The sequence below is a fragment of the Taurulus bubalis genome (genome assembly GCF_910589615.1).
Source record: "Taurulus bubalis genome assembly, chromosome: 3".
NCBI lineage: Eukaryota > Metazoa > Chordata > Actinopteri > Perciformes > Cottidae > Taurulus > Taurulus bubalis.
Window position 1 is genome coordinate 24,994,272 of NC_136591.1, and position 65,182 is coordinate 25,059,453.

At 40.1% G+C, this 65,182-nt stretch overlaps 3 protein-coding genes across 5 annotated transcripts; all 3 read left to right on the plus strand.

Annotated features, from left to right (window-relative positions):
• The first annotated feature begins 11,863 nt into the window (after positions 1-11,863).
• Positions 11,864-16,704, plus strand: zc3h14 (zinc finger CCCH-type containing 14). Of its 3 annotated transcripts, none has more exons than XM_079215631.1 (17): positions 11,864-11,975; positions 12,329-12,371; positions 12,483-12,597; positions 12,781-12,821; positions 12,930-13,104; positions 13,239-13,560; positions 13,652-13,818; positions 14,100-14,200; positions 14,294-14,452; positions 14,613-14,690; positions 14,876-15,032; positions 15,119-15,324; positions 15,421-15,559; positions 15,651-15,790; positions 15,944-16,026; positions 16,189-16,295; positions 16,500-16,704. In XM_079215631.1, the coding sequence occupies exons 1-17, from the start codon at positions 11,940-11,942 to the stop codon at positions 16,501-16,503; spliced, it is 2,073 nt and encodes a 690-aa protein (XP_079071757.1). In that variant the 5' UTR covers positions 11,864-11,939; the 3' UTR covers positions 16,504-16,704. The 3 variants fall into 3 exon arrangements, with proteins under 3 accessions (XP_079071757.1, XP_079071759.1, XP_079071758.1); XM_079215633.1 differs by having other exon boundaries at positions 14,933-15,032; XM_079215632.1 differs by having other exon boundaries at positions 13,655-13,818.
• Positions 16,705-21,665: 4,961 nt separating this feature from the next.
• On the plus strand, positions 21,666-26,144 carry batf (basic leucine zipper transcription factor, ATF-like; the record flags this gene model as incomplete). The annotated part of the gene is made up of 3 exons (XM_079215402.1): positions 21,666-21,728; positions 22,729-22,833; positions 25,944-26,144. 3 exons carry the CDS (start codon positions 21,666-21,668, stop codon positions 26,142-26,144), a joined length of 369 nt encoding a protein of 122 aa, XP_079071528.1.
• A 4,449-nt stretch (positions 26,145-30,593) lies between these two features.
• Positions 30,594-46,029, plus strand: flvcr2b (FLVCR choline and putative heme transporter 2b; the record flags this gene model as incomplete). The annotated part of the gene is made up of 11 exons (XM_079216051.1): positions 30,594-31,244; positions 31,931-32,072; positions 35,988-36,128; positions 37,508-37,575; positions 38,029-38,132; positions 39,130-39,240; positions 40,821-40,926; positions 41,522-41,633; positions 42,871-42,926; positions 44,413-44,565; positions 45,498-46,029. 10 exons carry the CDS (start codon positions 30,594-30,596, stop codon positions 44,500-44,502), a joined length of 1,581 nt encoding a protein of 526 aa, XP_079072177.1. The 3' UTR covers positions 44,503-44,565; positions 45,498-46,029.
• Between the last annotated feature and the right edge of the window lie 19,153 nt (positions 46,030-65,182).

The window sequence follows — 65,182 nt, forward strand, 5'->3', positions numbered from 1 at the left end:
GTTTGTGTCTACATGCCCAGGCATGTTTCATACAGCTGCAGAGTACGGGGACTGTAATTACCTGCTAATGCGTAATTCACATTAGACAGAGCTGTGACCCCTGATGGCTGTAAAATTCCCCAGAGAACAGCCCGGAGCGTTCTCACACTGCATTCAAGCTGACCTTTCAACTCTCATCAGTGACTGAGAATAATGGCCACATGCATTCCCATATGGAGACACACACATGTACATGAGAGGCTTACTCTTATATGTAGGGTATGCACGTACACAATAAACATTCTGGCCACTTGATGGCCGTACCGTTCACATAAAACAACTTTCTGACTTGTAATCAGGAGTCTTGAAATCGTTCTGGTTTTCACACTCTACGACTGACCAGTAACACTACGGGACTAATCCAAACTACGTTATGTCACAAAACACACGGTGACACAGGCCATGCTTGGGGATGTTGTCGTCTGCCCACCCACGTCTTTCACAAATACCCTGTTTCCACATATCCTCACTATTTCCCCTCCGTCGATCAGTCGCTGTGTACATAAACATATGCAAAACATAGCTCCAACAGGGAGGCCACAGCCGACGCGACCCCTCCCCAGGTTCCCCCTCATCCCTGACATGTCCAGATATTTAGCACGTTGGATATTTGGAATCTGTGGGGCACCAGCTGGACTCTCGGCTTGCGTCTTTGGACAGTCCACACATTGCGACTCAAGCGCTTAAGTGTGAGCGCCATGCCAACGCAAACTTGCATCTGAGCGAGCAGAAAATCCGGGCTAAAGTTGTGTAATATGAACGAGTCATTAGCTGCTAAATGCTCCACTTTGTTCACCAGCTACCCACTTACCGTGTCTGTCTGCCACTCGGTAGCGTGCAGTGGGTTTATTTTTCTGAAAACAGCTACCTGCTGCCCTGAAAGTGCCGCTATGAGAGCGGTGAGAGTGAACCAAAACGCTGTGGGCCGAAGAGCTAAACAATGAGCTGAAAGTCTCTGAAGCTCTGTAAATCAGCAGGGTGCTTCAGATGTACGTGATGATTCTCTGTAGGTTTATCACTTTGAGTGACTTCTTCATTAAACTGTAAACATTGTCATTACAAAAACATTGATCATAGCCGCTTTAAAGGGCGTCTTGGTGAGCTTTTCCAGCATTAAGTGGCATTTGCAACCGAGTTGCTCCACTGTAACTGTAGTTACAAAATATATTTTGTTTAAATTCCCCGATGCTCGACCTAGCAGGGGGTCAACTGTGGGCTGGCGGGCTGCAGGTCTATAGCCATTCACTGGTAGTTAGCCTGCTCCAGCTATAAATGTTTATGATTTGACACTTAAACCTGGGAATAGCATCGCTTAATAAACACAAATAAATAATTGATTACTTTAATATCATAATGGGGGGAATTTAATAGCCATGTTATTTTTCTTCAGCCAGAGCAGGGATTCAGCCTTGATTTATGTAGGGATCAGCCAATGAAGGAATTCCCCACTGAAGTCCCTTCAAATTGATTAAGCTGAAGAAGATTCCCGGGACTGTGTGGGGGAATTTCTTTCAGAACACTTGACCTTGAAGCAAGGAAAAAGGCAGACGTTCGGGTCAGATGCTGTTGTTTAGAAGTGACCTTTGTAACAAGTTAAAGAAAATATGAAAGAATTATTATTTATAATTATAATAATTATTGAATGTAATATGTTACCAAAAATAGACGGGACCCAGAACAAAGAGCTGGATTATGTAAAGACAAACCCTGACTGATTGAAAGTTTATTTTGCTGCAAAAAAAAAAAAAATACCATTTTCATTTGAAACAGTAAATTCTTCATTTATTCATCAGAAAACTCAAATTTAATTTACCAAACAGCAAGTTATAAAAACATCTTCCCCAATTGTTTTCTCCATGACAATGATGTGGGAAAAAGAAAACCTCTTTGTCTTCTTACTCTGTTCCTCATCATTTAGCACCCATAATCTCCCACGGCTTGTCTAACCCTCTGAGATAAGTCCGGCTCCTCAGTGTTTGCCTTTGCTCTCCCAGCCGTCAGGTGTAGTGTGTCCGACAGCTTTATTCATGCAGCAACGCCAGCAGTGAAGTTCACGCAAAGGTAATTAATCTGGAAACCTAAGGCTGCTACCCATTCACAGCGCAGTCAGATAATTATAGCTACAGGCCGTTGGGGGTATGGAGGGCAATAAAAAGTGCTGAAAGACAGACTTAAATGAGAGAATGAAAAGTTATATCTAAGTTTTTTTTTGTTTTACCCTCCAGAGTTTCATTTGCTCTTTTAACCAGCTGCCCTTTGTGGAATGGGGAATTATACTGTGAGGACAGAATGTATTGAAGTTAACCAAATGAAGGTTTTAAATTGCACTTTATTCCAAACAAAATGAAACCTATTTAAAAATCATTACGGAGAAGTTAATCACCATTAATATACCCTTTATGAACGAGATGATGTGAGTGGTGGTTAAGGTGTGGAGTTGTGTAAATGATGGTATTGAGAAATGAGTTTAGAGAACAAGGTCACAGTTCAAACCCGGAGGCTATGACCACATAATTACCATTTTGAGAAACTTGTTGTTCGGACAGTTCACAACATCTGAGGGATTCCAGACCAGCTTAGAGCCATCTGCCAGGCATCAGACAGAGAAAAATCCAGACCTCTTCAAATTGCTAATTGCTAAAATGACCTGTCTTGTCATCACAACCATTTCTCCAACAGAACTTTTCGTGTGTTCGTGTTATTGACACAGCCATTGCAGCCCTCAGGCACTTCATGTACTTCAGCTATCGATTTGCCTACACCTGTTAGACACTGCATTTTGTATGTATCAATGGTCAGCTTTATTTAGTTTAATTTTCTTTACTAATAAACATAAGAAAAATAGAAATAAAGGACTATGTACAAACAAAAATGGTCACAGTAAATAAGCAGCCTGACTTTGTGGAAACATGTGATTCTCTGTTCGAATACCTAGATCGATAGAAAAGCATGTTGTTAAGGATAAATGTGCTTAATGGATAGAATTTGACATGGAGATATTTACATAAAACACATAGAAAAGGTGGTTATCAGATAGGACTTTGGCTTTTTTAATGGTTATAAGAAGAGAAAGATTGTTCAATAGTTGTTTGATAACTTTTTCTGTTCAGTGTGGTACTGGTAATCGTGTCAGTGGTTTTGGAAGTTTGAGGAAATGCCTCAGTGTATTCACACTGAGTCACTTACAGTGAGAAACTTCACGCCCACGACCTGTCGAAATGAATATATCCGGATGCAGGGAGAAGTTCTTTGTGTGGGTGTTTCAACTGCACGGTACGGCAAGGCTCTACTCAAGTCTCTCTTTTTTTGGTTTTCTATCAGCAAAAGTTGTGAATAGCACCAAGTACCTTTTTTTGTCCCAAGTGGAGTTAAAACACTTCAATCCACTGATTGGTCACCAGAATCGTCACCTGCGTGATACGGGACATCCTGCACAAGCGTGCTATTTATAATTAACCAAGCTAGCATCAAGATCGACATTTTTTTATTGACTTAAGATGTAAAAGAGCCAGTCAGTAGGACTTTGGGGGAGCTATCAGCCGAAATAGAATATGATATTCATAACTATATTTTCATGAGTTCATTCTCACCTGTTATTAAGAAGTGGTGTGTTTAGCTTAGAATGAGACTTATGTCTACATCGTGAGCTAAGTCCTACTAAGTCCAAACACTGGCTCTAATGTGAGCCTTTTGTGTTTTCATGTTACCTGTAGGCCACCGTAGTTCTCCAACATGCTTGTAAAGGGAGGAGGGAGCAACGGGCTATTCAGTTTGTGGCAGTCTGCAACCTCCCACTAAATCATCCACACTGATACTGTAAGCCTTTAAGCAAAACTGCAGCATACACAATTGACAAGGTTGAGACGTTCCTGTTTGGTTGTTGATTGAAGAATTCAATGAGTGTCGTGTTAAAGATAATGTCTCAGGCGTTTCACATGCCGTTGCAAAGGCGATGTGAGGGGGCACTATATCTGCTGTGAAAAATGAAATAGAGAAAAGGACCTGGTCTTAAAAGCTAGTTGACTTGAACCGTGCAGTGGAAATTAAGATTAAGTGCATCTCCAAGTGATTTAGTATTCAGAGTGTTGCAGTGTTTACAGGATGTGATAAACATGTCATAGGTTGCTCAACCTATTGGTTGGAAAGCTGTATGAATAATAATGAATCATCTGCCAAAGTAGAAACACAGGCTATGTTGAACTATGATGACAGCCAAGAATCATCAGACCCCATGAGCCTGGAAAATAATCATCTATCTCGCAGCTTAATAGTGTCTCCTAATGTATTCAAAAGCAACATGTTAATTATTATTAGATTTTATTTGAATATCATATCTAAACATTCACAGAGGAGATTAGTCTTATCAACATCAGTGATAAACTAGCTCTGCAGGGGATCTCATTGTGAAACTTCTCCCTCCTTTGGTCCTCTGATGAAAAGCCCGGCTCGGCACCCTGCTAATACTCTAATTAAAGCCAAACAGCTGCACAGCTTGCTCCACCACACAATCACACCACATCCACCTCAATGGCTCTCCCGTATTTATAAGAAGATTATTAGTGAAAATAGACTGAACGTGATGTGCTTTATAAAGTAGAAGGGGGGAGAAAGATATTGTTCAAGAAGGTTAAAGAAAACCTGTGACTTAATGCTTACTGGAAAAATACAACAGTTCTTTAAAAGCAATCTTGATAGCAACACTTGAATATGATGTTATTGGAATACATTGTTGGGATCTGGCAGGAGCGGGTTTGGTTATTAGCGAGGATGCGTGCCTGCGTGCGTGTGTGTGTGTGAGGAAAAGAGGGAGGGAAAAAGAAAGATAAAGAGAGCAAGATGGCAAATGTAGTTCCATAAGTGTGTGAGTGTGCGTACATATGCGTGTGTGTGGGTTAGTTTGAAAATTAAGAAGAAAACACTCAAAACAAGGCAGATCCTCACCGCAGCAGTAAAGTACAGCAACTGTTAATTTATCACACAGAAGCCCACCTGGCAAACTCAGATTTGGCGGCCACGGCATTGAACCTTTAAATAATAAAGTACAGTTTACTGACTTTACTCGTGGTGGCGGGTTCAAACACAACAAAGCTCAGCTGAGTGGAACAACACTATTACAGCAGCAACAAGCACAACAGTTATGTTACGCAATACTGAACAACACTCAGTGGTACTCAGTCTATATAGTGTTGCTGAAGTCGTGGCCGTGTCACAGGGACTCCCTGGGGTTCCTGTAGTTCTTGTACAATGAGGCACCATTGTTGTGGTTTGAACCAAATCTCACACTCAGGTGAGATTTTGATGCCTGTTGAGGGGGGTTGGTGAGATTTCACAATAGGCATTCAAAATTACATGCAGGCCTCTCTCCTTGTTTCCGGCCACATGGTGAAGTCCCAACAACATATAAGTGAAGTGTTATCTTTTGTTTGATTTCATGAAAATAATAGGAACCTCAAAACCAAATGTCAGGCCCTTAGACTAATACATATGTTATAAAAAGCTACAGTACAAGGAAACATCAGGAGTTGAACCTTTTTGCAAACAAAGAGACTCCACATATGTTGTCTATTCAAATAGGAAAATGCACTTGTTGAGGCCAAGCAGCTGCAAATGCAATCAGTACACGTTGTTACATGACTCCATGAGCCGTGCCAAGATGTTGAGGTTTTTACCAGAGCTCATCTGAGAAGTGTCTTGAGTAGCTGTAAACTAAACATGCTACGGCCATTCAGACCAACATGTCCTCCCTGAATGCACCCATAGCTGCGCACAAGTCAGGCTTGTAGTGTCGAGAGCAGGGTCAAAGAATGTCCCAGATGAAAAAGCATGTGGAAAGTTAATATACTTTTGATATTTTAACATATCAGAGGCGGACGATCAGCCTGCTTCTTTTGCACAAAATGTGTGATATTTGACATATTTGCAATGTATGTACTTGTCTTCAGACATTATCAGGGTCACAACGTTCTTTGAATTCACACAATGCACCATTTACACTTTCTAATATCATAAGGAAGCAATAAAAACTGAGCAAAGGGGATTTTTCCACACATTAAGTTTAGAAAGGATCTTGGCAATGTCTTTGACCTGATAGTACTTTCGTCATAAACCAACCAACCAACATGGCCCTTTCTTATCAAAGGATTCATTCATTCACTTTATCTTATACTTAATGTAATACCCATTGCACTGTTGTTGTCGTTGATTGTTGTTTGTCTCGTCTAACTTCTCATGTCTAATGTATGCACCTTCCGCCTAGAAAAATTCCTCATTTGTGTAAACATTCCTGGCCAATAAACGGTTTCTGATTCTGATTCTGATAGTGAACTATGGCATTATTGTTGATGTACTTTGCATTGGATATATATTTGCTTGCCTCTTCCTCTGCAAATACAAGTTTTGATCTATCATAATCTCTTAAAAAATGGTGATGTAATATATTTTTATTTGGCTCGCACCGCAAGCTATTAAAGGAATTAGATTTATATACTGACAAGATGGTAAAATCAGAAGACTAGATTTGCGATTTGATAACTGAGAACCTGCTCTGTGAGCTCAAATGTTAAAGAAATTGTTTTTTGGGAAAGTAATCTAGAAGCTGGCTACCTACCTTTGGGCAGAGCTCGCAGTCTTTACGCTAAGCTAACCAGTTGCAGATTGCAGCTTCATATAAAGCATACAAATGCAAGAGTGGTATCAATATTCTCATGAAACAACAAAGCAAATACACATGTTTCCTTTTCCCTTGAATATGTCTTCTCAATAATCAGTCACATAATAGGTTCCTGCACTTGATTTATGTCCTCATATGATCCAGAAAATCCCCTTATTCTCTGCACTCAGCTCATAATGATAGCAAAAAGAAACAAGAGTGTGGATTTGTTCTGAACAACCAGCTCATATCTCTTGAAGAAACTACCAAAACATAGTCTGTGTGGGTGGTTGGTGAGTGTAAGAAAACAAGGAAAGAAGGTTAAAACAGAAACAAAACATTCACTCCACACAAACAATGCTGTAATTGGCCAGTTAATAATACAAGTAGATGCATTGTGGCAATGGCCAAACCTCTCTGCTGATGAGACGGCTGTTACAGAAGTGCACATGTTACAGACTGCAGGGCAGAGTTTGTCAAGTTCCTTGAGAGTGGAGTTATGTCGACCACTTTCCAGGTTGTGTAATTCTCTGAATTTGCTGTTTGACCCTTGACCTGCACTCCTACACAACACAAAGATGAATATTTGAAAACGTTGCCAGTTGCATAACCCTAACTCATGCAGACTCGGTGCTGCAGTGACCCACCAGCCTCTCCACTGAAGCTCCAGCAGGTTTGGCAACAGCGATTAGACCAGCTGTAAATCTTAATAGGCCTTTACTGTCTTGTCATACTAATGAGTAAAAGCTTCATCTCTCAAAGGTTTTTAATCAGAACTGGGTTAAACCTTTTGGCATGTGGGTGTTGTCAAAACATGTCTGGACACAATGTAATCAAGAAATGTATCGTATTGCTGCACAATTGGTTGAAAATAAGCACTTTTAACTGATTGTATGGGGTTTTTATCTTTTTCAGCTAACCAAAAATTCCACTGGAACTTTTCTGACATCACCTCTGTTTCACTATCTAAGTGTTAAATCTGAGCAGCTGTTCCACTGTGTGACTCTGTATGCATACTAGTCTTCCTCTCGCTGTGTGTATCTGTGCAAAATGTAAATGTGACACCCAGCTGCAGCAGCTTCATTCATACAGGTGTCATCTTGTCCAGGAAAGCCTGTCTCAGGTTACTGGACATTGTCAGAGCAGGTGCAATGAATTATCTTCCTGTGCACGTCTTTGTTAAAGGCTTTTTCCCTGTAATCTACCTTTACATCCTTTCTTTTCCCTCTCTACAGCCTCAAGGCAGGATCTTGACTTGTACAAACTGCAACATGACACTAAAAGAGTATTACTTTCCTTAATGGTGAAGAGGTTTCAGAGGGATGAGTGTGTCTTTGAGTCAAGGAGAGGTGAAAACAGATCCATGGTAAGTAAAGAGTGTGCAGTTGAGGAATTCGCAGAAGTTCATCAGCTGATTCACAACTGAAGTCACTTAGTTTTTATGACAACATTTCACAGAAAAGGGAAGTATAATTACCACAGTCCCAGGAGTGTAGGCCAGCCGATAGCAGATTTGCGGTCACATATACGTAGGCCTACAGCTGGGGACTGAATGCAGTTGCATTAACATAAAACTTTTCATAAGTGTTTTTCACACTGCACCCTTATCCTATATTACTGGTATGTTGACATCTCCATATAAATGCAGTATGTGCTCCCTGGAACCCCAAAATGTTTGTGTTCAAACAAAAGTACAGAAAAAGTCCCTTATATAGCTTGTTTAAAATAGAATATGCTGCCAGTGGTGATACATCATATAAAATAACAAATAGTATTTGAAAAGGTCACACATCAGGTTATCCAGATTGAGTTAACAGTAGGTTGTGAGGTGCCACACCAATATCCTGTCTTTCTTTTGTTGTTATATGTTCAGTATGTCTGCCTATTGTCACTCCTAAAGCAGACAATCATTCAACTTACAAAGTCTAAAAATATACCTACCAACAACACCTCTTGAGCTCACATGTTAACATGCTATGTCTTGTTCATTTAAATGGTGTATTCAAAAAGTAATGTTTAAATTGCAATGCATGGTTTTACTGGGAGTTATCCAGATTACCCAGCAGCCCAGCACTTCTGTACAGTGTGGGTTGAAAAATATCATCAGTGAGCTGAGGCTTAAATCGAGGTTCCTACAGGCATGTCGAGGCAAATATGGCAATCTCACAGTGACGACAAGGTTAAATCCAGGAATCTGCCAACACTCACTGCACCTAAATGGGTTTTGGTTTATATTTCACTATTGTAGTGATTAATACAGCATGCACCTGGTGAGCGCTGCACTTACACAGCAATATCGCACAAGAGAGCAAACACATTGGATGATAAAAATACACCATGCCTTCAGAACGTGGAGCCGCTCAGACTTGCTGCTTGTGGTGATACAGTACGAGGGCTGTTTTGGTTCTGCTAATGGATGTTGATGCAATACTATTGTTCCACGGGTCACTGCAGAGGTCCGGCTTTTGCCTTGATCCAATTAAGCACTCGAGAAATGAGCAACGATGAAGTAAAGCTTCTCTCTGCAGTGAGTGGAATTTTTTTCTGCCATACTCCTGGGTTACTATTGGAGCCATTCAAAGCTCTGTTTCATTCACAATGAAAAAAAAAGATAGAAAAGGAAACTGCATTTGTATGACAAATAATATAGGTGATGACATCCTGGTGATTTATGAGAATGACTTGAAAGTTTTAGACAAATAAACACTTTTGTTTCCACTAATGACCCTGTCATTCTCAAGGGAATCAAAGCTGAATGCATTACCGCAGTTTGACTTCTGAAGCAAAACTGGAAGAGGTTTCCAAAACGTGAGACCAAACAGCCACACTGTGTCACACTCATAATGGTTCTATCCAAACGGTAAATGATCATGTTCTCAAACTCTGTTGTAGCACAAGTGTACTGCACCACCCACATAAAAAAAACAGTATGTGAATGCTAATGAGAATAGAAATATACAATATGTATAAACAGGAATATTATGAGAGGTCAACGTCAGTTTCTTACATAACGTGATTGTGAAAACAGAGCCAAGTTGATGTTTCTACACATTAAACAATGTGCACAACAGACAGTGTGAACAAAGCAGGCAGAGAGACTGAGCAGACGGCCGTGGCTGAGAGTGTGTTAGACTCACGTCTAGACACCGAGCAAGATCCTTCCCGTCATTGTTGGTTGGCATTGAGGGCTGCAAAACAGGAAATAATATCTGAGGAAAATATACAGCTATGAACATTAGAAAGTCAAAGACACGTGCCATACAACTTAAATTATAACACTAACATGAGTTTCACAAACGTTTTCTTTTCTTCACTATAACTTGCTGCAGCATACATTTCTTGAATGTGCACCACCAAAATGTTTTAGGTTGTCTAAGATGAGGTATAATGTCTATGATTAGTCTGTCAGTTTAACGATATAAGACTAATGGTAAAACCATAACCATTTATTAAATCTGTATTTTTATTATCAATCTTTTTATCAAACTATGACTGAATTTACATTTGAATGGTCAGTCAGGGATTTCAGGTTTATGTTTCTGTATTAGTTTTGATCATTTTTTGTTGGAGTAAGTCTTCTTTTTTTGGAATATGACTTGTTCATGGGGAAAATCATAGTTTTTTCTTAATGGTCTCTTCCGCCATCTTGTGGATACAGTACTGAGGTAGTAGTAAAAGTAAGTTTTCTTTCCTCTCTGCCCATGAAGAAATGTCATTTAATGTAGTATAACTGCACAGTACAACTACCAATATAACAAGAATGATTATTGCAGCATCTGATCTCCATATCTTTGTTTAACTGAGATTATTACAGATTTGTCTTCATGGTCTCTTCCGCCATCTTGTGGCGACAGCACTGAGGTAGTAGTAAAAGTATGTTTTATTTCCTCTCTGTCCATGAAGAACTGTCATGTAATTTAGTATGACTGCACGGTACAACTACCAATATAACAAAATGATTATTGCAGCATCTGATCTCCATATTTTTGTTTAACTGAAATTATCACAGATTGTTATCCTATTGAGATTGTGAGAATCCTGAGAAAAGTTAAAAACACGGTTAGAAGCTGTTGGTCATTCACACATAAATCAGATACAAAACTGTATACACACATACAACCTTGCTATCACCTGCTATAAAGGGATGAAAACAGCATCACATTTACAATAGTGGACACTAGTCGTTATCTGATGTTTCTCACGCCCCACCTCCCCTTTACATATACGTATTGATACTATATAGATAGATAGATAGATAGATAGATAGATAGATAGATAGATAGATAGATAGATAGATAGATACTTTATTAATCCCCAAGGGGAAATTTGTTGTTGTAGTGGCGCCTTACAACTTGAAGATACAAATAAACACACAATATAAAATATATAAGAAGCAACAGGGATGAAAGACATATACAAATCAAATTAAAATAAAGTAAAATATATATGATTATATTTTACACAATAAAATAGAATACAAATAACTGGAATGAAATGTATGTACAGCTGCAGAATGTATTCATTAATTAAGCAAATTAAATGTAAACAATACATAGTGCAAAATGCAAAGTATGTATGTGAAGCATACACGTGTACAGTGATAATTAATCCACAGAGGATCTAGCAAGTGGTGACTTTTGTAAAGTCGTAATGTATATATATATATATATATATATATATATATATATATATATATATATATATATATGTATATATATATAGATAGATATAGATATAGATATAGATATATATATAGATATAGATATATCTATCTATATATATATCTCTATATATCTATATATCTATCTATATATCTATAGATATATATATATATATCTATATATATACAGAGAGAGAAAGATATATATATATTTCATCTATTGCATTTTGTGGATTTAGACATATATTGTTATTTTTTTTTTGTGATTCCTTCTGCGTTGTGTGCAGTGCAGCGGAGGAGCTTGATACTTTCTTTTTCAATATCTTACTGTAATGTGCTATTAATTTACACGTCAAAACGATAGCCATGAAACTAAAACTGCCGAAAGAAAAAAAAACTATCATAGACCGTCTTTAAAAAATAAAAAGATAAATTGTTGTGTCCTTGTTTTGTCCCTGGTCGGCTTCCTTCGTCGGTCACCTGACGTCACAGTTGTCTCCGTTGGTTAGCTAGTTGTTGGTTAGCGGTGAAGCTAGAGCAGCAATCGCTTCTTTTTTTTTATAACGTATTTACTTGAGTTAAACAACAACCATGGAAATCGGAACAGAGATAAGCAAGAAAATAAGAGTGGGTAGCATTGCATGCTGAATATGACGTATTTAAACGGACCTATGGCCTGGTTACTGTTTGACTACCGCATATGCTAGCTAGCTTATGCTAGCTAGTTACGAATATACGCATGCGAGCGTTAACGGACAGGTTTTGTTTCTCAAGGCCGGTGGCGGTGGAGGGGTTGCTCCATCAATTGGTAACGTGTCCGGCAGGCTGGCTGGACAGACATGTTGACAGCTTTTTGTTTGTGAAAGGAAACTTCTGTCGTAATGATCCGCGGCGCTTCTTTATCATTTGTTAGCTTTTGTCTGTGAATATGTTCAGCTCGCTCTATAATAACACCTCACTGTACTTTTGGTCTGTTTCAGGCGGCTATCAAGGGCAAGCTTCAAGAGCTCGGTGCATATGTTGGTAAGTGAACAGGATTCACGCTGAGTCGTCCTGGATGTGAGCTTCTTGATACTCAGATCACATGCATTTACATGCAATAATTTACGTGTTTCCTCTCTTTACTGACTTCAGATGAAGAACTTCCTGACTATATTATGGTGATGGTTGCAAACAAGAAAACCTCTCAACAGATGTCTGACGATCTCTCCCTTTTCCTTGGAAACAACACTTTTAAATTCACAGTGTGGTACGATGAAAAGAGCCAAACGTGTATATTCCTGTCTTATTCAATTCCACTCTGTTGTTTGTCTGGTAACATGCAAAAGAAGCAAGAACCGTCCTTCACCCCTTGACCCTTTTCAGTTATTCATCTCAACACTACTAGGATACCAGTTCTAGGCATTAACATGTTTTTTTTTTGTTTTTTTAGGCTACAGGGTGTCCTTGAGAAGTTAAGATCTGTTGCAGTCGGTAAGTCAGGGATAGCTGTTTTATACTTTATGAAGGCACATGACTTGTAGTTTTAGCGTCTTTACACAAAGCTCATCCTTTCTTTGCTTTCCTACACTGTTGTTGCAGAGCCCGCATCCCTAAGTGGAAATCCGATCCAGTCTGACGATGATATTTTGGCCGGGAAGAACCGGTCCTCTGTAAGCGAGGACAGCAGAGCTGAGGAGTTGAAGGTGCTGACGGTGTCCAGCTCCCGCTCTGATAAGACTGAAGCGCGCGTGTCTAGTTCCGCTCATGAAAGCAGGTGCTTAATGCAATGCTGGAATTCTGTTTTTGTCCTCATGTGCTGACATTTAATGTTTGCTGTTCATTTTCTTTAACGGCACACATGACAGACCTTGCAAATGTACAAACTTGTATACCTCTGTCTGTTATCAGGAGAAGTAGCTTGGAGAAGAGTTCCTCTCGACTTACCTCCACAGTTAAGCCCCTCATGGAGCTGCTCCCCTTAGATGCGGTTCTTGATATCAAGCCAGAGATGGATGATGACCTCATCGCCGAGGATCCTGTAGAGATGGGAACCAACCATGGTCGAACCCGCGGAGCATCTAGTAGACCCACAGCTGAAATCTACAGACCGGGTCAGAGCAAGTTTACAACATTAAGTTCTGCAGAAACGTGTCGGTCGTCTGAAGGAACCTCTCAGTCCAGGCAGCAGGACAGCAGAAGCAGCAGAACCTCCAGAACCGGATCCAGCAGGGTACTGGGACTTGAGGAATGTGTTCAGCAACTTTCTGTGGACATGGTGCCACACAGGATCCATAATGTCAATGATCTTCGTCTTTGTTCAGCAGCAGGAGGAGTTGTCACGGAAGCGTAAGGCGCCGGTAGCGAGTTCAGTGGTGCGAGTGAACCGAGCGGCAGATGAGGACAGCGACGACATGGAAGAGGAAGATGCAGGATATGGAGGCAGAGGCCTTTCTAGTAGAGTGTCCTTACCCTCCAAACCTGAACGCAAGTCAGTGTTAACGTCTCATGTGATATTTTATAACATTTTGTGGTATACATTATTGAATTAGAGGGTCCACAAGAACTGTAAATCAGTGTTAATAACTACAATTATGTAGCAAATGTGATTTGTCCAAAGTATTTGCATTCAGTTAGAACCCATATTTTACACTGCAGTAGTTATCATATAAGACCTCCGTTACAATCCAGCACTGATCAATCTTTTTGAATGATCAGACAGCTGAAAGTCTTTGCTGAACTTTAACATGACTGTGGTGTCTATGGTTTCAGGCCCACTCTCCCTCCAGCCAAGCAAGCCAACAGGAATCTGATACTGAAGGCCATCTCTGAGGCTCAAGACTCAATCACCAAAACTACAACCTACCCTTCAAGTATGTTTAATGAGTTGCCATGAACATTGTTTTATTACTGCAGTCAACTTAAGCAGTTGCTGTTATCCCTAACATTGCCCTTTTTAACCCCAGTACCACAGAGGAAGACTGTTCCTGTTGCCCCTCGTACTCGTATGGCCAACAGTGAGGAGATGACTGCAGCCATCCAGCTGGTCCAGGAGCACCTCCACAGCCTGACCCCCAGGGTCCAGACCTACACCTCTGCAGACCTACCTCCTTCCAGAACCCATGGTAGGTGAAGAGTAGAGCTGGTGCAGATGGTGTGCCTTTTCCTATACACTGCTTTAAACAATCTGTTGCCTGAAAGTCAGAATCCCAGTGAGCTAAACTAATAAACAAATGTAAAATAATCAGTATTTGATGATGACTCTACTGACGTTTTTCCTGCCAGCTCCAGTGAGATCTTTAGCTTCTCGCCTTCAGTTGGACTTGGTGGAGCGCAATGAAGGAGAAGAGCAGAGTGACTATGGTGAGGCTTTCATGAGTGCTTTTATGGGGCATCTTTAGACATGCGCTACAATAAAAAGTTTCTCTTTTTTGTTCCTACTGCGGACATGTGAAAGTAGTATCTAATTATAAATATCCCAGAAGATGCCGACTAGATTGTCGTTAGTTATGCATTAGACTGCGACGTTTGCGTTTGGGATTTTTTAGGTCCTGAGGTCGCTGAAGGCAGTGATACAAAGCCGTTTGATACCCGCTCCTTTATAGTGAGCCGACCGCAGCTGGGAGAGTCTTCAACCAAAAGCCAGCATCCTCCTCAGGTCAAAGGGGACATCCAGTCTGCTGTACCACGCACTGTCCAGGCCAGGTACACACCCACGCACGCACACACACTTTATGAATATATTTGCCGCTCTTTTCATTTATACATGAGCCTTTTTATTTTCACACCAGTAAGGAGAGGGGTGACTCTGCAAGCCCCAAGTTCATAGTGACACTGGATGGGGTACCGAGCCCGCTGGGGAATCTCGCAGAGTCCGAGATGGAGCTGGATTACGTGAGACCACCCTCAAAGGTCACCGAGGCGACCGTCCCCGTCAACAGGGAGTCCAAAGTCAGCATCCTTCACAGACTACAGGGGAGACTCGCATCCTCAGAAGGTGTGGTGTCTTGTCAGCGTAATTCCTTACTGCAAGAATAATAATGTAATCTCTTACATTTCAAATGTTACATTACTTCCTGTCATCTTTTGACAGATGATATGATGGAAGTTGAGGAGGCGGAAGAGTGTGCCATCTCTTTAAAGAAACGGAAGGTGACTGAGCGCTGCAGGTTCTGGCCGGTCTGTAAAAGTGGAGACGAGTGTTTGTACCATCACCCTACAACACAGTGCAAGTGAGTATCTCTGTTAATATACAATAATATAGTTTTTATGGCTCGCCAATTACTAAATAAGTTTTCATGATTCCCATTTGTTTCTCAAAAGGACTTTTCCCACTTGCAAGTTTGGGGATAAATGCCTTTTTGTGCATCCCAATTGTAAATACGATGCCAGGTGCACCAAGCCAGACTGTCCCTTCACTCATGTCAGCCGAAGAAGCCCAGCTGCTGCTCCGCCCAGGCCAGGTACTCTCTCGTTACATCTGTGACTCGGCACAAACTGTTCCGACAACTATGACACAAACTAAGATTTGTACGAGTGTATTTAGGTTCCACGACTAAAGCAACAACATAAAGGGGATGTGGAGATCTTCTAATTTGAACTCTTTGTGTTTACAGCAGTGCAGCCGGTGCAAACCACTAGTGTGTGCCGCTTCTTCCCAGAGTGCAAGAAGATGGACTGTCCATTTTATCACCCCAAGGTAAAACATTTGAAAGTGTGGATGTGGTGCTCTGATCTGTAATGGTAATTTTAATAAATGCGTTTCATGGATAACTGCTTATATGTGAAAGCTGCAGTTTCTTTTGCGCTCTTCTTTTGTCGAGAAGACAATTTTCTAAATTGTAGTTTCTCTCATCCACAGTCTTGTCGCTTTGCGGCTCAGTGTAAGCGAGCTGGATGTACCTTCTACCACCCGACAACAACTGTGCCTCCGAGACACGCCCTGAAGTGGACAAAAACACAGAGCAGGTGAGCAGATGAGGTCATTTTAAATTCCGTATGGTTGAAATGTTTAGCTTGTTAACAAACAGTATCCCTTGCATTAAATAATCTAACTAATATACTAATGACCCAACCAAACATTTTATAAAATATAAATGAATAAAAACATCATTTAAGTAGCATTATCATACCTTTTTTGTATGCACTAATTGCTGTTTTACTCTCTCACAGCTAATAAAGTCCAGGGAGTCTTGATGGAAGTTTGATACATTTGAAGCTACGGAGGATGTTCGCCATCTGTGTCTATTGATTTTCATGCTTCAACTGTTGTTTCATTTCGTTTTAATGTTTTGTTTGGGTTCATTTTTAAATGAATTGTTTTGTAAGATGAAAAGGTTTTTGCTCTCTCGGGATATTAAAATACTCAACAGTGAACTTTAAACTTATGTCATCTAGTCATTTATTTTCTTTTCTTTATAAAGAGCTGCAGACACTCCTTTTGACTTCCTTTTCGTACGCGAATGAAAGATTGTTTAACTCTTTTCTTTTTTATCTTTATTTTATGCAGCAAAGCGTTAACTAAATACACAAATAATAAACTCTGTCACACGGTCTAAAAACTATATGCTCCCATGCCTAATGCAGCTCTTTGTTTTGCACCTGCTCCCGTCATGTCATCAACAGAAGGAAGGATCGTCAATCATTAACATAAATGCCTTTCATTATATTGTACATATCTTAGTTCCTGGCCAATGAGCATAATTCAGAAATTAAATTATTAATATTCCCAAAATTCCAATTAAAATATATATATATATATATATATATATATACTTGTGACTCCTACAGTTTGCAAATCAGGATAGTTGTTGGCTGTTTCGTGTTCTACTGAATGGATAAGATCTGGTACAAGTCCCTTGCAGATGGCAAAGCAGAGAACATAAAACCAAACTGTACAATTATCAGTACAGTTTGGTTTTACAAGAAAACATTGTACATGGAACTTATTTTCCGCTAAGCTTAAAGATGTAATGTTAACATGAACCCTTTTGTGGTGTTTTAGTGTGGGACCCACTTTAATTTGTTATCAAAAGAAAAATTATACTAATTATTTTCCAAACTCAGACTCATTGGCCTTGGCTCATTTTATGTAAAGAACATTAATCAGAACACATTTCCAATGCAACATTGCTGATAAATTCAAGCACCAACTTTCATATTCCCGCACACATTTTTGCCCCTGTCTTTACAGGAACCAGTCTTTATTTGCTCATACTCTATCCAAGCTGCAAATTGGGGGCGGGACACAATACATATAGCTTTACCCATGTGGTTCCTGATCACAACTAATCAAGGTGGCCTATGTATTCTCTGTTCAGAGGGCCTTGCAATTGCTTTTGGAACAGAAAGAAACTTTTGATGATGATGGAGAGGAAGAGGTTTCAGAATGTGAGGATCACATTTATGAAAATTCAGAGTCTGACAGTGACTTTGAAGAAGAGGATGAGATTGAGCGTCAGCTAGTTTCAAAATGAAGACGAGCACCAGGACAACCCGTCAGCAGCTAGCAAGGGAAGAAATATGGATGTTCAAATCTCAGGGTTCTATGCTCTAACTTCAGGGTTCTATACTCTGACCTCAGAGTTCTATGCTCTGAGCTGAGGGTTCTACACAGAACGGGCCGGTCAACTCTTCCAGGTTTGTGTGTCTTATGTGCCAAAGAAAGGCAGGAATGTGATACTCATGAGTACTAGGAGAATATGTGGCCAGGAGCATCACTCATATCTTGATTATGATTGATTTTATTTTTTTATTACATTTTATAAATAAAATAAATGTATTGCCCTGTGTACAAGGGAGACTGGACAGATAGGTGAACTGCAGATGAGCCATTACAATATTATGAGACTTTATATGTAAAAGTGTGATTCAAGCGGGCATAATAAGCTAATTATCTTATTATTATTCCTCTCTGCAGCTGCAGTTATATTTTTCTACCACCAGAAGCCGCTGCAGCGTCCTCCATGATGACGTCACGTTAGTCCAAGTCAAAAGCCCTATGGTAGTTTCTTTTCCTCGCCGGGTGCGGTGGCGCGCGCCTGTAATCCAAGTTACTGGGAGGCTGAGTCTGGCGGAGCGTTTGAGCTCAGGAGTTCTGAGCTGCAGCGGACTATGCCGATCGGGTGTCCGCACTAAGTTCGGTATCGATATGGTGCTCCTTGGGGAGCCCGGGACCACCAGGTCGTCTAAGGAGGGGTGCATCGGCCCAGGCCGGAAACGGAGCAGGTTAAAGCCCCCGTGCCGCTCAGTAGTGGGATCGCGCCTGTGAATAGACGCTGTAGTGCAGCCTGAGTAATACAGCGGGACCCAGATTCTTTTACTCATTTTACAAACTACTGGTTACAATTTACAACACACATTACATGTTTACACCACACAGCAGCTTTATCCGTGTTTCTTTATCTTCTTATTCACGTGAAAAAGCCTCACAGACCAGCTGTTCTGAGTGTCATACACTGCCTCCACCTGGAGGACACCTGCAACTACAACAATACTTTTCATGAGGTAGGTGACGCTAACAAACTACTAGAGGAGGATTTTAATCAAACTGTCGGTTCAATTACACTGTAGTCAGGCTTTCACAGTGCTTTAATGTCGATAGTGCATCCTACTAATGCACTGTAACAGCAATGTTTTCATATTGGCTGTGTATGTTTAAAAAAAGACTGTTTTTATAGGTTTATTAATATTAGCAACAGATATAAATGTATCAGTACCATTGTATTTTGTTATACCTGAACATTGTGCTTGTCCCCACTGCCTTCCCTTGAACAAAGATGTGGTCATTCACAATTAGACTGAACTATCAGATGTTTCCAGCAGCTGGTGCCATCAAAGTGTTGCTCTTAATCCACGATTTTAGGATTTGTCTTTATTTGTGACAGAGTTTCAGATCATACAATGGATCATGTGTGGACTAAACATGCAGTTGGTGAGGAAGTATTGCCTCAAACTGATACAAACAACATTCTTCCACATCAGAAATGTTCCTGTCGTAAATCATTTTAAAACAAAGAGTAACAACCCAAAGTAACCCGAACCACCAAGGGTGGAAAAATCCTGCTAAATAGAGCCAGGTGACATTTGCGGTTGACTATGCCAGTGGCATTATATTGGCCATTATTACAGCATTAGTTTGCAAAGTAACCAAACTATATATCTGCAATTGAATTCAAGTTAGTTTATGTCAGCATCATACTTAGGACTGCATGTATATCTCCTGAATATAGCTTGCAAAAATGCAGATTTAGAAAAAAAACCTCAACTTTTTACAGACTGGACTTTACTGACTCATGAATGACCTTTGCTTTGAAGTGACTACTGTGTTCAGTGGATTTAAACTCACAACATGTGTCGACTATGCCGGTGTTATTCTTACGGTCATCAGCCTCGACACGATTCTTCACTTTCCCTCAATAATTTAGTGCTTATTAGAAACCTCCCACAGTCATTTCCAAAGAAGCGACACCACAAAGGAGGGCATCTCAGTTTGCTATCTCAATAAATCGCCCTTCGGGGGTTTTTCCAAGTAAGCGGGCCTGAAGAAGAAGAGAGACTACTGTTGACAGCAGCTGATAATGTTAATTTTAACTGTACTCATGAGCCATCCCCTCTACTAAATTTGACTTTTATATGAATGTGAGTGAGATGTTTGATAAGCTGCTATCAGGCCTGTTTTGTAAGGTCTCACTGCCTCTATGGGCTCGATTGAGCTCTTGCTTTAAAAAGGAACAAAAAGCTCCCTTTGTTTGAATAATCTCCAGAAGGAATAGCTACCTACAGGTCACTGGAAACCTTCCTCATTCCGATAACAAATAAATAAATGATTCTTCTTTATAATTTTTTTTTAAATGATTAAAATCCTTTGAACATTTATGAGATTGTATGCTTTATTACTTTTAATTTCCGAGGCGCTCAAGACTTGTCATATCCACCTTATGGTCTCTAAGGTTCAGAAATGAACTCATCCAAAGACATAGACTTGTTTTTGTTTTTCCATATTTGTGCCGTATTGCGTTTGTGCTCATGGTTTAACCAGAATTTGACATAATCAGCTTTTCTCCTCTTTCTTTTCTTTTTTTCAGCCTCAACTCTTTTGGACAGCGTTAAATGCCAAGTATTAGAAATGTCTGCCTGTGCCCAAGCTCTTCAAAATTCCTGTGATGGTAGAACATGTTTTTGTGTGGGAGGGCTGTTCTGCCAAGCAAAGCTGTTTTGGTCCTGATTCTTTTTTTTTTGCTCACAAGAAAATCTTGTCCTTGCATCACCAAATGCTACCTCGTGATGGGGGTAAACAAGAAAGTAATACAAGAAATCACGAATGCAGCTTTGCATGACTTTTTAACGTTGATGCCACGCCACCTTGTACGCAATTGGTGAATATTTAACCTCCTCAAAATTTGCATTTTCTGAAAGATTCCCCACATTTCTTCACTACATCACGGAGACATTTAGAGTGAAAGGTAAGGTGGTTTGGGGCGCCCAGATCCCTCGACGCCGTCTCACCTTATTGCAGCTGGCGAGCAAAAAAATGTGATGCACTTCTGGAAACTACCATGAAGTGTAAAGTGTAAATACTCAGTCATCCATGTGGAGTTTTAGGATGTGCTGCCTCTTGAGAATTTGCTCGAAACATATAAAAAAAAAAGAGGAAGAGGGAATGCCCATGATGTCTAATACACTTAATCACACATGAAAAACAAGTTTCAGCAAAGTCAATATCAGGTCTTTTAGAAAGTTTCTTTTATTTTGATTCTGCTGCTACCAAACATTAAGCTCGACATACATTTTTTTTATTTTTACATTTAGTCGGCTAGGTAGTTACTAAACTGGTAATATCCACCACATTCATATTTAAATTATAACATAATCCCCAAATATGTTATTTTTCTGGAGTTTACAAGATTACCTTATGTCCTTTAACTTTCCATCAGACATGTGACTTCCAGTCTAATGCAACTTACCCAGATTCTTACCAGAAGCCACATCACATACAGCTAATTAGGCAGACAGATAGTCTCACAGTGTGTGTGTGTGTGTGTGTGTGTGTGTGTGTGTGTGTGTCAGAGAACGAGAGAGAGAGCGAAAGGGGGAGAGAGAGATAAAGCGAGAGAGTGCGAGCGAGAGAGTGAAAGAGAAGGAGGAGTGACAGAAAGGGAAAGAAAAGAGGGAAGAAATAGACTCATTAAGCCAAGTTCTTCTTAGCACTCGTTCTGCTACACAGAGTCTCTCTCTCTTTCTCTCTCTCACACACACACACACAAAACACACACACATACTAAAGAATACAAAGCAGAAGTGGACAAAGACACACGGTTTCAGTCGCCGCGGTTGGCTATGGCTCAGGGCTCTGACAGCAATGACACAAGTTACAAGTCCCCATCACCTGGAAGCAGGCCGGTAAGTGTGCTCTTCCACCTACTCTCTCAGTAATGTACCCCGTTTACTTGTTTACATCCTATTTACACTGAAGATCCATTGATTAAATACAAATCCTGTGAATTAAACGCTACGTATTTCTTCTAAATGTGTGATTGGATGCTGTGTATGATGCATATTTAGTGGGCAGCCACACAGCCTCTCAAAGAGGGACTAGTTATTCGGTCTTCGTTGGCTTTTTTTTCACAGTTTCTCAGAAGTGTTTCACATGCACACATGGGCTGCAGCCATGACTCGCCTCGAGTGTAGGCTTTCGTGAATTGCAAAATGTATCACTCGTCCAAGTTGTGGGACTCCTTTGTTTTAGCAAGTAACTCAAACTGTGAAAGATTGCAGAGCTGTCAGGAACAAGCAGCGTGTTAAACACTGTATGATTACTGTACGCGTCTCTGCACGTGAGACTTGCTACACATGTGCCAGTCCCTTGCACACTGCTGCTCATTCTCTTGCTCTAGCATTGTGGAAATACAATGTTTTATACAAGTTACATGCTGGGAGCCTCACTTGTATGTGGATAAAATAATCTCCAGCTGCATCCGTTGTGTTGGGGCTTTTCCAGCAAAGGCTTTAACGGACAATTCAGAAGACGTTAGAGAATGAATTAGTAATCTCTTTGATGTACAACTGACTCTGCATTTTGGAATGGATTAGTTATTACGATACCAAGACAATCGAGTGTTCAGGACATGAAACAGGGTGTGCGTTGTACCCAACCGATGACTCAGCCTCTCCCCGACCCTGCCCTTCTTCACATTAGGTGTAAAGTTTAGCCATCTTCTGTCAAACTGTCATTGAAACAGACGACGCCTCCATTTCACACACGAACCCAACAACAGCAACAGCCAGTGACACGATCAGTCTGCTCTTCACTTTCTCAGGTTCAGGAACATCTCCCTCAGTTTTCCACTTGATGTTTATGTTACTGCACACAAGTTAACTGTCGACATTTGTGTGTTATCAGAGCTCATCGGATGATGCAAAGAAGGTGATGAGGAGAGAGAAGAACCGGATCGCTGCTCAGAAGAGCAGGATGAGGCAAACTCAGAAAGCTGACAGCCTGCACTTGGTGAGGAGGCTTCTCTTTGCAATATACACCATACTCTTAAACTATATCTTACTCAAAAGCAGTGCAATGTTGACTGTTCCTTGATAAAGTATTGCACATATTAAGCAAAGATGGAAAAGTGGAGGATTTCTCTGGATACACAACCCTTATTTCATAGATGCTATATGACTATATAGGTGCATACTGAAGGATGTTGAGCAGCATTCATTTGGATGTTTCTGCACCTGTAAGGCTTTTGCCAACTGATCAATTGATCAACAGCCTCTGAGAATGGCTTTGCACTATATTTACGAAACGCTACCTGACCATGTGGCGATGTGTCATGGCTCCTGTCGGGCTGCCCACTTGGACGCCGCTCTGAGTGTTTGAAGAAGCTTAAGGAATAAATTAGCACGTGTGGGCAATCACTTTTGCAGCATAATCCAGCACCAGAAATTGCAGCGCTGAATGTGACAACAGAAGGCCACTTTGTCCGTTGCCCCCATTATTCTTTTTATACAGCTAATTCTGTGTGACGGTTGGTAGTCGGTGTCGCTTCAGCTTTTACTTGTTTGACTTGAAACAAGATGACTCTTTTACTGAACTAAAACATCAAAATAGAACACCGGACTTTCTCAGATCTTCTTTTGCAACAGCTCCAGGAACACAATGACCTCTCAGCTGATGATGCAATTATCTGATGGATCCGTTACAACCTGCAATAACTCTACATGCTATCACATGCTGAGGACTTATCCACATATCTGTGGGACTTCCTCGTTCAAGTTCAAGCCGACTTTATTTGTGTTGTATTGCACTCACAGCAGCTGTTTCTGTGAACTTGAATTCGATAAACTTAAGAGAGTTTGACCTTCAGAAAACCCACGCTAGTAGATAAGGAGTTTTGAATACATGAGAACCCCCATGTGAAGTGTAAAACATCATCTCTTTCAAGTCTGTCAGTCACAGAGAGCACCAGGGGACCACAGAACTGAATTTGTGGTTTTTCTGTCATCGTCTCGCTAGATAAACAGGAAGGTGAATTTTCCCTCTCGATGACACCGCGGCTTATTTCCTGTTTCTTCAGTAGTATTTTTTCTTCTTCTGTGTAAATTTTATACCGTGGGCAGGAGGGGAGAAAAAGGCAGTCACTTCTTGTAAAGCGCTGATAGCAGTGGGCTGTATTTAGCTAAGTGACGCAAGTACATGGGGTTTGCCCAAAGGTGCTGTGACAGTAAGGACCCACAGCTCAGTGTTCTAATCTTTCGGCCATGGTGTGATGACCTTTTCATTAACCAAGTGGAAGGTCTCACCCCCCCCCCTGCTATTCCCACACCAAAAGTTTTTTTTTCTCGCAAGCACAGTTTGCTCTACTTTTTGGAAAATGTACTTTCGTCATCTAACTTTTAAGATTGTGGTACTTTGTGAGCTGCAGGCAATTTCTGTTTCATTCAGTATTCATAGGGTTGATGTTGGAGGACAATGCACTTAATAAACGGTTTAAAATACTTTTACATTGCAATAAAGTAGCTCAGGAAAAGTTAGGCATGCTGTAGATTTGTAATGTGTTTTTATTAACTCATTAATTTCTGTATGGAAAGGAAAACAATTGTAACAGAAAGTTACGCGTTCCTTTGCGACAGTGGAAATACTTTTATTACTTATGTTCTGTTTTTCTGGTAATGCAAAACAATAATATACAATGTGCCATGGTGTCAATATTGCAGGGTCACCACAGGTGTAATTAATAACATGAATTATGGCCCTGTTCCATTAAGGTGCGCAGGGTCCTGGGAGTGTGCATCATGGCTTACTGGAATGGCTGTGATACACTCAGTAGAATAAAACAATAATGAATTTATTTAATCAGTTACTGTGTTTACCCTGCTACTGTAAAAGTGTCTGCTGTGTAAAAGGCTTCAACCTGCTGGTTGTAAGCTAACTGGACATAAATACAATGTGTAAGAGCCATAATAGACTTTGATAAGATGTGTTTAGTGATTTATAAATGTGTTGAAATGCTCCTTTAAGTTACGTTACTGACTACGTCAGAGCCTATATCCCTCAGTTGAGGTTAATCAGTCTGCGGAGCAAGACAGTTTTTTGATCGTTGTGCCAAGTTGAGCACTGAATGATTCTTTTATCTTTATTTTTTGTTGAGTAAACTTTTAAAATGGAGTTACTGCCTCTGAAGACTCATTACACGTCAAACTCATTGCCCACACACAGACTGTAACAGTAGTGGTAATAGGGATTACCGGACGGGGACAAGATTTCCGCTACACAATGTTTTAGCCTTTTAACCAATTCAAAAATACATTTTGACCCATTTTACTGCCAAATATTTTCCAAAGACTACAAAAATTGTATTTACTCTTCAGTCTTCAAGTAGCATGCGTGCAAATTATTAAAATGTTTTTGCAGAATTTGCATGTGATAGACTCATATTGAACATCATGTCTCCAGTACAGTAGTGAGTCAAGGACTGAAGCTAGCTCGCTAATATCCATACAATGGCAATGCTAATAATGCTTATTATTCATAGTTTATAAAGTTCACCAGCATGATCATGTTTGCTAGTGAGCACAAAGTACTGAAGCTGATTGGAAAGACATTAGTTTTACAGGTATTTATTTCATCATAAAGCAACATGTTGCACAGATTCAAACTTTGGCCAGAAGATGGAACCAGACGAAAAGTTAGTCAGAGGAGCACCAAAGTTACGTGTTATGCTAAAGGTGCATGTGTAGACCAAATGTACTGGCACGCCATCTAGAGGTTATTGTGGAGATATTTAACTCAAAACCACAAATGTCAGCCTCATCATAGTGCTAGATTAAAAGTCAGGGGATCATCAAAGTCTAAGATTCAAGCTCTGTTAATCTATAATCAGTCTGGACCGAAGCTGTGAACCAACCGAAAGACAGACAGACAGCAAATACATTTAAATAAAGTAACATGTCCAGGGGTCAAATATACTTTAATTTGTGGTTAAAACATTAACATATGCAACTAATAATTGTATGGAAACAGGATATAATACTGCGTTCATGTCCTTTGTGCTCCTAACCTCACAGTAAAACCTGCTTGCGTCACTCCTAAACAAACATGTTGTCCCTGTGTGTTGGCAGGAGAGTGAGAACCTGGTGAAGGAGAACGCTGCCCTGAGGAAGGAGGTGAAGCAGCTGACTGAGGAGGCCAAGTATCTGTCCTCCGTGCTGAGCAGCCATGAACCCCAGTGCACTGGCCTGGCTCCTCAGACCCCCGACCTCCTTTACCCTCCTCACCACAGCAGCTACCACCACATCACTGTGCCACACTACCAGCACTGAGGGCGGCCGAGGGTGTGCTTTCAACTGACGACTGACCTCAAAGGAGAGAAAGACTGACTGGAAATCTGTCTATTTATGTTAATCCTTGTTCTAAAACATGAACAGTAATATGACCAGCCAGTACGTCTGCCAAACAATGACAGTGCGGACCCCGTGCTGTCACAAGCAGTGTTCAAAACTATTTATTTTTGCATGTGTTCATCTCTTTGCTTTCATCTGATCTGTATGTGAACTTAAATGGCTCAATGAGTATAGTTATCAACCAGTCTATGTTTACATTGGGGGAAAAATAACAACCTACTGTTTGTTCAGGTGACTCAGGCAGTACGGTGTTTTTGTAAAATGTTTAGTGTCATTGAGAGCCTCTTTTGTCACCTTGCCATGTTTTACTTTCACGTGTTTATGAATGTGTTTTAAAGTGTAAATGTAGATCGATAATGCTCAGGAGATTTTGACAGATTTGATTGTGGACAAAGAGAATGTAAAGTCGAGATCCTAAAAAAAAAAAAAAAAAAAAAAAGGCTTCGATGTATACCATAAAAGATACCTCTGTCCAGTGAGGAATGGGCATTCAACAGGTCTCGACTGGTGTACTGGTGACAATGCTGATGTGGGACAAGACCCAAATATATATTTATTAAATGTGAAGCCTTTTAGGTGATAATATCTGACCTCCATATGGTTGTTATTCATGCCTTCCTGCAGTGTTTGTCTTTGTCTGGCCAGCAGAGTGTGTGAAGTATGCACTGGTGCTGATAACAGGGGACACGTGACAACACGTCTTCATGTGTTATTGCTCTGAGTGAATCCCTAGATGGCACTGTTCACCAGCAGATGAAGTTAAAGCACACAAATAAACATTCCTGCTCTGAGTGAGTTAAGAATTAAGTTTAGTCTTTGAACACAACTGAGGCTTTTGTTGCATTCACCTGGTTGTAATCATTCCAAAATAATTAGGCAAGTGGGCAAAAATATATAACATGATATGCGCAATGGTTTTAAACATGAGAAGTAGTTGCATTATTAATAAGGCGGGTGTTTCACATATTTCACGACGAAGTTTATATCTGAGAAGAATTGGCTGACGTTCAAGCCCGTTATAAGGTGGAAATGAGAAAGATCTCAGTGTTGCAGGCGGCTGAGATATCACAAAGAACACTTTTTGAAACTCCGCCCATATTTGTCCGATTTGTTTCAATCCCAAAGCGGTGGAGCCGGGTGGAGAGCAGGCGCTCTGACACGTGTGGACACACGGAAGCCTCGTCCTCAAGGAAGCATATTTATCATTTCTCTGTAACTGTAACGCATTGAACTTTCACACAGCCTTCAGTCGCACATCTGACTACGGAACTAACTTCAAACTGGGGAGGAAATGCTGCTCAAACTGGGAGTTGTAGAGCTTTTCCTACTTGATTAAATACGTATTCTGGAGATTTAAAACAGCCTCTATGATTTCGTTTGAATTTCTTTTAAATGAAAACAGATCGTAACGTGCTGGAAGTTACGTATTGACACATGCAACACGGCGACATTTCAGCCACTTTCTGTGAAGTTTGTTGTGGTTTAACACAGTAGTTGAGCCCAAAGTTTATACTCCATGAGTATATTTAGCAGACTGCTTTAATATGAGTGAGGAACTAGCGTTGCCTTTAGATGACACTGCGCCGGACGTGGATCAATCCAAGACGGACTTGGAGAACCACGTCAATCTGGAGGCGGGAGACCCGGAGCAGGGCGCCGACGACCCGAGTCCGCTGAGCGGCCACGACGCGCCGCAACCCACCCGCCTGTACAAACGGCGCTGGATGATCGTGCTCCTGTTCAGCTCGTATTCCCTGTGCAACTCCTTCCAATGGATACAGTACGGCATCATCAACAACATTTTCATGAAGTTCTACAACGTGGACGCGTTCACCATAGACTGGATGTCTATGATCTACATGCTGACATACATTCCCTTCATCTTCCCGGTGACCTGGCTGCTGGACAAAAAGGGGCTCCGGGTCATCGCGCTGGTGGCCACTGCGCTCAACTGTGCGGGCACATGGATCAAAGTGGCCAGCGTCAAACCCAACCTGTTCGCCGTCACCTTCTTAGGACAGTTCTGCTGCTCCTTGGCGCAGGTGTTCATCCTCGGGATGCCGTCGAGGATCGCGTCCGTGTGGTTCGGTTCAGAGGAGGTGTCCACCGCCTGCTCCATCGGAGTCTTCGGGAATCAGGTAGGCTGAGGCAGTAAATAGGTCACTGGATCACTGATTACACTTTATGGATTAGCCCCATTAACCAATCGTGCGGACGTTTCAACATCAATTTGGAACATGTGCGTAATTACGCACAGGCCCAAGCCACAACGTTGCTTGATTAGAATGTGAGTGAATGGCAGCAATACAGTGAATCAGCATGCAATAAGTGACAAATGGTGTGTACCTAAATGCAGTGACCTCATGAAGATATTGTAAATGTAAGAGTGAGAGATGAAGACAAAACATTTTCGCTCATGTTATATTAAATAGCCAATTCACAGCCTTTTATCATTTGTCAGTGATGACCACAGGGATGAAAAGGCTCAGAACAACCTCTCTTTGGTCCAAAAGGTGGCCAAACTTTTGTCTACTTACCCTAATAGTAACCACAAAAAGGGTAATACAACTAATAAAAATGCAGCTGTAAACAAGATGTCTGTTAGAAACAAACATCACATGTGTGTAAATCACCAAAATCATACTGGGAGTTAGAAGGCAGCAAAGTAATAACCTCTCATTTAACCACACTGGAACGGTCTTTAATTAAGACCCTCAGGTCCTCTGACAAGGCTACTCCACACATGTTTGGTCCTGGCCCAGGGAACCCATCAACTAGATTTGGGAAAAGGACAAAACATTGGAGGGATATCAAATACAAGCATTTTTTTTTTAAATCTTCGAACATGTTTTGATAGGAAACAAACTAGGGCTGAATCATGTGGTATGTCCAAAAGCCAGTGTGGTTAAACTTGGAGCAGAGCAGCATCGTGCCACTTCTAATGTAAGCTCTCGAGCATCAGTCATAACAAACAAACACTTTCAGTTCATCAACTCACAGTAAAATGTCACTCAGTAGTCACCGCTTAGTGCTGGATAATTAGCTTTGTGTAAGCCAGAGCACAAACTGGGTGTTTGGATGTAGTTTGAAAAAGTAGAAATAAATAATCCTTTATTAATTCTTCTCTGCATTTGACCCATCCTTGGTTAAGGAGCAGTGGGCTGCCCTGAGAGGCGCCCAGGTAGCAGCTGGGTTAGGTGTTTACATGTTGAAGGGACACTTCAACATGTAAACAAAACATGTTTATAAAACAAAGTAATCCATGCCTCTAAAGATATAACACTAAAAGGTATAAATTGATAAACAATGTAACACTGAGTGAATTTGGAAGATTTCCTACATTAACTTTACATGACAGGACTGATCAATATGTGGACATGTGGTATAGAGGCTCAATGCCGTCTCATGCAGTGAGTTGTGGATCAGGACAATAGTAACTCCAGCTGTGCTCGCTCTCTGGCTTCTCTGAGAAAACCATATTTCAACTATTGTGTCCAGTTATTAGGCAAGTTGTAATTTTGAGGATTCATTTTATAGTTGAACAACTACAATAATACTATATGCAACAAAACGTTTGTAATGAAGACCCTCCATTGCCCTTCACTCAAATGATTGGAGTATAAACTGTTTCTTCGTGCAGTCAAATAAGATGCAATGTGTTCAAGTAATTTACCTTTTGTGTACCTCCAGGGTGTTCCATCTAAAAGGGTCCCTGGGGTGCCTAAGCACCAATGTATGGTTCCGGGAGATACCACGTGATAATTAGTTGAGGAGGGTTTGTAAGGTTGATTTCCCTCTTTCGGGCTTTATATGATCTCTATGGTGACGTGTGGCACCAATAGAGATCATGCAGATTATTGATATTAGGGGATAGGGGTAAATGTGTGTTCAAGGGAGGGGCAGAGTTACCTCTACTGTGGTGGGGTCAAGGTCCTAATCAGTAGCAAAGCTCCCTCATGCAATAGAGCTTGGTTCATTGCTGCTGGGACCACATGCTGCTGTGGTACACCATGACTGGCCTGTGTTTGTCTTAATGTTGGTGAAATAATCACCTGGTTGGCTACCATGTAAACCTCTGTGTCGAGCTGATATGGCCATCCTAACAACGTTTCAGACTTTTTACAATTTGTGAGTCAGTTAAATCTCTTTTTTTTGTCCCATTTTGCCTGAGGAAAAGAAACTGCAGTTATGCACACCTTGACATAGGGTTTGGATCTCCTTAGACCACACCCTCCCTCATTACACAAATACACATCACCTGACGCTTGAATCCAACAGTGTATAGACAGTTTGCTCACAGGGCAGCAAGCTGTTAGGACACCAGCTCTCACCGCTCACGCTCCAGGGGCCCACTTTAGGACAGTTAAAATGCCACAAAACAATACTTTGAAGGACAACCATGAAAATGCTCTGCTCTGTGGTCGTGAATGGCCGTGGTCCAAGGCTGCAAAGAATGCCGCTGCGTGCTTTGCGTCAATGCAGTGGACTCCAAGACCTTTGGGCAGAGCCATCTCCATTGGCTCACGGTTAGAGGATGAGACTTTCCAGACGGACTTGATACAGCTGGTCCCCAAGGCTGAGACCAAACTTTACCACCGTCGCTGGCTCATGCTGTTTGTCTTCAGCGCTGTCTCAGGCAGCAATGCCTTCATGTGGCTTCAGTACGGCATCATTAGCAACATATTCATGTACTTCTACAACGTTGACTCACAGGCCATCGACTGGCTGTCTATGATCTATCTGCTCATGTACATTCCTCTCATTGTGCCCGTCCTGTGGCTGCTGGAGAACAGGGGACTCCGGGATGTTGTCTTCATCGGGTCAGCCTTTAACTGCATTGGTGCTTGGATTAAAATCGGTAGTGCCAGTCCAAACATGTTCCCGCTCACAGTGTTGGGCCAGTTTATGTGCTCAGTAGCTACAGTGTTTTTCCTTGGTATTCCTTCTTATCTTGCCTCAGTGTGGTTTGGAGAGAACGAGGTTTCTACGGCTTGTTCCATCGGAGTTCTGGGAAACCAGGTTGGTCTGACGGTCTCCTCTAAAAGCAGGGTCCACACAAGGAGGCAGCTGTCTGTAGAGTATGCAGCTCCGCTGAATGCAAGAGTCACATAGGACGGCTAGTGTCTTGGTGCGAGAGTCCAGGGAAAATTGTGTTAACTGTTTGCTGAAACCTCCTTGTTGTACTTTGTCTGTTTAGCTGTTTAAATGTAAAAACACGTTCTCATTTGTGAAGTTCTGCATTGGATTATTCACATGGCAAATATACTGTTAAAACATAAATACATTTGATTTGGTAGTTATAAGACAACACATATTCAAAACGTTGCTTGCAGTATGTTTCGTTGACTGACTATTTCAAAAAGATATCAGTTAATTTATTTTAATAATGAAAATATAACGACTAGTATATACTGAAGATAATACGTACTGCTCCCAGCTACCTTTCAAGACAAATTGGGTCATAGTTATTAAATGTACATTTAAACCAATAAATAATATGAAATGACTAAAATATACAAGTGTTGTCAAAACCAGCAACAATTGCTCTTTAATACATATTGTGGTACCACTCAGTCAGTATGTAGGATATATAGAAAATGTGTGACATTAAAGCATCCTTGATTTAATATTATGGAACAATAATGTGTGGTCACTTCCGAACTGTGTGTCTTTAATTCATATTGTATGTGTTGGTTGTCTTCTAGCTGGGTATTGCCATCGGGTTCCTTGTGCCTCCCATCCTGGTGCCTAACGTGGATGACCTGGACGAGCTGGCTCACCACATCAGTATTATGTTCTACATCACAGCAGCAGTGGCGACCGTACTCTTCATCCTTGTTATCTTTGGTAAGCTGTGTCATGTTGAGCATGAAGGCTTAGTCCACATTACAGACTAGTGTTTTCTTACTTACTTCCACTTTGCATTTACATACAATCTAGATTAACTGCATTTAAATGTTGTTTTAAAACTGATTTTACTGGACTTTGTAACCAAAGATTAGATTTTGTGAAATGATAGAGGCGAGATGACATCACCTCAGTCCACTTCCCCACATATGATCTAGTCCCTCAGAAACGTACTCAGCAGTGGTGGCTGGTGGCAATTGTTTTTGGTAGGGCCATCTAATCAATTTCCACAAACATCCCTGTATGATTCAATGCAAAAAAGGTATCACGCATTACTACTTTGCAGTTAAATATTTAACATTTATTCCAACACTTTGACATAAGGACATCTTATTAATACAATTCAGTATATTAATACATATATGTCATGTCGCATACCCCTCCGAAAGATAGTCCTGCACTTGACTGATGATTTCAAATGTATTGATACATTCCCAAAACCAATGTAAGAGCTGTGTACAAAGGCACTAAAACGATAATTATGTTTGCTTACTCCTCGTTTGCATTAATAGCATCACACACACACACGGCAATTTCCTTAAAACATACACAGTTATTACAACTTGAATTAATCTTGTGACTCCGTCTCGTCATGCAAGGCCAACTCAAAAGCCCCACAAAACTTCACAAAATCAATTATTATGGATAAGATGTGCCCGTTTTTATCCACCTCATTGTGTTTCTTCACTGCAGTCCTGTGTCCGCTGGGTAGTGATGTTGACTTGATATGCTAGCTTAGTAGCTTGAAGGAGTTATCCATGTGTCCTGGTGTTCATCTTTTCTTAATTTTTACGACAAGTGCTTCATGTCCCTTACTCCCGTAGCTGTCAATGCTGGATCGGTCCCAGTTGATTTAAAAAGCAAGCATGGAAAGAAAAATACGGCGTTAGCACGACTGCATCCAGCAGCTAACTTAGCCAAACTGGGCTGTTGTAGCTTAGCCGTCTCCACAGAAGCTGCTTCTCTTTCATGCCAGTCTGTTGTCTTATTGTGAGGTCCGGTTGATCTGGGACCAGGTGTTTTACCTGTAGTTTCTCCGCCAAAGTTCTTCTCTCAAACGGGTGTTGGAGGAGAGAGTATACCGAGTTAACGTTTGGTCTCCTTTGAAGAGCAGTGCTTGCACTCGCCGCTGTCATGTTTAAAAAAAAAAATGGGTGGTGCCTCGAGAGACTAGCCCTGATGAGAACAGGAACGCACACCGCAGGGCCTAATGAGATATGTCTAATATGTCACTCATTTGTATCTTTAATCAGTGATTGGCTAAACCGCTTATCAGACCCATCTTTCTTGGGCCAAATCGATTTGGCCCAAGAAAGCTGAGAGATGTACGGGAGGAGAGGATAAGCGGGAAAAGCATATATTTTGTGCATATCCTATTTTAAAAATATTATTGGGTATATTCCATATCTTAAAAACACAAATACTGACAATTTGTATAATTTATTAATATTATTATGTTTTTTATAATTAATAATATTATAAATGTTTTTATTTTTTCTTTATTTTTTTGGTAGCTCAAGGTGGGCCAGGCCCCGTGGCCCTCTATTGGCCGGCCGCCACTGGTACTCAGACTTCTTCTTGTCCATTGTCTGGGCCTTTTTCGCTCAGTCCAGTGGGATTTTCTGATTCAGTGGATCCTCCTGATGATGGTTTCAATTCACGGCACACTTCCACTCTGACAAGAAGCACCATTCAGTAGACTAGACAAGACAAGTGCTGACTTGCACAACTAAACCCTCCCTGAAGGAGAAAGTCACAAAAAGATACTATCGTAGTATGTAAGAGCAGGAGAAATGTCACGGAAACAGGCACAAAAGTACAAGAGTATTATTTTGTCAAGGATATCTTTGTTATAGAATAAAAAATAGAGAATCTGATCACAAAATCTGAAATGATCACAACATTTTTTTTAGGGGGTAAAAGGAACTGCCATGACTTGACAGAAGTGACTTAACAGGATGTGAGTTGCAAAAAAAAAGCTTAGTTCTCGTCTTCTTTATATCTGCGCGAATTTTGACCCTCTTTGTCTTTTTCCAATGATTTCCTCAGAGTTTATTTTTTTAATTGAGTATTTAGCACCTCGCATGTAGAAAATCCTCCCAGAATATGTTTGTGTGTTATTAAAAATTACAGGGAGGGAGATTAATAACAGAAGTGGTTAGTCAGAATAATATATTGTTTATTTTTATACAACCATTATTTAACCAGGATTATCCCATCAATTGAGATTTGTAATCAAGCCGGTCCTGGCTAAGTTTGAATTGTACAAGTCATATAAAAACACAGATAACACATAATTAAAAAAACAAACATTAAAACACCATTAAAAACAGACAAATTGCATAATTTTCATTCAATGTTAGAACAAGTACATGCAGTGCTCAAATTATGCTTGATCCTGTTTTTACAATCTGGCATGCATGTAACATTATGAAATGTCTCTGCAGAATGAAGTTACAAAGGAGGTTGTAAGCATGTAGTACTCTTCTACAGAGCACAGTAGGCTGGGTGGTGGTAGGAGGAGGAACAACTTTCATGAAAAAGCTGTTGTCCTGTCAGGACAGGGGGAGGGCGGCTACGCTCGTAAGCGTTCTGCATTCAGAAACACAAAAGCATGCTTGTGAAGGCATTCCATAGTGGCACCATGTACAGCATTCAGACAAACTGTCAGTGTTCGTTTCAGGAGAAAGAAGGATGGATATTTTAAATTCACCCACGTTGGGGTCATGTGATGGGATCCTATTAGGCAATGGATGTGACTTCTGCTTCTTTTAGTTACTCCAGTGAGATAATTCTCACCAGCCGGCCACAGTGGTTTCATGATATGACGCATATACTCGCACACCCTCACGCATGCATGCAAGATGCCATGTGTGAGGGTTGTCCTGCTGGCAGGGCCATCTGTAGCCCTGCAACAAGCCTGTGAGTCAGCAGGGCAGACAAAGTCCCAGGATACAGAGATTTGCATAAAGTGTGTGCAAAGCGAGGAGAGAGGAGTTTGGCCGCTGCCTTCCTCTAAACAAATTGTCAGCCAAAGTTCACAACAGAGAAAGTCTGCATTTAGAGACTATATGAGGAGATCTGGCTGACTGAATAAGGGGAATCTCCCGCAGGGTGGCAAGGAAAAGATGTGCATGCACAAGTATTTGAACATAATTACATTTCCATGCACTTCTTTTTAATTACGACATGCAGTAAAATGTAGCTGAGATTATTAATAGCTCAAAGAGTCGGTTTGTCTCACAGGATTAGTGAGACCTGGTTACAGAACACAAACTCATGTCTGATTTGGAAACTGCTGGTTCAGCGCCAAGAAACCACAAAGACGGACAGCTGTATTTCCTCCTGATGCACTGAGGGCAGCAGAAATGGAAACGGTCACGCCACAGTTGTGACCGCAAAGGATGTTGTGTTGAGCGTGTATGTGTGTGGACTTATCTAGCTGTGTCCTGTTCCATGTCTCACCTGGACTCCTTGTCCCTCCTACCTTTTATGAAGTATGTACCCTTCATTCCTTTTGTCAAGTGGAGAAACGGGATGTCCAACAGTAACCTTAATGCACACAATAATACCCTTTTAGAATTTGCTCTTTTAGTGGCTTCAAAGTAAAAAGAAATTGAGTGAGTGAAATATACAGCATGTATTGTATAGCTCTTTATGCACATTTTCTGCATATAAAAAAATAACAGGACATATATAGCTGTATAAATTGAATAGTATTCTGAACATCAGTTTGTTCATGGCTGATCTCTGTGTTCACTTGTAACCTGCGTTGTATTTTATATGTGTGAGTAGAGTTTGCAGCTGCTGTTCTGTAAGTTCACTGCATTAAACATTGATTTCTCCGCATGTCAGTCTTCCAGGAGCGTCCCAAAATCCCTCCGACTCAGGCCCAGGCCACAGCTCGTAGCATCCCACCAGAGCACTACTCCTACATGGCCTCTATTCGGAGGCTGCTCCGAAACAGGCCCTTCATCCTCCTCATCATCACTTACGGTCAGTCCTCACCCATCTCCAGTAATGGCAGAGTAATTTGTTTGTGTCTTTAGAGCTTTTTCATCTGAAAGTGAGACTTTGAGAGGGAACCAAAACAGTAAACTAATTATTGTACTTTGATCTGAATTAATGAGATAACCACATCCCATTAATTTGAAGATAATGATGGAAGTAAAATGAGCTGTGAAATAAATGTGGCATAAGGAAATACAAGTTCCTGTAATAAATAAAGTTGGAATTATAAAATATATATATATCCTGAAATAAATAAATGAGTCCTTTGTAAATTTCCTTTTTTAAACAAAGACCTAGTTATATATTAAACTACAATGACTCATTGATATACTTATATTATATATTTATTGCCTTATTTATTTCAGGATTTATTGAATTCATCTTAAATGAAATGACATTCCATAGTTAAACCCTTAACTGATTATCAAGAAAAGCCCCAACACGCTCTTTTAACAACACATTTATCGAATGTGTGTGTGTGTGTGTGTGTGTGTGTGTGTGTGTGTGTGTGTGTGTGTGTGTGTGTGTGTGTGTGTGTGTGTGTGTGTGTGTGTGTGTGTGTGTGTGTGTGTGTGTCCTGGGGAGGTACAAAGTTTGCTTATAGTCTGACAATGTTTAACAAATGGTCGATGTGACCTAAAGATGAAACATTTTATGAAGGTGAAGATCTCCGAGTTATGAAATTAGTTTATTTCAAGCTCGTCAAGTCTCTGCGATTAAGTCGAACAGCTGTGAGCTGTTTCAGGAAGCACTTTCTGACGTCATGTGACACAACTCGCGTGACTATTATTAGTGTGTTGTTAGTGCATGTATCTGTCTCTCTGTCCTGCTGACTTTTTGCACATGATCTTTTTATGATCACTATGCAGTTCAGGCATCACATAGACAGTTCAGTGTTTTTTTAGGATTCCTCTGTCGACCCTCAGTAACCTGTTGGTTTGGTCGTATCGTTTGTACCTGTGAGTGTCACTCCGTCCTGTTGGCTGTAGCTCCACCTGTTGCTGGAGCTGCTGATCCTGAATATCTTGTTTTAGTCAAGTAACTAATTCAGTCATATTTGCATGTGCTTCTTTATGTAGGGGAATGTTATTTCTGTGCAGTTTATGTCTGAGTTGCAGACGTTATCTAAGACGTTTGTTTGTTCAAGGATTAAAACACTCAGTGCCGTTGTGTCCTTTTATAGAAATCCTTGGTTTGGGACGGCTCTCTGTTTTGGAAACCAGCCTGATTAGAAGCCAAACCCTTCCACTGCTCACTTTAGAGTATTTCCCTCAATGATTCCTTAACGTCAATGTTATGAAAGATGTTTTGTCCTGTGGGTCACAGTGTACAGACTTTGTTTGACATTATTTCCCAACTCGCAGGTTTGAATGTGGGATGTTTCTACGCTGTTGGCACCCTGCTGAACCGCATGATCATCGAGCATTACCCAGTAAGTCCTGCCTACTGCGTCTGTATGTGGGGACACATAAAGTATAGTGCCTCTTCTGTATTACTATGTTCTGTATTACCCAAAATCCTCATTACACCTCCCACAGTTTGACATTTCAGGACTTGAAAAGCTGGTTCAGCTGTTATATTTTGCATTGCAAATACTTTTCGCTATTGAAGTATCAATACAGGCTGCTTCTAAATATGTATTTATGGAATGATGTTGCCTCCTGAAGCTTTTGAATTAATTGTACTCTCCATCAGAAGGCTTTATAGAGAAATGTGACTGACTGTGTGATGTAGAAACACACCCACTGCGGGACTAATAAATAATGATCTTATCTTTTATTTAACTCAACTCTCTTGAAATTAAGTCTGCTTTCTTGCAAACCTCTCTTTTCCTTGTAAGTCCATCAGTTCACTAATCTATATCTTATTGTCCTTCTCCCTTTAGGGAGAAGAGGTGAATGCTGGGAGGATTGGCCTCACCATTGTCATTGCTGGGATGGTCGGCTCCCTCATCTGTGGCATTTGGTTAGACAAAACAAAAACCTACAAGTAAGGCGAATCTCGGGAAGGAAAAATACAAGAACAGCATTTTTTCCTCCTTAAGGACATTTTAGTTTCCAGGGTTGGGACTCAAAAATATTCACAGCGGGAGTCAAAGTTGTTTTTGACAAGATTCTAACGGACAACTATTTCTGTTTATTGTTATTCTGTTTCTCATCTCGCTGCAGATCTTGTTTAGTGTTTATGTGTTGGGACTCTGCCTGCTTATGCAGGTGCAACATGCGGCTCAAACAGTGATCTTACTGACCGACCTCGTGGGTGACAGCAGAGACAGCAGGGTCCACCCTATGGGGGGTTTCTGTCAATCTAACTTACACGATTTTGGTCCTGCTAAAGAGGGGATGGGAAGCTGGCTTTATTGTCCAATCCACATATTTTAATTACCCGCTGATTGCCTATTCTCAAGTGCAGTTCATACATTTTAATTTTTAACATTTCAATGTTATTACAAATCCTTTGGGATCCTATACTGCACTTTTTAAAGAGTTTTATAATATCTTAATTGACGAGACATGTTTTTTCTTTCAATTGCTGGTAATTACTTATTTAATTCAGCAAAGTGCTACCATTCATTCAAATGTCAGAATGCAGTTTTGATATATGATCACTCTGAACAAGACTTATTTCAAGGTGAATTAATGTTTTTGTGACAATTTTATGTGTATTCTCTGCAAACATGTCTCGTATATTAGTAAGTAGCTGTGATGATATTGTGAGTTTTAAGATGCGCCATGAGACCTGGATGGATGCACGAAAACAAACGCACAAAACAGCTCCATAGCGCCACCAATGGTCAAAAAAGAATGAGGGAATCTGGCTGTAATGTTAAATCAGACTGCTTTTAATCTGAATAGATTTTTAAATCACCTGAGAAGCTCCAGTTGTCTACTGCTGTATGGAGAGGTGCAATGCAGCAGTACTCTGAATTGGCCATGATGATGAATTATGGTGCTCATTGTTGTATATCTTTCGTGTGTTTTTCCAGGCAGACGACCCTCGCAGTCTACGCCATGTCTCTCGTGGGGATGATCGTCTACGCCGCAACCCTCAATATGGGACACCTCTGGGTGGTCTTCATCACCGCTGGAGCTCTTGGGTATTTTTTCATTAATTTTTTTTTTTTAGGTGTAGAAGTACTTTGATCTCAGGATGTTTTTGCTATACACTTAATTTGTTTAGTCGAGAAACAGAAAATTTTTTAAACAGATTTATGAAGAAAACTTTTTAAACAGATTTATGAAGAAATGTTTACACCCAAAAAAATGTCAAGATGGAAGACAGATAAGTAAGACAGAGCTGGAGTGACCTTAATAACATTACATTTTAAGTTCTAACTATTTGCACATTTCATATACGGTGGCTCCGTATATTTATATGTTTACCAATATAAATCAGTAATGGAAAACTGCAGGAAAACTGCAACCCTGTTCCATAATTTCTGTCACAAGTGCAATATTTCTGATGTCATTTATAACAATAATCTACAGACGTGTTTATTTAGAGATCTGTGGCTTGATATGTGCCAACCCAACCTCTGACTCCGTACACACACTCCGTATATAGAGCAGAGGTGATGAGCCTCTTACTCATGGGATAAGAAAAAAGGTGTGGATGCAGGCCACAGCTGTGTGGACTCATCTTTAACAGTTAATTGAATTGACTTCATTGCATCTGGTGCATTCACTTTATATCATAACTGCTTTCCAGTGAGGGCTTGGTCCATGATGTATATTCAAAACGAACAATAACGGGACAATTACAAGCATCACAGTATTGTGGGTGCAATGCACAGTAAATTAAAGTTGTAGAGCTACTATGAATTACATTTTTTTTTTAAGGTGGAAATTATCCACAATGTTTTGTCTTTTTATAGTTAAAAGCAGATCTTGTTGCCAGTAGGACCTTTACATGCAGCCGTATGTGGCTGTTGTGAAATCATTCCACCGCTTCAGAGGTACCGATTGGTCTTCCACATTTCTGTGAGGGCAAGCCTGCAATGCCAGGCATGCATGCCAACCATTGTACCTTGTTCATGTGACTTGGGCTGAACTGTCAAACTCAAACGGAAAGAAAAGCTGAATTGTTAATGGACACTAAATTAACTCCAGCTAGCTCCACAAATCCTGCTGCAATTCCTGGTATTGAATTAATAACGTTAACATTTATTTTCCAGTGTGTACAAGCATTGTCCTGAGTAAGTGTAAGTGTTTTTGTTTCTATTTCTCTATGCATCATTAGCTTATCCCTTACTCTGGATGGACAGAAACCCTCACGTACTATTGATCTATGTCTGTGTTAGCAAAGAATATATATGTATATATAAATAAATAAATAACGTATGTACTGAGAACCTTATCATTTAGTTTCACTTTTCATCACTTCAGTGGAAGGACCTGTTGTTCCTGTACGGCAATGTCATTATATTCAGCATTGTGTAAACCATAGATAAGTTGCTTAGTCTTACTGAATTAACATTTAGTAAATAAAAAAGATAAAGTCTGTCCTGTGTTTTTTTGCATTCACCTAGTAATGTAACCCTTTCATGCAAAGATACTGGCTCTATTATTTAAATTGGATCAAATTAGTAACAGAAATGTTGTGGTTTAGCGGAAAAAAAGAGGTTAAATCAGCATGTTCTTTTTAATTAATAATGATGTCTACTGTGTGTGTATCCAGGTTCTTTATGACGGGCTACCTGCCGTTGGGCTTTGAGTTTGCAGTGGAGCTGACGTACCCGGAGTCAGAGGGAACCTCATCCGGACTCCTCAACTGTTCAGCACAGGTGCAGCTCAATGACACACAAGGTCACTGAAAACATAATAGTGCAGAAAAGCCCACAGAGCTGGTGTGAGAATAAATGATTTTACTAGTTGTACAGAACAAAGTAAGTCATTGGCCTTCTTTCACTGAACAGTCACTCTGTATCATTGAAGGTTTCTAAAGAGACCTGGGTACATTTATGAAAACGATACATAGCTCAAAACTCAAATAATTCACAATAACGGTCTGCAGAATCCGTGCAGTCAAATATGCTAAAGTCGGCAGATGATTTTGTTCCTTGCACACAGACAAACATCATTCTTGTTTTATGAATTCTGACACTACCACCATTCACAAATAAATTCTGTGAAACGGGCGCTGAATAGCTGATTGCAGGAAGTGGCTCCATAATACTCAGGCTTCCCCTGAATTTATTTTATTTATGCCTGAAGATTTTGACACCACTTCTCAAACGGCCTTTGCTGTGGATAAAGTGGAGAGCCGAAGTGCTTCGGCGAACATTTGTTTTGCTGCTTTCTTTTACTGGTGTCGTGTGAGTGCTTGCATCTGTGCACCAGCTGTTTTCCTTACTGTTGCTTTTTGTTCTGCATGCACAGGTGTTTGGAATTATATTCACCATATGCCAGGGCAAGATCATCGACGGCTTTGGCACACTGGCAGGAAACATCTTCCTCTGTGTTTTTCTTCTAATTGGAGCAATAATGACCGGTAAGACCTTTTCTGACTGTGAAACATATGCTGTGTAGTAGAGTAAAAGCATACGGCAATGCTGAAGAATTCTTTGTTTATCACTGTTTCTGTAATTAGTTTACTACGGTCCTGTGGGAAAACATGTTGAATTCCAAGAATGCAGAAGACGATTACTGTGTAACTGTAAACTGGTTCAAGGTCAAATGCTACGATACAGATGGAATGTTTCATAATGAGAAATGTGCTTTATTTTTACACTTACTTAACAAATGCATATTGTTAAATATTGACAAGAATGTGGGTTTGATTTAGGATTTTTTATTTATTTATTTTTTTTTTAAACAAGTTAAAGTTCAGAAAAAGAACGTTACCACAGGCATTTCATTGCTCCCTCTGTCCCCCTCACTCAAAGTGACTGTTTAGTAACGCTCACAGCAGAAAACGAGTTAGGAGGTGAAACCATAAACATTTGGTTGTCCATTGACAAAGTATTGGAGATCTTTGCATCACTCAGAAACGTACTTAGCATACAGTCAGAAGACAAACAAACGGCAGCACTTTGTTTCCAGATTAAATTAAATGTAGACTTCATGTCTCAGTTGCCACCTCGGTCAATAAAAAGCCACTGAGATCTTTTTGCATGGCCCATTTAGCGGTTCATGAGCAATGTATAACTTTTAAAAGATTCAGTAGCCACTGAAGCATGAAACATTGGGCACACTAGAAAAACACTGTAAGACATTTTGGTGAATTCTTTTATTTTTCTGCTCACAAAAGTCAGCAGACTTACTCAGCATTTAGACATGAGTGGACCTCTTGATGTGGTCGTCTTACCAGTTGTATCAGGAAAAGAGCAGCTTTGTGAGACAATCACAACTGAACTTCCACTTCTATGATTTGTTGAAATACCGCAGACTGTACAGTACTGGCTCTCTGTAATATATTCAGTCACAAAGGTTATTCATTCTTTCATAGAAATTGAGGTTAATGATTAAGCTGGTTTCCATGATTTTTCAATGCAAAGTGTAAGAGGAAGTTAGGACGCATGTTTTGTGTTGGACTGTATTTTCTTTAGATTTGCATGTGTTGCTCCACAGTCTTCTCAACAAGGTGTACTACTGTATACTGCAAAGTGTCCGTGCACAAGAGCCCCCTCCTGGACAGTCACCTTTATGAAATCATTTGTATTTATCATTTTTATACACTTTTTGGTTCATTATCTAATGCAGCCTTTACCTGTTCTATTTCTCTGTAGGCTTTATTAAGTCTGATCTGCGGAGACAAAAAGCAAACCTGATGGCCAAAGCAGCAGTAAGTGTGAAAGCGAGACGTCGGGCGTTGTGCAGTGTTTGTGTGTTTGTTTGTTGTAGATACTGAAGTGGAACAATGGTGGTGGTGGTATAATTTCATGACGTTGACCTTTCGACAGCTCGAGGCAGGAATAGCACAGGTGTAAATAATATAATTAATGATTGCTAAATTCCATTTATCTGCTTCAGTTTCATTGTCGGGTTCTCCCATAATACCCGACACTTGAATGGACAGAGCCACCATTAATGTTATCAGTAAAACCTGTGCTTTTTCTACTGTGACGAGTCAAAATCCCTGCTGGAGAAAAAGGCCCATGTGTTGTGTGTTTGCATGTTCATTGGTTTGCGTGCAGTCAAGGTCAAAGTGTCTTGTACTGCTGCAGAAATAACTGCTCCCTATTGCGCCTATTTTTGTTGTTTTGAGTCGGCCCGCATGCCAGCCCCAATTTAACATACAAATATAGGTGACTATGACCCGATACTGCTACACTGCCTCTGCTGCACGTTGGGCTGTTTTCATCTTTTCTCAGTTGTTTACTTTTTATACAACGGAGGAGCATGCTTGCATGTTAAAAACCTATGTTGACTAACAAACATCTTCAAAGATTATTTCATTTGTCTGGATAGTACCAGCAAGTAGTGCTTTTATCCCTGTGATTCACCCACTGTTCTTAACCCATGCTGGCTTAGTTATTTCCTCATGCATGCCTTTCTTTTTCACCACCACTAAATAACTTGCCAGCCTTTGGTAATGTATTGTTGGAAAAATAACCTGCAATGCTGCTCTAAGGAGGTGACATGATCACGGACAAAATTGTCATTATTTATGCCTGTGCGAGTCTCCAAGGTCTGTGATGAAGTTACTCATGAGGAGACCGGCACTCTCATCTAAGGTACAGATGCAGTGAGGAATAAAGAAATGAAATGCTCATAAAGAGAGAAATTAGATGAGATGATTGATACCATTCGTATCTGTCTGGAAAATACTAAGCTGCTGCAAAGTCAGCAGACGATTAGCTTAGCATTAGAGAGTAGAAGCGGGGGAACCGGTTAGCCTGCCTCTTTTTAAATAGAATAAAATCCACCTATCGACATCCCTGAAGCTCAGTAATTATATTATATCTTGTGTTTAATCTGTACAAATACCCAGGTGTCAAAACACCAATTCACAAGTATGGGTGTTTTCGAGGTGCAGATCGAGGAAACTCACCCTTTTTAGTGGTATCAACTTGCACTTGGAAATATAAAACATATTTCACAAAATGTTAAACTATTCCTTTAAGAAATACATCTAAGCTGGATTTTTACTTAAAATTCAAGAATCTCAGTTGTAGAATAAAAATATAGAAGGGATTCATTAAAGCATGGTTCAGTAAGGGATTTATAAAATTGGTAGATCAGATTCTGTCGCAGCAACTTCATCCTGGATTGGAGACTCGTGCCTCTATAAGCACTGAATGAGAAGTGATGGGCAGCTGTTGTTTTAGGCGGCGGGGCAGACGACGGGACAAGACTACGGAACCGCGGCGCTAATCTCCCGGCCGGAGACTCCTCTTCCTTCAAAGCCAGATCAATAAACCTTTCTGCTTCCACAAAAAAAAATCTCCTCAAATCTTAGCTCGACACGCAAATGCACAAAGGTAGGCGCACCGAGCAATCGGCACACACTGTCTGTAATCACCAGCACCCACTGCATAGCCTTGCACCTGCCACTGTTGAACCTGCCTTTGCCGTCTCCCACGCTGTTTCTGACGCTCACGCTGAATTCAATTCAAACAATGATATAAATACGAAGGGGAAAAAAAAATACTTCACCTCTTGTTGTTGTTGTTGTTTTTAAGTGTGGGATTTCAGATTTTTATAGGTATAAATAGACTTTTACATGTTGGCACACAGAGACTTGGATTTGAAACTACATATTGAAACTACAGTCCCATTTATTCATGTCCTGTTTCGGAATCTATCCATATGGCCTTTTGAGAGGAGACATTTTGACATGTGAAGCACAGGTGTAAATGATTAAATGAATTATGGCTGACTTTAATTTAGCTGCCTCGGTTTTAGGGTCCTGGTATATAGACACATTTCTGAGTGAGATGCGGGGTAGAAAACAAACCTTAAGGATTGAAAGCTTATGAGAAGAGCAACATGTGAAGTTGCTTTTTGTGCCTTAAGTCGCTTGAGAGGTGCAAGACTAGCTATCAGCCTCAGCCAGCCAGACAGAAGCGGCTTCAGCAATACAATTGATAATTTTGGTCCCATATTTTCTTCTTTTGCGAAGATCGATACAATTTGTGCACCTTGTGTCTGTCAGTAAACTGAAGCAACAGTTGTAGATGTGTACAGGTAAGATAACGTGAAAAAAATCATCTGGGCTCTTTTCAGAAACGTTATCTTGATTTTCTTTTTGTGCACAAACTGTGTGTAGCGATGTGTGTAAATGCTGTCTACAAAGATTACTGTTTTTGATGAGTTCTCAGACTCGGCCACCAATCAACTTCAAATCTACAGAGACAACTTCTGTGTCGACTCCCTAAAACGGTTGAATTAACAAGCCTGTTTCGATTGATAGGGACCTCCCGACTGCCTTAATGGGAGCCTGGCTGCACCGTCTATCATCAAAGAAGCCAAGTTTTAAACACACACACATACAAGCCTCAAAGGGCCATGATCTCCATCCTGTTGCAGTGTGACACAATGTTGTGTTAACTATTTAAAAAATGAAATGCTAAATTTAAATCTGAGAATGCAATTTTGAGCATATACAAATTCACTGCTCAGAAATATATATTTTGATGTGTAAATTGAATGCCCCTACTATATCTGAAAGACATATCTATGACATTTTGTAAATTATATGAATACAAATAATTCAACAATTTTACCAGTCAGTATTTTAAGTTTACAGTTGATTATGTACAGTATACAGTTGTTTTTTTTGGTGATTTTGGAAGAAGGTCTTTGTGATTAAAATACGTTACTACACAGCAGCATATTAACGGGTTTCTAATCCATGGCAGTACACAGTAAGGGATGAAATATTCATTATACACTGTGTAATATCTGTAGCGGCATTCATGTTTACGTGTTTAATAAATAAATAAAAGTTTTATAAAGTGTCTTTTTTCATTTGGTGACAATTTATATCTTATGGTGAAACTACCTGACTGAAAGCCATAGATCATTGTAAACAAACGCAGATGCACACACATCATATCTTCTCTCTCTCTCTCTCCCCCCCCCAGTAATCACAGCGTGACGTGTTGTCAAGACAAAGAACCCCCTGATGGAGTGGAGGGGTCGTCACAAGATTTATACCTGCAGACTTTATGTCCTATTAAGACTAAAATTAAACTATTAAAATAAGTTAATGTCCTTCTTTGTAAAGAATGGCATTCACTTTATTTAAGGCTGGATTACTAACTGGGTAGTTGACAACTGTCCTGGGCCCCTAAAGCCTCTGAGGGCACAAAGACTCTTAAGACTTTCTGCAGTAATAAATGCATGCGTTAGAGAGCCCACCTTGTTGAGGCCCCTTGTTCAAACTGGTTTCAAGGCCTTAATGATTTCAGTATAGTACATTGTACAGTGTACATGTTCTTAAATATGTTACAGAAGTCAAGAAATGTATTTGCTTACATACACAATATAGGACTGTCACTGTTAGAAATTTGAACATTCGAGAAAGAGAGTTTGAGAGAGTTATAGTTTTAGTTTGAGAGAGCGTTATAATTTTAGAGAGGTGTAGTTTGAGAGAGCGTTATAATTTTAGAGAGTTATAGTTTGAGAGAGTTATAGTTTTACAGAGAGAGTTAGTGTGTGTGTGTGGCTGCGTTAAGTCCTGAAAACCGGTTTCTGCCTGACATGACCAGCTATTCTACAGGTTAAATGTATGTTATAGATCCAGATTAAATGCTGACCAAGACAAGATGTGTGTGACGTCACGTGAGTGATTGATCTTTGAATATTGATCACTGATGTGGAATTAGTGATAATGAGAACTTTGGTCACCCTTTACTTCTCCTTCTCACTAAGTTAAATATTTGAGTTTATTTGAGTATTTGAGACACAGATGAAGATACAATAAGGAGCAGAATAAACATATCATTCCTCTTGACTCTGGAAGTGCTCTGTATTTCCTCATCCATTACTTACTAGACAACGAAAAACCCATAAGGGCCCCTGGGGACAATGGCTTCACAACAGATTGTTATTTAAAAAAAGTAATATATGTCTATATGATATTGGGAAAGGGCCTACTGCTTGAAAGTAAGAAAAGAAACATTGTTCACAATAACAACAACAAAAGGAGATTTCCACAGCAGTGTGGTCTCTATAGACCAATTGCCTTGGGAAATGTGGATGGCCGGCCAATATCAAACAGCCTGGACAATCTCTGAAAATCTGAAACAACACAATCTGGCAAATAAACATTTCTGAAAATCAAGCAACGTCTTATTTGTAAATATTATGATTCAGGCCAAAAATGCAGTTCATGACCAACCTTATGGACTTTGAATAGATGTTTTTATTTGCCACATCAAGGACAATATACAGTTTACCAAATTCGAACCAATGAGGACATCTAGAGGCCAACAGGAGTCACTACATACAGTGTGTGTCCTTTAGTGTAGACACATAAATACTTTGCACACATTTCCCCTTTAAGATAGTGATGGCCCGTTGACAAAAGTTCCAACGATCACTCATGAATCAATAAACAGGGAACAGTTCGCAGAATCATAATTGTTATTTTTATTCTCTCTCTCTCTCTTCTACAGCACAGATTTAAAAAGTATCCCTTTTGAGGAAACTCTTGATATCAAACACCTCGATGTTGTTATAAACATATTGTTATCAACCAAACCCTGGGTTAGATTACAGGATATGTCATGCAGACAATGTTATTGTAATGTGGTTCACGGATTAGGCATGTGAAGCACTCTTGAGCCTCTAGAGGGAGACGTCATACTGACCTCCAGTTAGGTGTGCGTGCGTGTGTGTGTGTGTGTGTGTGTGTGTGTGTGTGTGTGTACGTGTATGCGAGCGTGTGTGTATGAGGACTTCCTGCTGTTTTTGACTGCACTTTCATTCATTTAAAAAATATTTAAAACTTTTAGGAGCACAGTGGGACAAATGGACTGATTATATTTCTGAGTGGACTGGTTATACTGGAACAGAGAGGTCATATTATGCTTGAAGAATAAATGAGCAGAGAAGTTGAGCCTTGAGCAGATTGATGAGGACTTGCTGGTGCTGGCGAGTAGCCTACAATAACACACTAATGTGAATGTTTACTTACAGCTCGCGTTTTTTGTGTGTTTATGGCTGCAGTGCCATGGAGCTTTATTGGAGTTTTATTGTTCATACATATCTATATTGTCTGCATTGATGATGTTTTATTCTGCTGTTGATTTCTGGGGTTTATTGGCTAATCCCTCCCTATAAAGTAGTTGAATCGTTGATCAGGTACAAACGTGTATTTGCTTTTGAATGCAGGACTGTTACTCTTAATAGAGTCTTTTTACATGAACATATTGGTACTTTTAAAAGTAGTAAATGATCTAAATACTTCTTCCACCACTGATGTACAGTTTACAGACATTACTGCATGTCTGTTTATCCTGGAAGAGGGATTACTCCTCTGTTGCTATACATTTGTCCTTTTTTCCCCCATTACTATGTTTTTGGTGGGAGTTTTATTCTGATCCAATTTAAGGGTCTCCAGATTGACCATAACTCAGAATGCATAGGATTCTAACTTGGTATCCTGATCAAATACATTTTTCAGTAATAAATAAATGTATAATGGCTTGTATGTAGGTACCTCTCTTGGCCACATGGTGGCAGCATTGTTATACAACCTCCTCTGGGACAAGGAAGCACAGAAAGCTCCAGGTGAGAGAGAGAGAAAAAACAATCATCAGTCTGTTGTGGATATAATTTGTGTTCTCAGTGACATATTATGACTTTTTCTATTGCCATTTAACCAGCTTTGAAAATGAGCACAGCAAAGTCCTGGTTTGAATAAATGACGACATTAAACTTTTCATTGGCATAAATAGAGATAAAGTTGCATCTGAGCAGCTCTGTTATGAGATCATTCTGACTCCAGGCCAGTACTCCCATTTGACTGATTCTCTCATGATCTCATTGTTCTCTAGTTAGCTAATGACTGATTCTTGGCATATATTGGTCATTTTTGTCATGAATGGGTCATGTCATTGATACTATACAGGTTCATTTGCATGTAGATAAACCATTAATCCAAAAATCCAGCTGCTAGAATGGCATACAAAATACCATTCTCTTGATTCTTATTTAAGTCACTTAGTTCTCACAAATTAGTTTCACAACAGCTGTCAGTCATCCACCGTGACTCAGATGTTGCTATTGTTATTCTCACACTTTAGTTCTATAGAGAAGTATGATGAGGAAAAGTGCAAAGAAGAGATTTCTGTTTGGTTGTATCGAGGATGCACACGGCTGACATCATTCCCCTTTTAGTCATTTGTTGTGTCAACACTATTTATACAGTATGCCGCACTGCAGAATTTATTTTTCTTTTATGACCTTTATTAATGTGGAATATATGAACTGTAGACAGGAAGGTCACAGAAGGACGAAGACGAGCAGGGTGTGACCTCAGGCTCACTGGGGAAACTCCTGAACGCCTGCCCACCCACATGCAGAGATGGATGTTTGAATAAGGCCCCTTGTATGCATATGGCAAAGCTCTGCTTGGAAGAACTTACTGTGCACGCAAACAGTTAGGTCACTTGGTTCTTTCTTACGGAGGACTTTTGCTTGTTTGTTATCGTTCCTTTTGGTTGCTTGATTTTTCTGCATTGAAACTCTGAAAGCGTGACTCTTAAATTAATGCAGATAAAAGCTGGTGTGAAGGAGGTTGGAAAGATGATTAAACCGTTTCTTCCCCCTTTCCTACCATTTGTTAAATTGATTTTGCTAATGGTAAGCTACGTGGAGATGTCTTGAAGGCAACAGGTCTTCATCCACTCAATGTTTTTTGACTCAGACAAAAACACATCACCATCGTTTGCTCTCAGATTGCGACATTTTAGACAATTTTATATTTGGACATTTCTGTTTGTGTATGGATTAAACACATGTGTTACTTAGGGAGGTTTAGAGGTGCTGGAAGGCTTTTACTTTTTCTTTTTTTTATTGCAAACAAATCCAAAGTTGCTATTCCCGCCTTTAGTCTCTATGCTATGCTAAGATCTAAGATACGAATGCACTGATCAAACCTTTTTAGTCCCGATACCGATACCTGGGCTTTGAGTATTACCTGGTAAGGACTACAGATCAGTGTTTCATTGATGAGCTGTGACAATTCTTTATATGTAAAGATCCATCAGGCTCGACTTAAACATTTCCTGACTGACTCCTAAAGTGTAAACCTTTGCAGTAACAAATTGGTCAAACAGGAATTCAAATTCCGATATATAATGTATATAATACATGAACATAGCATTGCATTAAACCGATCCAACCGATACAGCAACTTGAGTCAGTATTGACTCAATATCGGTATCCCCAAAGCGTACTGCCTCCTGGCTCACGTTCCATACTTAATGCACAGACATGTGAGTGCATCAATCTTCTCATCTAACTCAGGGCAAGAAATCAACTGGGGTTGTTTTCCAAAATATCAAGCTATTCTTAAAAGGATAGCTAACTCTGTATATGGCACTCCACAAGCTCACATGGCAGTATGTATCATCACTATCCTGCACCGCCTTGAAGGAATGGTAATGTGACAGATTACCAGCAATACCACAGGATGGGTGATGGTGTACCTCACTCGCATGGCGCGCTGCCCTTAAGTACTGAATACTGTCTCTTGTGAGGATCCATGGCACGATGGTTAACTTTGCAATGTTGTTGCATGATGAAGTACGTCATTGGCCTGAGAGCGGCTGATCCTATCTGCCTGCTGGCGCTTCTCAGATGTTATCAACCATCCACACCATGATCCATCCTGTACCCGCAAACCCAACACCCTAAAATACGCTGCAAAAATCATAAACACTATATTTATTCTGTTTAGAGTGGTGCATTGTATCAGTTTATGCTATTTATGTCAAGTTGAATTTAGGGACAATTATGGACTAGGTTGAAGGCCAACTAGTTAGAAACTAGAATTAAACCATCAATTTGCACAAAAAAACGTCGCTAGCTAGCTTGGAAGCGCAGATAGCCATCATCATGATGCATGAAGTGGAGAAGGTGGGGAAAGCTGAGGCGAACACAGCATGACGCAGTGCCTCCCAAACAGCAGAGATTGATGGTACCGGCCACAAACAACAGAGTTAAGAGGGAGCTGTGTACACCTAAGCACAGCAAAAAAAGAGAAATGGATAAAGCCTTGAATCATTTTGACCAAATACAGAAACGGGAGGTCTAGCTGCACGACAAGGAGGATGCCGAAACAACTGTAACTAAAGTAGTTGAAAGGGAGGGAGATGAAAGTGAAACACAAGTAAGTGCGCTAAAGACTGTGTCATACACAGATGGCCACTCAGTGTATTTTGGAGAGGCTGCTGAACAAGCACCTCATCCATGCACATTCTGGAGAAATATAACTTACTCACAGATGGACTGCAGAGAAGGGAGGTGCTGCTACAAAGTCAAACTGTAAACTGATTCTTGATTTTTTTTTTTTTGGCAGTGGCTCGGTGCCAAAGGAGCTGTGCTTGGTACCAGTGTTTTCTTCTCCCTCACTCCACAGGGAAAATAAAGACTTCTCTCATTTTCTTAGTTCAGTCACTCTTCTTTGTGTGTGTTTGTGTTTCTCTGCGTGCGGCCTCCTCAAGTCATTATGTTGAATGTTTTGAAATAGTAAACGTTGAAATGTATGTTTTGTGTACTATTCTGAACACACCAGAGCTTTGTCTGTTGGCTGTTTTGGGATATTTGTTGATGATTGGATCATACAGAAGATTCCAGGTATAGAGCAGAAAATGGAAAATAAAAATCCTCTAGTGAACACAAATAAGCCACAACTCTTCTGGTTGTTGTATTACATCTCAGTCTCATGAAATTTAAATAACATTTTAAATAACACGATGTCATGGTGAGTTTTTGTGTGGTTTGCCATGATTACAGCACAACATATTTGGGTGCCACACTAGCATTTGCCTTCAATTCTGTCACACAAAGTAGGGCGTTGCAATGTGTGTTGTGGCTGTGTTGATTAGCTGCAGTTGGAGACTAATTTCTTCCAGTGTTCCCCCCGGGCTTATGTGTTGTTCATTTTATTGTTCATGGGGAAAATGGCTCAGCCAGTTAAAAATGGAAAAATTGCTTAATTTTTCCTCCGATGCCGAGCTACTGTTTTGGCTTTTAGAGCACGCTCCTCTACCTATGCAGCTGTTCAGAGACTGGATTATTAACTGGTTTACGTTTATGGTCATGTGGAGGTAAAAGTGCCACCAAATCCAATCAGGGACACGTTGTAATGAACAACAGTACCATAGGAAAAATGTTCTACTGTACAGACACTTAATGACAAGTGAGGTATTCATGCAGTAATTTGCAGAAAACATACCTTGATTTACCTGTAAAAGTTTTTTCTGAAGGCCAAAGGAGCCTGGGCTGTAGCTTTCGGAGGAGGTTTCGTTTCGCTGCCTCAGGTTTCAAAGCTGGCAGGCTGATCAGAGCACAGAAAGTTTGTGAGCCTTGGCACTAACACACTGCACCAGGCTTTGAGGGCCCAGATTAACCTGCACAGTAGTTAAATAAACACACATCCATGCGTGGCCCGCATGAATGGACGTTTCATCACTGCTTGCGACATTTCCGTGATCGTACTCGTCTCACACCCTGCTGCACTCCATGATGCAATTAAGAGGCAAAACACTAAAACATGTGTAATATTGACTGACAAGGAAAATATGTATGGGTATAGTGGGCACTATAGTGAAAACTCCCTAAATCACCTCTTTCGCTTTTGGGTTTGGTTTAGATTTTTGTCAGTTGTTAGCTGCTTCCTGTGCACTCTGATCAAGCCTTGCATTGTGCACTTTGGTCCCAGTAAAATTACCTCAAGACCAAATTGGCTTGACCCCAGTTTGAGTCCGTGGCAGAGTGGGGGCGGACTTTAAGACAACTGCAAGACGAGAGCTTAGTGGGGTGTAAGGTAAACCCCCATGGCGGCGGGGTCGTGTTAAAACAGCAGAGGCTGGAGGTGGGGGCAGGGCATGTGTTTGTACACAGGGAACCCCGGGCTGCTCAGCAAAAAAGAGCTTTATTATTTAGGCCTCTGCCAAGCAGAGATCGGGGTGGAAAATATACAGGATCCCCGGCGCCAAGTCCCTTGCTCTCGGAAAATCCGCCCCAGAAGCGTCCAAGCGAAAGGCCTGGATTTAATCACCCACTGCGTCATTTGTCCTCAGTCTGAAGAAAGAAAGCTACCATCAATCTACATCAATGTGACTCTCGATCCCACAACTATAGCAATCTTATTAGAAAGACTCCCAACATAATTTTATAAATTACCATCTGTAGAAACCATCAAACTTGTACTTGTTTTGGGAAAAAACATTGTACCTCTTTAACTTCACACTATTGATAATATACACATTCATGCACTGTATACTGTACTGTATATGAAGAATTGTTTTGCAAAAGACAAAATATGTCATGCACTATGAAGTTCATATGTAATTTCAACTAAATTATAGCTTATAACTTTCATTTTGTACATTTGTATGCCTCTGCGCAGCGACCGCCGTGGCCTAAGGCAATATGTGATCGGGTTGTCTGGTCTAATCTTGTGTGATGGATATCTCAGGAACGTCTAGACAGGATTTCCTCAAATTTGGACGGCCACCCATCAAGGATGAACTGACTAGACTTTTTGGGTCAAAGGTCAAAGGTGAAGGTCATTGTGACCTCATGTCCATTGCATTCTCGTGATATCTCAGCAACACCTTGAGTGAACGACCACTTGGACGTGAAGAGGAACTGATTTGATTTTGCTGGTCAAAGGTCACTGTGACCTCACAAAACATGTGTTTGGACTTAACTCAAGTATTCATATGCTAATTACGACAATTTCACACAAATGTCTCTTAGGATAAACATTCTGAAGTTGTGAGATTTTGGACAAACATGGATGTAAACCCAGAGGCAGTAATTTTATTTTCTATTTTCTTCAAATGGGAAATACAGCGTCAGTTTTCACATTGTTTTAAAGTGGTGGTCTGAATCCAGTGAACCAGGATGTGTAATGTTGAAAATAGCTTGTATGGATCTAAGCTCTCTGTCACTGTTCCCATTTGCTTTTGCACAAATCCAATAGGAGAACATTCCATCAGAGCTAAAGTACTCATCAGTACACAGAAAGACTGGACATTCATTTTATAATGTTCAATACTATTCCAGTAGTCATATATTGGTCAATAGATGAATAATGGCATGATGGCATCAAGCCAAATCTGTTTGTCTGGCGATGGAAACTGTACCACCATTCAACAGACAGTGCTTTCAGTTTTCCATCTGACAGGCGCTTTGACCATTTTTACTACTCGTCTCGTCCATAAACACCTCATAAGTCAAACAATAAACATGAAATGATGAGGGAATTGAAGTCTGACACGAGTTGATCCACACATGCTCACTCTCAACTCATTAAATATTGACTAACTATGATGCTCAACATAGCCCTCTAGTTGTCTGGGACGACGTATCAGTTTCCACTCATTACATGCAAAACGTCTTTTCTAACAAAATTTCCATCACAACAACTATTTAGTTAGATCAAAGGAGAAATGAGCGTGCTTCCTGTTAACTAACTAATGACTCACGTGAATACCCTTCAAGTGACAAAACGAGTCATGTGACAATCGATTCTTGTCAGTCACATGACTAATGGATTTTAAGTTGGTTGAGCGACTGACATGACAAAATGTCATTGTTTACTTTTAGTTTCGCACATGACACGAACAGTGGTCATAAACTGTGCAAAAAAAGATGATAAAAGGGAAAAAATAAGATCATTGTTCAACGTTTTAGTTTTGAACCTAACGCCACCCAACTAAACTCCTGTTTCAAGGATAATTGAGCCGGGGACTCGGGCATTAGCAGCAGCGGTAGCAGCAGCAACAGCAGCTAATCAACAGCGGCTTGTTTATGATTAAATACAACTTTTTTTTATTTATTTAGATGCAGCATTTTACGATAGTTACCTGTTCCACAGCTGATGTGTTGAGGTCTGTCACTTTTCTATGTATTACTTTGTTGTGCGCTTGCAGAGATCAGTATGGACATCGTAACCCCCTCCTCTACATTAGTCTCAGAAAACAAGTCGGGATAGTCTGATCCCATTGTTCTTTTTATACCCTACATGACTGCATCATGCTACACTGTGCCAAAGCAACGCCCACCAACATGTGTTCAAAGAGAATCTCTTCTTAGATAAATGCCCCTGAGATCAATCACCATACAGCCATAAAAAACAGAACATCTAGCCACATCACCTCCGCAACCACTTTGATCCACCAAACAGGTGCTGAGATCACATACAAACGTAATTATTCAACTGACAATCATCTGGATGAAGATGTTGGAAAGTGAAGGCAGAGAGACTTGCATCCAAAACTCACCCTGTTTGTGATTCACCAAACAAACACAGCTGTTGTTGGCCGATAGCTCCAGGCACCGATCCAGCCTTAACACTGTCGTTAAGTTCAGTCAGTTCCTCACTTAAAACACACACTAATAGATGTCCCCCCCTAAACTTACACATAAGTAATTTGATTGATAACCATAATAATTACAGGTTTATTTACATGTAAGTTTGAGTTACGGTTCGCAATTAAGTAAATATCATACTTGAAATCCGTCTGTTTTTCTCCTGTTAACATGCCTGCTAAAAAATTAACACTTATGTTGCTCCGTGTCTGTTGGATTTGTATATAGGCAACATAACAACTTTGCAACGTTGAGGCGACACCACTCTCAAACACATTAAGAAAGGGAATACGATAGGATAAAAAAAGACTTTCTATATAAATGTATAATATGGCAACTGCTGTCTTTATAACTGCAGCGGCATTCAGAGGAATAGAAGCTTATTCTGCCTCAGCTGTTTGAACGCGTGGAGCCCATTAGAATAAAATGGTATCTGAGTAAACAATAACTGTAACGCATACTATAACGTATACGTAACTATTGGACAGGTCAGAATCAGCTGCTATTTACTTTGTTTTTTGGTAACAAGTATGTAAATCAAGAAGAACAAAGAAGATTTACTGAAATACATTTGAAGGCACCTGCTCTGACGGTCCATGGTGTACAATCTTTGTCCTCTTTGATTTACTCATTGAGTCAATAACCTGCTCTTGAGTCATTGTCTGGCCGCCTCACACTAAGCTTGATCCAGGATCCTCTGGCCGGCTTTTATTTGTTCGTCTCACTATTTGACAAAGCAGGTGTGTGAATCACCACTAAGATCTCTTATTTGCTGCATCAGCTGTCCATCTGTTTGCCTTTTTGCCCTTCGGGTAGAATATCATGTGAATTCTTTGGATTTTAGGGAGGTAAAAAAAAAAAACGCGATTCCTCTGGTAATGATCCCTTGGCAAGAAAAGGTCAACTGTGAATGTGATCACTGAGAGTGAAAAGGGAAGTTACATCAGCCCTCCAATAAGCCAGGTTAGTGAATTACGATCAGTCATAGTCTTCCACAAAGCCCCATGAATGTTTAGAAACAGCAAGAGCTGGTTTTGGCTTGATTAGGTCAACTACCGAACCCACTGCCTCAGCAGCCTTGGATTAATCTGAGAGTTTATCAAAAAGGACATATTCCTAACGCACACACACACACACACACACACACACACACACACACACACACACACACACACACACACACACACACACACATGGGATCTATGTTTAGCTTGGCAGCATTACACTTTGTTCATACCTTCTTGTGGGTAAGAATACATGTGTGTCTGCTTCTATGTGTTAAGTCGACCACTGAATACAGAAGAAGAGGTCACAGGGTCAAACAGGCTCCTAGCAGCTGAAAGGCGGATGAACCCAGTTCACCCTCTGCTTCAGTGTATGGGAAGTTACTAAAGTTATTATCATAATCCCACGCAGCAATTAGCCCTAGCTTTTGTCTTGGTCTTTTTTTGTATTGCTTTCAAAATATTAGTCACTACACAAAAATGCAAAGTGATGCAACAGATATCCTTCTCAGAGAAATACAAGCTGACGATGCATCACATTTTGGTTGTGTGTGTGTGTGTGTGTGTGTGTGTGTGTGTGTGTGTGTGTATGTGTGTGTATGTGTGTGTCCGTGCTGGAAGCTAAACTGAAGTTAATCACAAGCTAAAATGAAGCTTTAATGATCCATGAGGGGAACTTTGGTTGCTCTATCAGCAAATAGCGCAAAAGGAAATGATGGAGAGAAAACTGAATGTGAAAGGCCTGCACTTATTTCTAGCAGGACAAAAGAAACAATCCTGAAGATGTGTTATGTACAATATTATATATTATGTGACACAATGTGTTTCAATGAACATATACCAAAAACAAGATGAATGAAGGAGGAAAGCAGATATGATATTTGTTTTAATATATTGAGCCAATCTTGAAACCTGTCCACAATGTGCTTATTTGAATACACTGTTACTATTATTATTGGTGTCTTTATTTAAGCCTCTGGTTGAAGTTATACAGAGTTCATGCCATTTATTTAACATTCCAACATTAAATATTACAATCAAAAAGCAATATTATTTTATCAATATTGTTTCTCAACAATAGCATAGTATATTCAGAGGTGAAAAATACTGTCATAACACAATTTAAATCTCCCTCAGAGAGGTTTTCTGAGGCTGCAATATGAACAAATTCACACAGTTCTCTCAGTCTTTTGGCAGGAGTGTTAAATCCTTCCTGTGACTATATTTTCTACAGTTTTGGCCACCATCGCTCTCTTGAGATGACGTAAAGTTCTTTCCTGGTTTAAAACTAATATTGTTGTATGGGATTTGCAAGGAAATTAGGGTTTTGCTTGAAGCCTAGAGGGCCCTTCGGCAAGCTGTTTCCAGTGAAAAGTGATCTGATGGAGCCTCCAATCATCTTTATAATGAACTCTAGTTTGTTTTCCATGAAAAAGAGATTGCTAGTTCCTAAACATACAAAAACAATTGTCTCTCTGGAGTAAACTGGCATCATAATCAATGATTTTAAAACAGGATTTATTTGGTGAATATATTGACAAAATATATGTGAACCACACAGTTGCAGATTGTTGTGGTTCAATGCAGATACATGGCGTCAGTGTTAAGAGTCACTAGTGGTTATATTGATCATCTGCTCCTAAAACCACGCATTATGGTGTGGCTGCTACTTGCACAAAGTCCTGCTGTCTGTTTTTGCAACGGCACAAGAAAAACATAATGATGCCATGATCTCTCACTCTACTCTCTACATCAATCCACAGTGTGGATTGCTGGTGCCCTTCTCTCCCCATATGACTCTCATTAGTTTGATATGAAAATCCGTCTTCATCTTTATTCTCGTGGTCGAGAGCAATTCTCACTGTGACTTTCAACTTCCCATCTGTACGGTTTGCTGCCTCAAATCAGTCTCTTATCAGCAGGCCACAAAAATATTGTTTTTAATTGGTTTTGGATGAGAGGCTTTGCACAACCCTGGAACTCCATTAGCACCTGTTTCATAGTTACTCCTGATTTAAATATTTGTCTAACATTGCAAATGTATCCTCATACAACGGTTTGTATGACATCTTACGAAAAAGTTACTCCTCATTTTCCATATGTTTTTACCATAGCAACTGTGTCAAGTTACATGCATGTTACATGCATACAGTATTTTCAAAATAAACTTCTATTATTATTACATTATTATTTTTCATTTAACTAAGTATTTTACAATAATTTCCAAAAGCTAACTAAGTAGTTTTCGGCAAAACAAAAAGGTTTATAAAAAGATCGTGGTTTGGGTTAGTACAGCAGTGACGCAACACATAAATCAACGTAGGCTTCTTGTTACAAGCGCGGCATGAACAGCGGTCTCCGAACTGAAAGATTGTTTGATCATTGCAACAGTACATTTTGGAAGTTATATACATTTAAACCCTCGCCCTTTCCTTCTGGGTCAGTATTAGTTTCATTACAGTGTGCTGCCAACGAAGATATTACATCATTTACATTTGTTTTTCATAGTACCGTCATTATACTTCAGTTCTTTCAAGTCTTTGTCGTATTGGGAGCTGCTCAAGGAGCCATTAACAAGGGAGGTTTCTGTATTAGGTGGCCTTGTACTGTCAACACTTTAGGAAATCAAAGCCTCCTCTTCCCTTCCTGTATGAAAACGCCCTCATGTTTTCAATTTCCAAGCGAGCGGTGGACTTTTGACTCTTTTTCACAATACTTTTCACACAAAAGTCCCATGCAGTTTGTTAAAGCCTGCAGAGCGGCTGACATGTGCACCAGCTTAAGCTTTTACAGCTAACGTCATCCCACCATGGCTGGTAAGTTTTTAGCAGCAAGAGTGAAAGACCGCTGCGGTGAGCATCTCTGCATTATGTTATCTGCCGGTAATTAAAGGCGTATGTTTCGTCGTCAAAATATAAAAATATTGAGGACTGCAAACAAATTAATTTGTATGGTTGTGTAGTATCTAAAACAAAGTGGTTGCTCGTGAAAGGAGTAATGGTTTCCTCTGTTGGTTTTCAGTTTGTGTGAACGAATGCTTTCCTTTGTGATGAAGTGTATTCACTTTGGTTATGTCCTTTATTTTTATTTGTGATTTCTGAGCTGAGTGGATAGACAACAATGCCATGATGTGGTGTTTTAAACAGAAACAAACAGGATTGAGTTGCAGTAGTTTGTGTCTAAATTCCTCCCTAAATCCTCAGTAACTAATAGCTAGTTTCAAACCAGTGATTTACTAAATTGCACAGTGTATTTCAGTTTCTAAGAAACATCTGTTGTGCCACCCAATCAAAAGTAATCACTGCATTAACATCCATAAATGTGCATACATCTCCAGTTAATAAATTAAGCTAAGTCCAAGCTTTTGAACAACTGGAGCAACTGGCTACTGATCCACAAAGATGCTCAGAGAGGAAATCACTTTTTGTTCCTGATGGATTTCTGATGGGGGGGGGAGGGAGAGAGGGGGCTATATATTAACTGTTGAAGTTTGGTAAAGTAAAAAAAAAAAGTCCAACTTTAAGTTCCACTAAAATTACTTTGGAAATATTTTTACATGACATCCTGTCATCTGTAGTTGTCCAGTAATCTGCACAAATATACAAACACCACCACGCAAATAGAAAGTGTGTCTAATAACTCTTGTCATAAGCACTGCTATTCACTAATTCCTCAGGGAATAATAAAAGACAGGTTTAGTGATGGTAGCGTGTTGGGGTGTGAATCGCAGGCCCCACAATATGATATTAATACGTTACTTAAGTCACAATACATTATTATTTAAATGTATTATAATTTGCAAGATGCTAAATATTGGGATATATTGTGATTTATTACCTTTTTTAACTGCAAATAATACAGTTTGTCAACATCAGTTTTATCTAATAACATACAGTTTTCAGTCCATTTCTAATAGGTCTCTAACCAAACTATCATCATCTACTATTTCCTTTTACTTTGTATGTCATTTATAGTGTCGTTATATAAAAGATTGATACTTGGTGGTTGGGTATCGATACAATATTGGCATGCAAAATATCGCGTTACTATGCTGTATCGATTTCCCCCCCACCTCTAGTGTGTTTCATTTTTTGTGGCCTTTTCTTGCACACACATGCACATGAATATCCAATTAAAGTCTTAACCTTGCAATTTTGCCTCCTGCAGATTCAGGTTGAAGCAAGCTGTTTGAAGTTGCCTGTATATCTCGGCCAGACGAGGCCAAGCCAGGCAACACAGCATACGATGTGCAGGTGAGACATTTCACAATGAGGATGATGGATGTGTTTTCTCTGCTAAAGGCTCTTGTGACACAAAAAAAAGACTGAATACAGCCCCACAGTGTCAGACAGAATCTCTCTGATGGATATAATACTTCACTACACGAGAATGTAGTTCGTCCTTCCATTTGTGAGCTGATGTTGTCACCTCTCACCTTGATTAATGTCTGATAAAACTCTTGATCAAGAGAACCGGTTTCGCATGGAGCATGCAAATGAGGAAAAGTCCATGCGAGGGAAAAGATGATGCTGAAAGGTGACTCCTTGTGTGTGGTCTCCTCATATCAGATGCCCAATAGGGAGACATGCACGCACCATGTTGATATTCAAAAGCCTTAGATATTTGTTTAAAGTGAGTAATTGATACTTACCACTGGAAGAATTTCCCCCAATTTGGCACAGAGTGTGAGAACAAGGAGAGTCCAGTTTGCCATGTCTGCCTGCTGTCGGCGTGTGTTATGCTACGGGAAATACGCTGGCCCTGGTCCTCCTGCTTCTTTGGAGTTCACTGCAATGGCAGCACCAGACCACACATACTGCCACTTTTATGTTTTTCGGCTGAGGATTCCTACTGTCGCTGCCAAATTGCCTATTATTGAAACTTTCAATAAACAAGCAAAGTAATGCAATGCCTCTGTTTGGTTTGGAACTGCAGCTGAAACACTTTAAGACCATTTTTTAGGACACTAAAGAATGAACTATTTGAGTAGAGTGCAGACATCTCAAATTGAAAATATGAGCTCTTACTGGAAGGCCCTGGAAGATCCCATGAAACGCTCCCTAACTGAATTACTTTCTGAATTCATCTTTTGACTTACTTGCAGTTGCCGCTGCTACTGCTGCTCTCCAGGGACAACGTGTCTTCTCAGGCTGCTGAGAATTTGTTGATCACTGCTCCATTTAAGAAACATTAAAGTGGCCACGGCTTCTTTGATCTCAGCCTCTTTGACACCTTAAAACACAACATGAAAAAGTGCACCAAAGAGGCTTAGACACGGCAGGATTCCACCTCAGCTGTTATCTTTGCCAGCATGCCGCTGCCTCAGAAGAGGGAGGATCTTTGCACTTTGTTTGGATTCCCGCTACTTACACCAGCAGCATCTCCGCTCATGCGCAAAATGGTGCTTGAATATCATTTTGATCATTTCATTCTTCTCCTTTCAGCTGCCCTCATTCTTTTGTTAGTACAAAGTGTGGGGCCTAATCCTTTAATGAATGTCTTCTTCTGAGGCTTCACATGGCAGCACATTCCAACCTCGGGACGGTGAACAGCTGGCTGGATGCATCGCCGCATGTTTTATTTCACCCCGCATTGTCAGATGTTCATGTTTGCAAAGCGTGATTTATCTTCGTACATATCAAGGATGACAGCCAAACTGTGATAAAGGGAGACGAAGACCGAAGCCTCGCAAACTCGAATCAGTTACTGGACTGACATCAGCTGAGCAACGCGCTCGTTTCTGATCATAAAAGCTACGCTGGAAACTTCCTCTTAGTGCACTTCTGGATGACTTACAAGATGTTTGACAGTTTCATTTGAGGGTGGACAGGCCTTCATGTAAAGATTTGGTTCGATTAATGCTGGCAGAGATGGAAAAAAAAGTGCCATCATATTTTATTCAAGTTGAATAATTGCTTCCCCAGTTATATAGACACAAGTCAGGGTATAAAATTAACTGCCTAGAACAGTGCTGCAGTAATTTAAAGTCATTTGTGTAAAATGCATTTATGGGGAACCCCACAAGCTCACGCGTCAGCGGCCACAAAATACATGTTGGGGTCAACCTGTCTATTTAATTTCACATTTCAACATCATTTTGATATTCTAATAAATAATTTGATGCATCGTTATTAGCTCGGAATCTGAGAATGTTTCATTTTTATTCATATCAATAAAGCCTCAGTATCGATATCAAAATAAACGGGCCAGAATGAATGCTGAAATGTCAGATCTCACTGCCTGAAAAATATAAGAATATTGAATATTCTGTTCAAGAAAAGACGAATAAAAGTACATTATTTGAAACCAGTACAGTGCACTAACTCATGCTGCAAGTACTTCTTCCATGAATACTTTGAGGTATTTCCTCTCAAAACACAAAGCAGTGACTTATAAGAGCAAATACGCCGAGTCCTGTTGCGTTCTTCTCTCCACCATGGCATCCAACCAAGATTTTTATGTTCTTTCCCAAAACTCAGGTGCAAAAACAAACATTGGTTGCTATAATCCTAAGAGAGGATATATTTTCCCACATTCTTCTCATTCTTGTGAACACTGCAACCCTGGAATTAGTGGTCCTCAAGGTCATTTAATTGGTGAAAACCAGCTATTACCTTTTTATTACCAAACTCTCTTTCCAACTGTCTTCAGTCTTTATCAACAATATGTGTCCATGACCTACAAATGCTGCTGCTGCTTGACTCTGTAGAGTCGAACTCAAGGATAAAACTGCAATTAATGACATCATCCTCACAGGCTAAAGAGGCCAGATAATTGTAAGTCCCCTCACTGGCCTTTTTTTTGCGCAATAATAGCTCCCAAGGTAGTAATGGTGAAGCCAAATAGCACAATCCTTGACTCTTACAGTCCAGAGGGGCACGCATTTCTGTTTTTCCAGTTTCAGTTGTAGATAAGACGGTGGGAAATTCATTGTATGAGGTTAGAAATAGAGCAGATTGCTTCTGGCAGTCACCCCCAGTGTTTTAATAGCACCTCATCAGAAAGACAAGAGCCTCAGTACATCAACACACTGAAGACAGGAGGCTCAAAAAATCCCTGAACAGACATGTCTGCAACAGATAATGTAACAACTTAAAACATAAAAAAACATCTGTAATGAAATACTTAAGGGTTTAGTGTGTTTGAAATGAACGAGTTATACGAGGTGTCATCTGACATCTAAAGAGGTGTTGCTCCGCATGGCAACCCTCTTTGTGGTCTTTGTAGTCTCGATACAGTTAATCCTACAAATGGGGGTAATTGCCGATACTTTTGGGACATTTCTTCTTGAAGGTATTGCGGCCAGATATACACATGAAAAGTGGGGGCCATTGTCAGATTGTCCATTTTAATAACTATGTTTTAAAGAAATTGGTGTGTGTGTGTGTGTGTGTGTGTGTGTGTGTGTGTGTGTGTGTGTGTGTGTGTGTGTGTGTGTGTGTGTGTGTGTGTGTGTGCTATTAATGCAAACATAAGTATCGTTTTTGTGCCTTACGTTGGTTTTGGGAATTTATCAATGCATTTTAAATCATCAGTCAAGTACAGGACTGTCTTTCGGAGGGGTATGATATATGATATACATATATATATATATATATATATATATATATATATATATATATATATATATATATATATATATATATATATATATATACTGAATTGTATTAATAAGATGTCCTTATGTCCGTGTTGGAATAAATGTTAAATATTTAACTGCAAATTAGTAATGCGTGATACCTTGTTTTGCATTGAATCATACTGGGATTAGATAGCCCTACCCGAAAAAAAAGAATGCCACCAGCCACCACTGGGGCTAATGCTAGCCTCGCTAGCTAACGCAGCACTGAAGGCTTCACAGCTAAAGCGGTATCTAGAGACCAAACATCCAACGCTCGTGGGAAAGCCGGTGGGATTTTTCCAGATAAAGGACAGTGTACTACAGATGCAGAAAAGGTCTGCCGTCTCACTGACAAGCAACTCCAAATGTGCTGTGAAAGCCAGCTGTCACAGATATGAAGAGCAACTTCTGATTCTGCAAACATGAAGACCGCTGAAGCATATCATTCACATCATAAGGTTATATTTGAATTTGCACTTTATTTAAATGTTATTTACAGTTTATTTAATTTGAAAATTATTATTTTGAATTGTGTGCACACTATGCCCAATAATTGTGAACACACAGCTATTATCCTAAGAAAGTAAAAACCTCACTTTTGCTGTCTTAATTATTCAGGTTTGAGGTTTATTAACATTGTGGATTAACCAAGAGCACTGTAGTAGTTCAATAATACAATTAATCCTAAAAATAATTAATAATTGTGCGGTGTATTTCTTTTATTACCACATTATGTATTTATCAAATTTCAATTTTTTTCTCGAGTCCCCCTTGTTTTTGTAGAAAAATCGAATAATTAGTTATTTGTGTGTTAATACGCCTGACTTGAGCCTTTAAATTAGTTATTGTATTAGCTTGATTTGTTCCAAGACTTGTTGTCTGTGCAGGTTTACATACACATGATCAATAAATGTC

Bases quoted from the DNA above. Each gene is read 5' to 3' on its own strand.
- zc3h14 (XM_079215631.1), top strand. From the start codon at position 11,940: ATGGAAATCGGAACAGAGATAAGCAAGAAAATAAGA. The intron at 13,819-14,099 runs GTCAGTGTTAAC...CTATGGTTTCAG, and splicing joins CCCTCCAAACCTGAACGCAA to GCCCACTCTCCCTCCAGCCA. The intron at 14,691-14,875 runs GTGAGGCTTTCA...GGGATTTTTTAG, and splicing joins AGAAGAGCAGAGTGACTATG to GTCCTGAGGTCGCTGAAGGC.